General features: G+C 36.6%; 5 protein-coding genes and 1 pseudogene across 6 annotated transcripts in view; 2 read left to right on the forward strand and 4 right to left on the reverse strand.

The window, feature by feature from the left end:
* LOC113121095 (proteasome subunit alpha type-6-like) overlaps nucleotides 1-2033 on the forward strand; it is a 7766-nt gene extending 5733 nt beyond the window's left edge. The window contains exons 5-7 of the mRNA XM_026291335.1: nucleotides 1-29; nucleotides 1538-1632; nucleotides 1875-2033. The exon at nucleotides 1-29 is cut by the window's left edge and continues 150 nt beyond it. Of these exons, the coding sequence (XP_026147120.1) occupies nucleotides 1-29; nucleotides 1538-1632; nucleotides 1875-1932 (182 nt within the window). The 3' untranslated portion in view covers nucleotides 1933-2033. The remainder of the gene's footprint in view (nucleotides 30-1537; nucleotides 1633-1874) is intronic.
* A 3635-nt stretch (nucleotides 2034-5668) lies between these two features.
* Nucleotides 5669-8168, reverse strand: LOC113121096 (NF-kappa-B inhibitor alpha-like). The gene is made up of 6 exons (XM_026291337.1): nucleotides 7776-8168; nucleotides 7053-7158; nucleotides 6756-6963; nucleotides 6549-6637; nucleotides 6200-6457; nucleotides 5669-6085 (listed from the first exon to the last, which is right to left on the reverse strand). The coding sequence occupies exons 1-6, from the start codon at nucleotides 8015-8017 to the stop codon at nucleotides 6053-6055; spliced, it is 936 nt and encodes a 311-aa protein (XP_026147122.1). The 5' UTR covers nucleotides 8018-8168; the 3' UTR covers nucleotides 5669-6052.
* Nucleotides 8169-17808: 9640 nt separating this feature from the next.
* Nucleotides 17809-23109, forward strand: LOC113121097 (breast cancer metastasis-suppressor 1-like protein-A; annotated as a pseudogene).
* Nucleotides 23110-43158: 20049 nt separating this feature from the next.
* On the reverse strand, nucleotides 43159-53316 carry LOC113121099 (calmodulin). Its single transcript, XM_026291340.1, has 6 exons — nucleotides 53182-53316; nucleotides 49397-49427; nucleotides 49164-49307; nucleotides 44768-44874; nucleotides 44516-44651; nucleotides 43159-44081 (listed from the first exon to the last, which is right to left on the reverse strand). Exons 1-6 carry the CDS (start codon nucleotides 53182-53184, stop codon nucleotides 44053-44055), a joined length of 450 nt encoding a protein of 149 aa, XP_026147125.1. The 5' UTR covers nucleotides 53185-53316; the 3' UTR covers nucleotides 43159-44052.
* Nucleotides 53317-56402: 3086 nt separating this feature from the next.
* LOC113121098 (26S proteasome regulatory subunit 4-like) lies at nucleotides 56403-60421 on the reverse strand. Of its 2 annotated transcripts, none has more exons than XM_026291339.1 (11): nucleotides 60321-60369; nucleotides 59861-59914; nucleotides 59681-59777; nucleotides 59479-59603; nucleotides 59210-59395; nucleotides 58459-58587; nucleotides 58253-58349; nucleotides 57977-58166; nucleotides 57196-57347; nucleotides 56956-57110; nucleotides 56403-56799 (listed from the first exon to the last, which is right to left on the reverse strand). In XM_026291339.1, exons 1-11 carry the CDS (start codon nucleotides 60321-60323, stop codon nucleotides 56665-56667), a joined length of 1323 nt encoding a protein of 440 aa, XP_026147124.1. In that variant the 5' UTR covers nucleotides 60324-60369; the 3' UTR covers nucleotides 56403-56664. The 2 variants fall into 2 exon arrangements, with proteins under 2 accessions (XP_026147124.1, XP_026147123.1); XM_026291338.1 differs by lacking the exon at nucleotides 60321-60369 and adding an exon at nucleotides 60404-60421 and having other exon boundaries at nucleotides 56665-56799.
* A 3111-nt stretch (nucleotides 60422-63532) lies between these two features.
* The window catches only part of LOC113037847 (potassium channel subfamily K member 13-like), a 4936-nt gene continuing 1446 nt past the window's right edge, over nucleotides 63533-67022 (reverse strand). The window contains exon 2 of the mRNA XM_026195192.1: nucleotides 63533-64621. Coding sequence (XP_026050977.1) covers nucleotides 63726-64621 — 896 coding nt within the window. The 3' untranslated portion in view covers nucleotides 63533-63725. The remainder of the gene's footprint in view (nucleotides 64622-67022) is intronic.

A 67022-nucleotide genomic window follows, 5' to 3' on the forward strand; every position in this document is an offset into this window, starting at 1 on the left:
TAGACTGGACCTTTGAGCAGACAGTTGAGGTACAGTTCACAAAAACATCTGATATAGCTTCTGCAAAATGAAGTCCAGCTGCTAACATCTACATCGCCCACATCAGCACCCCAGGGTGTTTAGTAGATCTTTATCTAGTCAGCATAGCACCGCTTCTTTGGAATGGAAACAGCAACTTCCTCTAAACTTGCTTTGCTCAAGAATGCAGTTAAAGATATTACAGAAAGGATTGGTTATATATGCTTGCTTCCTCATTTATTACCCAATTTCTTTGTAAACAGTATTGCTAATATATGTTTTTTGAAGCTTATGAAACAGGGGAAGGTTATATCAATAAACCGCTTGCTACTTAAAGGGATAGTTCACCCAAAAATGAATGTTCTGTTATTAATAACTCGCCCTCATGTCGTTCCAAACCTGTAAGACCTTCTTTCATCTTGGAAACAAAAACCAAAATAACTTTATTCAACAATTTGTCTCCTCCGTGTCACACTATAGTGCCATTTTTGGAGAGTATCACATAAGTAACAAAGTTTTTTTGTTTACGTGTGATACTCTCTAAAGGCGGTCGCACACCGGACGAGAAGCGCCTCGTCGCGTCGCGCCACATGTAGGACAACTCAAGGTATCGCACACCGGACGCACACATTCTATATGCGTGAGCTCAATTTCGCAGCAGGATGGGAGAGTTTTAACTTCATCTATTATTATTATTTTAAATATATGATTTTAATTGATAAAAGCTGAGTTTTGAACGTTAATTAATGAAAAGAATCTGTGTTGTTATAATAAGTCTGTTATTGTTTTGTTGTATCTGTTGTCTAGGCAACTGTGCAGCTGATAACGTAACCAAACACTTTTTAATGTTTTATTTGAATGAAACAAGTGTACTGTATTTTAATTTCAGTTTCAGTTTATAACATCTGGGTTTTTTAATATAAAACTATGCAGATGGCGCTCTGTGGCGCGGCAGAAATTTGAACAGCGTTCTGAGTCGTAGCTGGGCGCCGCCGGTGTGTGTACACCCATAGAGAATAATGTGTTCGAATTTTAAAGACGCTTCTCGTCCGGTGTGCGACCCCCTTAAAATGGCGCTATAGGGTGAGGAGACATTGTTGAATTAAGTTGTTATTCTTGTTTTCTTTGCAACAAATTATTGTTGAACCACTGATGTTACATGGACATTTTTTAACGGTTCTGAGCCTTGATCATGTTAGGATCCTTGCTGTCTATGAAAGGTCAGAGAGCAAAAGTATTTCAATTTGTGTTTCGAAGATGAACGATGGTCTTCTGGGATTGGAGCGACACGAGGTTGAGTAACTTAATGACAGAACTTAAAAAAAAATTTGGTGCACTTTCCCTTTAAAAATCAAATAATTTAGACTAAAAATAGATATTTGATTTTAGGATGTATGCTACTTTTAACTATTTTATATACATCCTAAAGCTAAAAATCTATTTTTACTAGATTATCTGTGTTTCATAGACTGTTAATTGAATAAGTAGATTTGCACTAATAAACCATTTCCATCCACAGACGGCGATCACTTGCTTGTCAACTGTTCTGGCGATCGATTTTAAGCCATCTGAGTTGGAAGTAGGCGTCATCACAGCAGAGGATCCGAAATTCAGGTGGGTGGAAGAACCGTGTTCACCATCTGCACGGAGAGACCTGCACTCTGTTCTAAAGAAAATCACTTCTAGAAAGACAGTCGATGGCTTCAGTATTGATATTTGTCAAATGATGCAACATGGCTCATTTCTGTCACATTTGACGTGTCCGAATGCCAGATGCGTGTTATAATTAGAGCGCACGGATTATATTTTGCACTGTTGTGGCACATTCACTGACTTTCTGGTTTGCTCTGTTCCAGGATTCTGTCAGAGTCAGAGGTGGACACTCATTTGGTGTCTCTGGTTGAGAGGGACTGAGATCTCCAAGGTGCTGCTCACAGTATTCAAATAGGATCCCGTTCTGAGCTTTTGTTCTTATGTAAATTCCCCGTTCCATTAAATACATTTTGAGAAAAATATGGTTACGCTTCCTGTTCTCTTCCTTTCTCTTTTTCTTCACGTGTAGCAGAATGCCTCCAGAATGAATGTTTTACTGGGGAAGCCCCCATTATACACATCTTTTGTTTTCACTGCATTCCGTGTTTTCCCTTGCTGATTTGACAACAGGGAAATCATTTACAAACCTGTTTTTTCATTTCGTGGAATTCTTTTTGGACTTTGAGCATCTGAAGTGTAACAAGAGTCAATTAGGGCAGACTAGAGATCATGCAAGGAACGTCAAACGCAAGCTTTTGAGTTTAATCACACTGATGATCTGACTCATCCTCATTCTGTAGTTCAAGGTGTTTTTCCAAAGACTATTAATTTATGTGTCCAAAATGTGACCCTGGTCTTAAGTCGCAATAGCCAAAATATTAAGTAAAGATTGTGTTCAATGAAGATATTTAGTAAATTTCCTACCATAAATATCAAAACATAATTTTTGATTAGTATTATGTATTGCTAAGAATTTGTTTAGACAACTTCAGACGTGATTTTCTCAGAATTGGGTATTCAAATAGTTGTGTCTCGGCCAAATATTGTCCGATCCTAATAAACTATACAACAATGGAAAGTTTATTTATTCAGCTTTCCGATGATGTATAAATCTCAGTTTTGAAAAATGTACCCTTAGAAGAATGGTTTTGTGGTCCGGGGTCACAAATATGAATTTAAAATGTTAATTTCTGGGAAATTATCATAGTAAAAGATATGCAAATACAGGTTTCATTTAAAATATATATATATATACACACACAAACACACACACAGCATTCCAAATGATATTTTTCTCTGATTTTCATAATTAGCCAATGCAAATGACATTCAGTATAATTTAAGTCATCAACCATTCGATTTTTAATCGAACAAACCTCCTAATGATAACTGTATTTCAAAAAAAAAAAAACTGAAAAGCACCGTTCCAAATTATTATGCACGCAGTTAAATCATTTTATAGGTTATAAAAGAAATGAAAACAGGCATTTGTAGCATTAGTTGGTCATGATTACTGAAATCAAATGCCATTTCAATCAAAAACATCCTAACAGGGCAAGTAACATCTTAACATAGGAACCCTTCTTTGACATCACCTTCACAATTCTTGCATCCATTGAACTTGTGAGTTTTTGGAGAGTTTCTGCTTGAATTTGTTTGCAGGATGTCAAAATAGCCTCCCAGAGCTGCCGTTTTGATGCGAACTGCCTCCTACCCTCATAGATCTTTTGCTTGAGGATACTACAAAAGGGTCTAAATATAGTTGAGGTCAGGGGAGGATAGTTGCCATAGCGTGGGTTTCTCATCTTCTATGCACATAGCAGCCAATGACACAGAGGTATTCTTTGCAGCATGAGACTGTGCATTGTCATGCATGAAGATGACTTTGTTACGGAAAGCACAATTCTTTTTCGTACCATGGAAGAAAGTAGGGGTGCTCCGTTCACGATCGGCCGATCGTTAAGCGCATCTCGTCAGTAAAGCCGGTTATCTAATCAGCAGTTAATTCCATGAGGTGCGTGATTTCACATAGAGCAGCTGTTACTACAGAGAGCCGTTGTTAATAGAGAAGATGCGCAAATCCACTTCATTTTCAGCGTTTTTTGGCGCATCTTCTCTATTAACAATGGCTCTGAGTAGTAACAGCTGCTCTATGTGAAATCAGGCACCTGATGGAATTAACCGCTGATTAGAGAACCGGCTTTACTGACGAGATGCGCATAACGATCGGCCGATCGTGATCGGAGCACCCCTAGAAGAAAGTGGTCAGGCAGAAACTCTACATACTTTTCCGAGCTCATTTTTACACCTTCAGGGACCCTAAAGGGGCCTACCAGCTCTCCCCATGTTTCCGGCACAAAACATGACTCCGGCACCCCTTTGTTGACGTCGCAGCCTTGTTGGGACATGGTGGCCATCCACCACTCAATCCATCTGGACCATCCAAAGTAGCACGATGCTCATCAGTAAACAAGACTATTTGAACATTAGTCTTCATGCATGTCTGGGCCCTCTGCAACCATTTCTGCTTGTGAGCATTGGTTAGGGGTGGCTGAATAGTAGGTTTATGCACAACTGCAAGCCTCTGGAGGATCCTACACCTTGAGGTTTACAGGACTCCAGAGGCACCAGCAGCTTCATATACCGGTTTGCTGCTTTGTAATGGCATTTTAGCAGCTGCTCTCTTAATCTGATGAATTTGTCTTGCAGAAACTGTCCTCATTCTGCCTTTATCTACACCAGGTGTGTTTGATTCGGGTTGGAGTTCAACTTTGCAGGACAGTCGATCGCCAGAAGCAGGGTTGGTTATCCCTGATCTACACAAACCCTTCTGTACTGAACTTCTGTACTACTGTTCTTCACAGTACGATGACCACGTTTAAGTTTTCATGAAATATCTAATGTTTTCCATACCTTGTCCAAGGCATTGCACTATTTGATGCTTTTCAACAGTAGAGGGATCCTTTTTCTTTCCCATATTGCTTGAAACCTGTGGCCTGCTTAATAATGTGGAACCTCCTTCTTAAATACTTTCCCTTTAATTGGACTCATCTGGCAAACTAATTATCACAGGTGTCTGAGATTCATTTTCAGAGCCCTGAGACACAATACCATCCATGAGTGGGCATGTTTTTGTGACATATCAGGACACAACTCTGTATAATGACATGGGTATGACACAGGTATTACAAGGAGAGGGTGACTTATGAGGACATAACCCATGTCCCCATTTTTCAAAACGCTTATAAATCATACAGAATGAGTTTTTTTGAGAAAGTAAAAATGCACAAAGTTTCCTGTTAGGGTTAGGGGTAGGGTTGGTGAAGGGCCATAGAATATACAGTTTCTACATTATAAAAACCATTACGCCTATGGGATGTCCCCACTTTTCACAAAACAAACGTGTGTATATATATATATATATATATATATATATATATATATATATATATATATATATATATATAATGGAATTAGAATTCTCACCATGTGACAGTGATGAAGATGATTATGATGTATGTCACATTGAGATCTTTCCAATGGTTTTAAAAGTATGATACTTATTGTCAGGAGAACAACGCTATGGAATTTCCCTAAAATTCATGAACTCTGGCTCATCCACATGATTAATGCCTTTTTTTGTATAAGCGCTATGACTTCAAATTAGGTGGCGAGCTGAATAATTCATAAATTGCACTGATCTATCATGTGTTTATGTCTGATCTGTTCATACAGACACACACGTAATGTAATTCTAGCAATGAATAATGGATATGATCCTCACTCCTCTAGTGGTCGGCTCTTTATTTCTCTTTCTTGTGGGGAACTTCTTACAGAGCGTGAGTCAGATATTCATGACTCCACTTTAGCAGACCCAAGGAATTTTATTCAAACTATAGTGACGCATCTACGTGACTCATGCGTTCCAGAAAGGAAATGATACAGTAACTGTACACACTGAGGGCTTTTTTTTTCTAAACCGAAGTCATGGGCTGGTATTCCCACCACAACAGGGGTTTACATGTTCTTTCACAAGTTTCACAACTCAGAAAATTTCCCGGCCTTCTGGAAATCACTCCAGCAGATTCAATACAAGAAACACCCCAACTCCGAATTCATGTCATTTGTTTTGTTTTTAATGTAAAAAATACTTTCACAGTGTCATATATAGACTATAAACATTATCGACAAGTGTTTCAGTTCACATATTTACAAATATAAAAATATATCTCTCTATATATTCACAAAATATACATATTTTCCCAACTCTTTGGCTTCAAAAATATTATTAACGGTTTTGGTCCAGCTATCTTTGGGGTTCTTTCCATGTTGAACAGCACCACCGCTATCATGCCCTCAGGAGGGGCTCAGCTCTTCTTTTCCACTTTAGCCGAGTCCCATCGAGGGATTGGCGTCCTAGGATATGGGGTCCCAGACCTTGAGACAGCACCTACAGCCTTTGCTGCTTTGCATTATGGGTAATGTTGTACTGAGGGCCAGACTATCTCCCACAGAACTGGATGTCATCATACATCTGTTAAAAAAAAACGAGAAAGACATAAATATAAACGATCTGGATCTATAAAATGATTTTCACTGGCTCACTATGGAATGTCAGATTCAGGAGCGGTTTCTCAAAGAAACTTACACAGTCTTCATCAGACACACACTCCTCATCGCTCTCCTCTGATTCGCTCTCTGGCATGGCTCTGAGCTCCTGGGCCGTCCGGGTGTACAGCTGCCTCTGGATCTCGCCGTTCTGTCGGCCGAAGGTCAGGTGGTATGGTGTGTATCCACCATAGGTAAGACTGTTAACATTAGCTCCCAGAGCAATGAGTGTGCGCACCAGATCCAGGTTCTGCAGGTCCACGGCCAAATGGAGTGACGTGCGGCCGCTACACTGCTCCTAAACGCAATAAATCAGACATTAGCTCTCTTTTCAAACACATATGAGAGTAATTTGTGAAGCTGGAGAGTGTTTTAAACTTATACCGTACCTTTGCGTTTACATCCGCCCCGAGCTGGACCAGACTCTCCACCATTGAGAGGTAGTTATTAACAGCTGCTATATGGAGACACGTGTGTCCTGTAATTAAAAACGAAGCATTGTATATAAAAAAATGTTCTTTTATTAACTCAAAAACTTGTTTTTGTGATAAAAAAAGAATGACAGTGCTGCAATTGTACTCAAGACTGTGACTTACCGCTGTAGTTTGGGGAGCTGAAAATGGAGTGCAGATGCTGGGTCTGAATCTGAGTCAGTACTGAGAAGCAAGCTAGTGACCCTCTTTTGCAGGCGATGTGGAGGGCCGTGTTTCCACTCTGATCGACCAGCCGTGGATCACAGCCGGCCTTTAGCAGTCTGTCCACCATGTGTGGCTGTTCTGTGATGACGGCGAGATGCAGTGCAGTCTGCAGATGGAGGGTGGAGTTTAGTCGGGCTCTTATTTTGAGGTCAATGGTGTGTAGTAGTGAGTAGTTGTGTGTGAGAGCTCAATTACCTGTCTTTGGTTGTTCTGCCTGTTCAGGAACGGGTCGTGATGACACTGTTTGATCATCTGGATGGCATAATCTTCCGCCTCGTGAATGATGGCAAGGTGAAGATACCTGGAAAATAATGTGGGAGGGTGTTTTTTTTAGAAAATATTTTAAGAACATTCTCAGAGGATGTGGTTTAGCAAAGGCACACACAGCACGAGCAGGCGGCGTTTCGCAAGAATGGAGTTTTTTAAGGTTATTTCCACCCAGTGTGGCTCCACACATCTGATACTTTATCTGCGCTTGGCCGCGCGCCAGGGACTTTCCTGCATGCGCACTCGGCTTCTCAAGCGCCGCCCACTTTGGGCGCTGCTCCAAGATTTGTTTACTTCCGCAGTTTAGCGATATTTCGCAAGTTTAACTTTCTGCATCACTTCTCTAAAACCTTATTGAACGCATGTTTTTTTCTGTTCACAATTACAAGCTGTAGACTCAAAATTGCTCAGTTCGTCCCAGTAGAAATTGTAAAAAAATGCGAAGGGAATTTAACAATAAATGCATTGTTTCATTTAATGTAATCAACAACAATTTTAGAAACTCTAAACTAGGTTTTGGTCATAATTGTTGCAAGTTGCATTCAATTTGTTACTTTGTGCACTTTTTATATGTATATGTATATAAAAAAAACTTGCATTGCATTATTTCTGTCTTTAAAATATATATATTATTATAATAATTACACTTACGTGTCTCCATCCTCAGTGACTTCTTGTGTCCAAGATTCACATGTCCCCTTTGGATTCGCAACCGGGTCTTCAAAACGCAAAATCTCCATCTCCTCCACAATTTTCCTATACTCGTCCTCCTTTAGCGAATCCACGCCGCTGTCGACGCGCTCCTCCAGGTGTTGAATTTTCCCGTTTTTCATATCCATTTCATCCATATCACAATCCTGATTGTTGGTCGTGCGTGCTCTGTGTACATCCATCGCGATGCTCACTGTATCGCAGTCTTCAGTGAAGTGCGTGGAGGGCGGCGCGACGCGCTTTTATAGCTGCGCCTCCGGTTCCATGCGGCTCATCGGGGGATTTCCATTCGCAGCTATCTTAACTCTGCTCTGAAAAGGGGAACTCGTAGCGGGCTTTTATTTAGAGAATTTCCCTCAAGATGACTCCGCGAAGTAAGAATGAAAACCAGTATTTTCCTATTACACATTCAAATGTAACCTACCTGGTACAGGGCTACACAGTAAACCAAGCTCGCGGGAAAATGAATGACAAGAGAGATCATGAATGAAAACCGTGAGGAAGGGGACTATTAATAATGCAGGAAATATATATGCAGCTAGAAATAGCACTTGAAATCAACTTTATTTTTGTTTGTTCGTTTTCATTATGAGGTACAGTGACCCTAAAAGTGATTGTTTTTGCATTATGTAACAGAGTAGGTACTAATTGTCATTTATTTTAAATAAATAGAATATGTTTAAGCTGAGCATTATATATATATATATATATATGGATATGTGTTTAGCTTGAAATGTGTTATATTTCTTTAAAATAAATGAAAAAATAATAATTTCAGATTTGCACATGTTTGTGGATGCGGTTAATGCGGTTATAATGCTATAGGACGCATGTGGGAACTTACAGGGGAATTGCATTCAGACATTCACCAAAAATCACCTTGACACAAATTCTGTATCTGGGAAACACTTCCTTTTAAAAAAAGAAAAGCGTCTAGAATTCAGAATTCAGATCAATGGTTGCATGGTTGCATGTAATAACAAAAACTTATGAAAAAGGAAAAACCCCAAAAGTAAATAAATAAATGAAACCCTAATGTGTTTGTTTGCTTTCAGATGCCACTTGCTTAGATTCAGAAATTGTTAGTGTGAATGTCCAAATAGTCTTGGAGCCAGTCTTGAATTCCTTATGATGCAAAGGTTTTTTATATACAGTGCATAAAATGTTCTACATTTAAAAAAAAAAAAAAAGTTTTTCAGAATTAATCTAATATGAGTGTGAACATGGCTGAGTCAGTTTTAAGTAACTGAAGTGAAACATCCCACATGGAAGGCCCCTCGATGTTCCTCATGATGCAGGTTTGGGGGGTCCTCCATATTCCCCTGCACTTTATTCTGGGGATCCCCCTTCAAACTTTCTAGAGGCACTCATCACATTTCACCATCTTTTTAGTATTTTCCATTACAAACAAATGAAAGCATTCAAACGCTGAATAAAAAGCAATGGAATTTTAACAATTTAACCTCAGAAATTGCTAGTAAATTTTACAGATAATTTCACAATGAGTTAAACGTGACATTTTGAAGTAGAAAGCAGTTTCCTGTAAAACATGCTTTTCTATTGTTACAGTGGAACTAATTTACACTTATTTGCATGACAGAAAATATGCATTTGCCTTCTTTTCAGTAGAGAACAAAGGCATGAACTGCAGTCTGGTTTCATATCAACCTCTTCAAACAGAGCTAGACAAACGGATAGGCCAATAAAAAAAACTGCTACAGAAACTCCAAGTAAATGAAGCTTGAATTTATACGATACTGTCTGCTTTACCTTTCTTCACCTGGGACATTTGCACTGGAAACCACTGTAGCTCTGTTTGCATAAAGGAGGAGCCATAACATAGCAACTGTTTCTAGCAACAGCGCTTATGTCACTGTGGCGATACCGTGACATGCATCAAGATAGTCACACCTTGCAGTGTTCTGCTTGGTTTGTTATGAAGCAATTGAAATGCATAATTGAAATGACGCTTATGAATTCCAAACATTGTTTCATAAGTAGAAGTTCAGCAAAAGGAGAGTCACACACGAACATTCCCTGAATTGTTACAGGTTTGAACTTGAATGCACATACTGTTCCAATTGGAAAATTTGGATGCAGTCCATGTTGGTGTTGCTGTACTGAATGTACGGTATGCGTGAAATGTTTCTAAAGCCTCGGTCTGTTTTTCATGCATATGCAGAGGATTTAGTTGTGTTCTGAATGGAGGGAGTTTTGGGAGGTCCAGGTGTGGGACGACAGTTTGGCCCACTATTCTTAGTCTGACAACGCTTTAAAGATCAGTGCGTGGGCTGCTTTACTCTGGGGTAGACCTCTTCTTAGCCTGAACACTGAGTCACAGTCCAGCTTCTGTCTCTGAGACTCTCTGCACAAGTCCACGAATAAACATTGAGCGAGAATCCTGAGAAGGTTTGAGTGTGTACACATTCCAGGAAAACCCTTAAAACCCCACTCGTTTCAGAACCTGCTGTGTGAGATCCACCTACGCGTCTCCTCCTAACGACCAACCAGTTTCAATAGCCATGTGTTTGAATGTTTTGTTACTAAAGGTAATTAATTGTCACTTTTTTTTAAATTCGTATGGAATGTAGAATGACAAGTTACTTTTGTGTCGCTTTTTCACGCTGTCAGCTGACACAGTGCAGAAGGGCTTGCACGGGTTTAACAAATGTAATTCTTATTTTTTATTTCTACATGAGGAACAAAGGGGTTTTGTTGGACTGAATGAATGAATTAATGCATATTAATTATTATCAGTAGTAGGGTTAGCCGTAGTCGTCTTCATCAGTATTAGTACCTAGTATTATTATTCAAATATTATGCACATAATGAAAAGCTGAACTGAAAACTTAAAAATGAAATTTAGCCTTTGAAATTGAATTTTACAACAAAGGTTTTGATTGTTTGTAAAATAAATAAATGACACAACATCTTTTTATTCATATTGCATAAAAAGTTGAATTGGAAAATATACATCTATTTTATTATTTTTGTTCATTTTATGCAGGAAGGGTATACTGTAAAAAATGGTGAATTGAATGGTAAAAGACTGTAAAAATGCTGAAGTAAAAACCTTTAAATGGTTAACGGTTAAATTCCCCTACTATAGATAGTAAATTACCGTTAATTGACATTCCCAGAATTCCCTGCATTTCATTTCAAATGTGATGTTTTTTATTATTATTTTATATATATATATATATATATATATATATATATATGTGTGTGTTGTTTTGCTTTGGTTCATCATGTGACTTTCTCATCAAAACCTGCATTTGGTAGAAAAAGATTTCAGTAGGTTGGTATATTAACATAAGGGGCCCTATTTTAACGATCTGAAACGCAAGCGTCAAAGCGCGAAGCGCAAGTAACTTTGTGGGCGGGTCTCGGCGCTGTTGCTATTTTCCCGGCGGGATAAATGGCTCTTGCGCCCGGCGCAAATCTAAAGTGGGTTGGTCTGAAGTAGCTTCATTATTCATAGGTGTGGTTTGGGCGTAACGTGAAATAAACCAATCAGAGCGTCATCCAACATTCCCTTTAAAAACAGGTGCGCAAGTTCCATTATGGATTGCTATTATTATGGCGTATTTACCAGGCGCACCCAAAATACACCACAATGATTTCCGTCGTCTCGTGTGTTAATATTTTTTTTAGTGTAACAATTTATGATTTGCAAAAATAACTGTTGCATCTGTGTAGATTACATGAGCAAAGTGTATGCGCGTTGTGCACGCTATACATTATGGTCAAGCATGCGCCCTTAAAATAGCATAATGAACAACGCGCAACGCGCCACTGACTTTAGACTAGGGGCCCTATCTTGCACCCAGCGCAATTGACTTTGTACACCGACGCATGTGTCATTGCTATTTTGCACCCGCGCAAAGCGCGCTTTTTCCTCCGCAGAAGCACGTCGCTAAACTAGTGAATGAACTTGCGCTCCCTGGGCGGTTCAGCGCAAAAAAGGAGGCGTGTTCCGGCGCAAACAATCCCTGGTGCTATTTTGCTGTTCCATTAAACAATTGCGCCACTGACCAGAAAAAACCTAGTCTAAAGTCAGTGGCGCGTTGCGCGTTGTTCATTATGCTATTTTAGGGGCGCATGCTTGACCATAATGTGTAGCGTGCACAACGTGCATTTTTGCAAATCATAAATTGTTACACTAAAAAAATATTAACACATGAGATGACGGAAATCATGACGCTATTTTGGGTGGGTTTCTCCCATCCCCATACAACACGCCTCCTTTTTTGCGCTGAACCGCCCAGGGAACGCAAGTTCATTCACTAGTTTAGCGACGTGCTTCTGCGGAGGAAAAAGCGCGCTTTGCGCGGGTGCAAAATAGCAATGACACATGCGTCGGTGTACAAAGTCAATTGCGCTGGGTGCAAGATAGGGCCCTATATCAGTTAATTAAATTACGGTACTTAACTGTAAATTTAAGTTAAAACTGTGAAACCTATAATGTTGCTATTTATTTTATTTTTACAGTAAATTTTACTGAATGTTTTTACAGTGTAGGTTTTGTTTGTTTGTAAATAATAATAATAATAAATTATTATTATTATTATAAATATTATAAACAATGACAAAAAAGCTGTATTGGCAAATGAACATACTTTTTTTGTTCATTTTGTTCGTCAACTGTGGGGAAGGGGAAGTTTTGTTTTTTTGTAAATAATAACAATAATATAACAACCATTATTATTATTATTATTATTATTATTAGTAGTATTATTATTATTATACACGAGTAAAAAATTTGATTTGAAAATTTTAATTAGTTTTATTCTTTTTTGTTCATTTTGTACATCAAATGCATGAGGAAAGGGGAGGTTTTGTTTATTTGTAAATAATAATAAATTATTATTATTATTATCATGAACAATTAATAAAAAGTTGAATTGGAAAATGCACATAAATGTTGATCTTTTTTGTTCATTGTGTATGTCAACTGTTGGGAAGGGTAGGTTTTGTTTGTTTGTAAAAAAATAATATATAACAAAAAATATTCTTCTTCTTCTTCTTCTTCTTCTTCTTCTTCTTCTTCTTCTTCTTCTTATTATTATTATTATTATTATTATTATTATTATTATTATTATTATTATTATGCGCATTAAGTGAAAAGTATAGCATCAGTTTCTTTGGGGGGGTTTTTGCATTTGATTTTTACTTGTACTTTTCTTTGTCAAAATATTTTCCAATCCTAAAATGTCCCGTTTAATTTCAGGTTTTGTTTGCTTTACACATATTTTATCACATCATGCACAACACATCAGTGTGAACGCACCACACTTGCACATTAAGCACATAGATGTTCAAGACAGTTTGTCATATTTTCTAAACGTACAGCAGTTTCCTGTAAATATGGTGTGATGATGCAAAATGGACTAAATGAGCATCGGTGACGCAAATCTGATCTGCACACTGTTTTTTGAGTATTCTCTGTACGTGACACAACAAAACCCAGCGGCCTTTTCCACACTTTTATGCCTACCATTCATCTTCATATGAGTCAGCAAGAGCAGATCTTATGTTTCGTGTAAGATACAATATAAAGGTCTTCGTATTTGTCAATTGTTGTTATGAAGGAAAACATTATACAGTAAGTGCTGTAAGTGATGCAGTGTGGAGCAAAGGTCACAGAGACTTTCCATTCACAGGGTCTCTACAAACATATCTGCAGATTTTGTAGATGCTGTAGTTGTAGCCTACAACTCAAAAATCAACATAAAATCAAATATTGTACAATGTGTGATACAATTTTCATATAATTGTATTGTGTGCGTGCATATAATGTTTAAGCTATACCTGTTTGGATTTGAAATGGTTTTAGTGTGTAAGAAAAAAAGTAGGCTAAAATTGTATATGAATTACAGTATATTAAAAAAAAGTTGTTTTTGCAGGATAATAATGTCATAATATAAGTTTAATTTCAGTCTTTACATTCACACTAGACATACAGCAGCATCAAAACAGTGAGACATTTTGACAGTTCAACCTAAAAATGAAGTAAAAATCATTATATATTACACCACAATCCATTAAGCATTTTTATATTAATAATCAATGTATTAAATTATTTTATGTATATTAAAAATGTATTAAATATCATATTGTATTACTATAGTACAATATATTAAATAATAAGGAACTCCCACTTTTCATGTATACTTAAAATATGTGAATTTATTTGTATATAGTATATTAATTTATGTCATTTTGTATTCAGTAATTCACAATATATAGATGTTCAGGTGAAAAGATATGGTACATGTGCATTATATGTACACAGTAATGAAGAAAATATATACATTGTGATATTTATCCATATCTCTGTAGGCTGTAGCTATATTTGATAACATTGTTTAACTACATTAGTTTACAAACTAACATTGAAAAATACAGTAAAAATGAAAAAAGAAACTATATTCACTCATTCATATTAAAGGGTTAGAAGCAAAGTTGACTTCATACGCAATTCAACCAGAACTGCCTCCGTGTAAAACAGTGATTCAAGTGGTTGTTAAATTTTAAATATGTGAACCTAGACCACAGAACCAGTCCTAATTTTTGAATAAATAAATAAGAATAAATAAGCTTTGCATTGATGTATGGTTTATTTTGGGCAATATTTGGCCGAGATACAACTAATTGAGGGTGCAAATAAAATCAAAATGTTGAACAAATCGCCTTTAAAGCTGTTCAAATGAATTCTTATAAATGCATATTACTAAACAAAAAATTTGGATATATTTACAGTTGGAAATTTACAAAATAACTTCATGCGACTTAAGACTGGTTTTGTGCTCCAGGGTCACATATGTTTATTTTTCTTACAAAAATGCATCGATTCGCTACAGGAAGCCTTTGTTCATCCCCCAGAGCCGTTTGAGACACTTTTATTATAGATGGGCACTTTTTATTTCACTTCTTTTGGACTGATGCATGCAATTCCCGCTGAGTGCCATTAAAAAACTTGAAATATAAAATATAATTATTTATAAAATGTATATAAAATAAAAAAAAATGTTTTTATATAACTCCAACTGGATTCGTCTGAAAGAAGAAAGTCATATACACCTAGGATGACTTCAGGGTGAGTCATTTATTTTAATTTTTGGGTGAACTAACCCTTTAATTGCAACATACATTATTAAAATCCAAAGTTTCATCTGTTAATATTAATTAATGGACCTAGGCTAACACAGACTAACAATGAGCAGTTGAATTTGTATTAATTAACATTAGCAAAGATTATTAAACACTGTAACAAATGTATTGCTCATTGTTAGTTAATTTTAATTAATGCACTGATTGATTTTAATGTTAACTAATCAACCTCATTGTAAAGTGCTACATATTATACATTAAAAGCTCAGTATAGCCATAAATGGTCCATGCACATTGCAGTATATAGAAAAATATAAGCACATGCTTTACATGTATGGAAATTTATTATTTAATATATTATATTTTATTTGCCAGTTTATTTCAATATTTTTTGTTTTGTAAGGGATGGTAAAGGCCATGTCTTTTTGAGAGTGTCTCATTCACAGCGTTCTGGGTCATATTCACTGTTTTCTCTGTTGGGTTTGCAGCAGCCGCAGCATAAAGAAAGCATACTGATGCTGGAAACAGTCCTCTCTGGGCTACAGAAGATGCAGTGTATCAAAATCAAATCACCAGCCAAGTTCAACACACAAAGGTAACCTATATCACTGATGTCTAACATCTGTGCTCACTTCCACTCGCTCTCACACTTGACAGATGAGGAAACCTGTTCGGTCACAGGTTGAGCCGTGGGCTGAAGAGAGCAGCAGCCGCCTGAAGAAAACAATCAGGCAGTGTGATATTGAAGAACAGTAAGTTTAAATCATGTATACTGTACAGTGCTTAGGTTTTACCTGAGATGACGTAAACATAAGCTCTAGTGTTGGTCATCATGAACACGACAGGTGAGCATGAAGACCTCCATTCAGGCTGATGACTGGACAGGAGATACTGACTGGAGTTTGCTGGACAACACAAAACATGTAGAAGTCACTAGAAATCCATAGCCGCCCATTAGATTTTATTAAAAAAAAAACGTCAATAACTATTGTTTTGTTAACTGAAGGGTGTATCTTTTACTACCTGGAAGCAAAAAAACAATTATTGATTAATTAACGTTAAATTAACTGTATTAACACTTCTAGTTACTGTTAATAATCATTTTTACAAAAAAAGTTTTAAAACAAGCACTGTTTTCAGTTACAGCAGAAAAGCCAGAGGAAATGTCTTACAGATAGGAATAATTGTTATGGACAATATTGGGCCTTGGAGTAAAAAAAAAAAAAAAGTCAGAGAACCACTGCTTTAGATCATGATTAAATTAGTTATAAATTAATTGACCTGTAGATGAAGAACTTTGTGAAGCCATTGTGGTATGTCGATGTCAGTCTTTCGAGATATGAGTGAATCTTTTTCAAATGTTGCACAAATGCATCTATTCCTTAACATTTAAAAGATGCACTTTTGAGATTTGTTTCAACAGTAGTGAAATATACTAATTTGACTAATACAACTGTTTTCAGCTGACTTCTGGTCAGTATGATTCTGTCAGTATCATTCTGTCAGTATGATTAAGCACATGCAGGTGGAATTTTAGCAGAGGAAAAATAGCCTCATTACAAGTCATGCTGACGCCTCTTTATCATTTTCATCATTCATTCTTTATCATCAATCATCTTCTTGAACTTTCAGAATATATATTTAAGGCCAATGTGGGCTTCTCGGGACAAAGGCCATATCAAATTTGAGCTGCATGATGAAAATAAGTAACAGAAAGGAATGAGTGAGTGATTTTGATTTGATTGAAACTTTTAAATGCCGGTGTATATTGTGAGGACTTTGCAGTGCACTATTGGTTTTATTTGTTTTTGTTTTTTTTTTAAAGGGACAGTACACATTAAACAACATGAGCAAACAAGTCCACCATGTAAATGTGCCAGATTTAGTCATTCAGGCAAATTTTAATCTGCAGTCCCTTGCAGGTTGATGGTAAGAAACATAATCCACAAACACACAAAGCAGAAACAAACATATTACAAAAACCAAAATACAATTTAAAAAATTAAGAAAATAAAAAAAACACTAGCCTACTTCAAATTTTGAGGTCATATTTGATTATCCAATAACCACCCTTTTACAGATTCAGAAAAAAGAGCAAGAGATGTAATATTTCCTAATTCTATGTGTATAGTATTCCAAGTATGTACTACTCTATATGGTATTATACAGTCCCCTCTAGTGGCTCTAGTAAAATAATTCACATTTTTCCTAATAAATGTATTAAGTGTAAGCGGACCTAAACCATGCAGAATTTTGAACACAAGTAAAATATCTGCAAATGTAATCATATTACGTAAAACCCCATATTTAGTTAGAATTTCACAATGATGATATGAATTAGATATTTTATCAAATATGTTCAAAGCCTGCTCATAGAGTCTTACGATTGATTGCAAAATAGAAAGGTTTTGCCTGATAAACCACATTAGTCTCAATGTAAGGAATTTGAATGAATGAATTGTGAATGCTATATGTTTGCAGACAGCGCTCTCTGTTGGTTGACACTCAAGTTTATATACACTCAAGGCATTAACTTAAATTCCATTTAAGCGCATTCACATCTCATGACGCTGAACTAAAAGCCTTATTTTTCTAGAAATGTCCTGGCCGGGATTTCTCCATTACCTAAACTGTACGAGTTTTGGTTTTGTTTTCCAATTGATTTGCATTCTACAGTCCTTATACAGTGTATGTAGCAGTCCTACGCATATTTGCAAGTAGGTGCGTTACTCCGTTGATGTGACCGTTCTACATAGATCCCACCCTCTCGCGGGCCACGATTGGTCGATTAAATACGATGCCTGCACGCTATTGGTCAAACCGCTTTTCAGTCATTACTTTCAGCAAGTATTAAAACAATACGAAAACAAATCCAAAGCCGGACATTTTACGCAATTTAGAAATCCTGGCCAGGACATTTTCAAAGAGAGGACGTATGATCAACTTGAATTACATTTGTTTTAAGTATGTTTTCTTTATTTGACCCTTTAACTCTAGAACAATCTATTCTAATTCTATTTTAACGATTTGTTTTCTTTTTTATATATATAAAAACATGACTTTTACTTTATCTATTTGTTTTTATAACTGCTTGTTTTCTATAAAAAAAGACTGCTCACACTATTCTTTTCTGTTTGAATCTTGTGTTGATTGTGATTGCTTCCATTGTCCTTATTTATAAATCGCTTTGTAAGCGTCTGCTAAATGATTAAATATAATGTTAATGTGTTTAAATCTACTAATGCATTGTTGCCTGACAGAAAATAACACAAATATCTATAAAAGCGTGTGTGTGCGTATAGTGAGTGATGCTTTTGCAATTTTAGTACGCCATTCAAATTAAAATACTACATATCCCATCATGCACCGGATTATGCGTAAACAGAATCTGACCAATGAGTTTACAGGATTAATGAAGTCACATGTCTAGCAGCCTGATGATTGGTCATCCAGGACTCCATGTTTGAAACGTGATTTTCTTCTCCGAGCGGTGCTGTCGTCTACATCTCAGTGGGTTGTTTACTGTATCAAATATTTCATATAGGATGCCAGTTCACCCGCGAGATAGAAAAGAGAATAGCCACGAAGAAATGGACGTGGACTATCCCGAGCAAGAGGCCAGCAGCTCCGACGAAGAGGACTCGGTGAGCTCGAGCGCGTCTGAAGATGGAGACACTTCAGGTAACGTCACAGAAGGACACTGCACGAGCCTTATGTTGTGTCTGTGTGTGAGAGTAACATCAGGGTGATGTTCTTGCAGACATGGATGATGAAGACTGTGAAAGAAGGCGCATGGAGTGTTTGGATGAGATGACTAATCTTGAGAAGCAGTTCACAGACCTGAAGGATCAGTAAGTGATGTCATGAAAACCTGCCTTATGTGGCCCTGGAGCACAAAAACCAGTCTTAAGTAGCACGTGTTTATTTGTAGTTATAGCCAACAAATCATTGCATTTTTCTTTGATGCAAAAAAATCGTAAGGATATTAGGTAAAGATCATGTTCCATAAAGATATTTAGTTAATTTTTTAGCGTAAATATATCAAAACTAATTTTTTGATTAGTAATATGCCTTGCTAAGAACTTCATTTGGACAACTTTAAAAGCGATTTTCTTAGTATTTAGATTTTTTGTTCCCTCAGATTCCAGATTTTCAAATATTGTCTGATCCTAACGAACCACACACCAATGGAAAGCTTTTTTTATTCAGCTTTCAGAAGATGTATAAATGGTTTTGTGGTCCATGGTCACAGATTTCATGTAAAGACTCCCGCCAGTATGTTATGTCCCTCTTTAGTTTGTATAAGGAGAGACTGAGTCAGGTGGATCTTAAACTGCAAGAAGTGATTGCTGGCAGTGCTCTGGAGTACCTCGAACCCCTGGCCACCCTGCAGGAGAACATGCAGATCCGAACCAAAGTTGCAGGTCAGCTCCAGACAAACATTAGGCATTACTGAAGTATTTAAACTCTGTAGTTTACAGGATGTGTCATCGCGTTTGTTTGTTATATTACACTGTAAAGCAGTGGCCTTCAACCTGTTTCAGTTCAGGAGTGTTGCATTTAAAGCTTGGCTAATAATGTACTGTAGTATCATATCACTGTAATATATTTACATACAATTATAATGCTTACATTAAACAGTAGCCTATATTTTGCATCTACGTCTAACAGATGACCTTGGTTAACTGGTTGTAGATGTTGGTCAAATGCTTGGTTTTGTAAGATGTTTCTGAAAGTCTGTTAAGCTCATCACAGCCGTATTAATTTGATCAAAAATAGAGTTATAACAGTTGTAACATTATTACATTTTCAAATGTTTTTTTAAATGTAAAAATGTAACGTCTCCTACTATTAGCAGAGCTTTGTTTTAGGTGCAGCACACAGTGATGCATTTTAGCTTTCTCCAATCTTCAGTTTGATTTTCTGATGGTATTGTGATGGCTTCAGTCACTGTTTGCTCATGTTTATTATTTCAGGGATCTACCGTGAGCTCTGCCTTGAATCTGTTAGAAACAAATACGACTGTGAGATGCAAGCAGCCAGCCAGCATTGGGAGGTAAAATTCACAGAGCCCAGGACAACATCTGTGGTGGTCTTCTCTTGCTTAAAGACTGCCCTCCTTCTTTAATCTGTTCGATTTCTCACCGAGGTTTAATGTTCAATATCCATGACGTGTTTCCACAGAGTGAGAAGCTCCTGCTTTTCGACACGGTTCAGGGTGAACTAGAGGAGAAGATCAGACGACTGGAGGAGGACAGACACAGTATTGATATAACTTCAGGTAAATACAGATGGCAAACTGTAAATGTAAACATCTGATTCACTTATAATTCGTTGATGTGCTTCTGCACCAGAACTGTGGAATGATGGTCTGCAGTCTAAGAAGAATAAAAAGAAGGATCCCCTCAGTCCTGGAAAGAAGAAGAAACCTGTGGTTGTGTCCGATATCCTTTATGTAGTAACTAGTGCTGTACATCTGAAGGCATTTGCTTTATTGCTATAACATTGGTTTCCTGAGCCGTCCCACGACCATACATTGTTTACATGCTGCAAGACCTGGATATACTTGAAGACTGGACTGCCATAAGAAAGGTTATTTCACATCAACTCTTTATTTATTTGGATTTCTCATATCATTCGGATCTCAGTTTTTACATGTTAAACATCTTAATAATAATCTGCAAATTAGTCATTATTGTTATAAGCATTAAATTGGCTGACATCATGTTGAAGATCATTGCTTTAAAGACAAATCCTGGTGCATTCCTGCAATATTAATAATTAATTAATATTAATTATTTCCATTAATAAACTACTTGGTTTTCCATAGGCAATGGCTTCAGTGGGTCCTCATAGAGTAAAAGTTGATGGTAAGTAGGCCTGTCGCAATAATCAATCTTTTTGCTTATTGCACAATATATGTACATAACCTCAGTCATTTTCAGTGATGCAATATATTGCCTGTTATATAATGCCACCATGTTTTTTGCATTCCACTTGCACCTGTGTCCTTTGCAGCTTCTTGTACATAACGTGGTGCAGTCATCATGAGGGGCTAGTTCAAATTAAAAAGTGCTTCTACTAAAGTAGTAATTTTTTTTTTTTTTTTTTTTTTTTAAGCAATAGTGTGCACCCTTCATTTAACACATAGTGTTCCTGTAGCTCAATTGGTAGAGCATTGCACCATCGATTCCCCGGGAACACATGATGGGTAAAAATGTATAGCCTGAATGCACTGTACGTCGCTTTGGATAAAAGTGTCTGCTAAATGCATAAATTTAATTTACAGAGAAAGAAGGCCATGTTCTAAATATTCGTAGGAATTGAATGTTCGTTGTCATTTGAAAGTGTGTAACAAAGAAGGATTTTGAGCATTGTTTTGTTTTATATTTTTGTGTGTAAAATCTCTGTATCAGCCTGTAAAGACTGAAAAGCACTTCAGGTCTCTGAACTTTGTGTGTATCAGCTCCTTTGAAAGCAGAAAGACAGCATCATGTTGCCCGATCAGAGGATGGACGCCTGTTCTATGACAACAAATGGTACAGCCGAGGTCAGGCCATATGTATCAACAGGAAGGACGAGTACCCCACCAGGTGTGTGTGTGTGTGTGTGTGTGTGTTTACACATGGGTGATTAAGCAACTTTTCTGTCCCCAAGAGTGATTTATCTTCTAAATTGCTTTATAAAAAAGAAAAGAAATCTAGATTATTTTTAAATGACCACTTTTATTCATCAAGGACACATTATTTTTTACTTTCTCTAAAAAAAAAAAAAAAAAAGAACAAATTATATATATATATATATATATAAAGCTGGCCAACTGTTCCCAACATTGATAATAACAATAAGAAATTTTTCTTGAGCAGCAAATTATCATATTATGATTTCTAAAGGATGCTGAAAATTCATCTTTACTATAACAGTAATAAATTGCATTCTAAAAAAACAAAAACCATTTTAAAATGTATATTTCACAATATTGCGGTTTAATGTATTTTTGAACAAATTAATAAAGCCTTGGTGAGTATATGAGGCTTCTTTCAAAAACACAACAACATTTTTGTACTATAATTACATTGTTGATACAATTTAAAAAAAAAATTCATTTCACTTATTTGGACATTTTTTGTGTTAAATTGTTAAATTTGGCAGAATGTGTCTATTTTTGGGCTTGTCCCCCATGCAATTGTAAAAAATAAAGTATTCTTTTTACTTTACATAAGAACTTTTAAAAACATTTTCATTTATTTCTTTTTTTTTTAGCTCTTTTGTCTCATTTTATAGAGTTCAAGTTTATAGAGTTTCATAGGGTTGCCATATATTTATACAAATAATTACAAAGTAAATCTCTACATGGTATTACTTTTTTTTCTGAGGTGCTTATTGACATTACGTGGAAAGCATTTTTTTAAATAACAAAGAATCACGTTATAGTCTAGTTACCATGATATGAAATGTTTTAAAAGCACAATCCCGTTCATCTAAAGAAGGTTATGATGGAAATGAGAAGTGATGGCAGTTTACAGATCAAAAAGTTCAATCATTTTAGGATCTACACCATCAAAACGTTACTCTTTTTCGTTAAATTTTTTGCTTTTTTATTTCCTCCAGTGCCACGATAACCACGATTAACCACGATGAGGTTTGGTACAAACGTCTGGATGGCAGCAAATCAAAGCTTTACATCTCTCAGCTCCAGAAAGGCAAATACACTATAAAACACTCCTAAAGATCCTCCTCCGTTCCACGCCGCTCTCCGTTTGTCACCATATCGACTCGTTCATGCTGGATGCTCTTACATGCATGCATCACATGTTTGCACTTCCTAAGCTCGAGCTGCTAAACAAACACCTGTTCGCCAAGGAAAAGTGAAAGTGTGTGCCTTGATGACAAGGACGAGCCAGTAAAGCCTTGTTCAAAGCAGAAGCCCAGCTCATTGGTATTGCTGATACTTGGACACATGACGATTTCCATGCTTTTATGAAATACAGAGTTTGATTTATGGAGCATATCTCAGTGTTCTGCAGTGAGTTCGTGCCATGTGTCCTGTTCTGTGTCTGTGAGATGCATAATGTTTTAAAACAACAGAACGGTCCACGAAGTGTTATTTTTTTACTTGTTCTAAAAAAAAAAAAAAAAATAGACAACTTGTGAATTCACTCTAATAGTCTATAAAAATGTATATAGCAGTATTTAGGAGATTGTCTTCGTTTAGTATTAACGTAACGGCTTGTGCAAGTCATGTATTCGTTTTGTAACGATTATTATTTTCTGTTAAACTAATCAAATGTAGCATATTCTGAGCCTTTGATCAAATATATGATTCATGTCAGGCTATATTTCTGGTAAATATTGTATTTTTGGATTGCCCAGAAAGAGATTCGCGAAAGCCTCCAACAGTTGTGCTGAATGATGTTGTATCAAATAGTCACATTCATTTTACGGTGTCTTAGCACTTGAGTGGTTTCTAAATGTTTAGTGAGTTGCATGATTTGACTTAGTTCATCATTTAATTTTTTTCTTTATTACTGATTTAAAAATGCTTTAATTGATGCAATACCAAACACTACACCATTCCTGACAAAAGAGCCATGTTTTCTGGACATCACAGAGCCACAAAAGTCCAACACATCCATTTAATAAAATCTCTTCAAATCAGTACGGAGTAAATCATATCTGAGTATTATGTGACTGATGCAACCATTTTTGAAGCAAATAAAGAGTTCTGACTGGACTGTGGATTCACAGACTGTAATTATATTGCTTTATTTGACACTGGAGTTTCTGTTCGGTTCTCAGTGGAAATATCATATTCTGTTATAAAGGTGATTTTGCTTGGTATTTTGTTGTTTTTGTATTTGTCCTGTCAGCCTGCTCGATTTGGGTATTAGGAAGCAAAGTCACAATGTTTCCCAACCTTCTTTTACCAACACCAAATCAGAAATATGTCCCTTTTTATTTGTACGTGATATTATTCAACATTAAAATCAGGTTCATTGTAGTTAAACCATAACTAAATATTCACTTAAATAACATAAAATATACAAAAACATAAAAATTTTATTTCATACAGTTGTCAAGGTCAATATTTATTCATGTTTATTCGGTTTAAGAATGTACAAAAAACATTTAACTATATTGCCATATTTTATTTATTTATTTATCTGAATTAACATTTTACAGTATATTATTTAAAACATTACTTAAAAGATACTATAAGTTAAACAGACTAGCAAATACAGCTTTCCTAAAAATATATTTGTCTGAGGAACACTGGGAATGAAACAACATTGGCCCACTGAAACACACACACACACAATCACTGAGAAATTAATCAGAATAACTAATTATTTCATGTTTAAGTCAAAAAGGACGAGTAAATGACAGAATTGTCCTTTTCAGGTGTATATGGGCATCCTGACCTGCAGAATTCATTTCTGCAATCTGAACTCTCACCTAAATTATATACTTCGTTGGGACATTTATAGATTTATTAATTGAATGTCCAATTCCTTCTGCTCAAGGTTTATGAATATTCAAGAGGCGGCGAGGCCTATAGCTTATATTTTCCTTAAGGGAAGTCGTGGCCTAGTGGTTAGAGAGTTTGACTCCTAAAGGGTTGTGGGTTTGAGTCTCGGGCCGGCAATACCATAACTGAGGTGCCCTTGAGCAAGGCACCGAACCCCCAACTGCTCCCCGGGCGCCCCAGTATGAATGGCTGCCCACTGCTCTGGGTGTGTGTTCACAGTGTGAGAGTGTGTGTGTGTGTGTGTGTGTGTGTGTGTGTGTGTGTGTGTGTGTGTGTGTGTGTGTGTGTGTGTGAACTTTGGATGGGTTAAATGCAGAGCACGAATTATGAATATGGGTCACCATACTTGGCTGAATGTCACATTACTTTCACTTTAAAAACGTAAAATGATGATATAAGCCACGTTTAGTCATTTTAAACAGTCCTATATTTAGTAAAATACAAATATTTTAGAATTGTATACTAATAATTATTGGAACATTTTAAAATGTTTATTAACTGCAGTGTCTTTGTATGGCCATGTAGAGGCAGTAAAAACTCACTGTTGTTTGTTTTCTGGGTCACTGGATGTCCAGGATCTTTCATCACTTCAGCTCCTCATCGAGCCCTGCTTTCTCTGGACAGTGGAGACTTTAGTCTTTCTAATATTTCTAAAGAGTTTTTACAGCCAGCACGTTTCCTTCAGTCAGCAGGTGACTAATGGTGAGACGCATAATGAATTGTTGAACCTGACACTGCTTAACAAGGGCCTCGAGCAAAAGACAAAGAACACACCTTTATCAGACTCGTGCTGAAACCTGTCTTTGATTTTAGAACCAAGCGTTTGTACCCGTCGACTACCTAAAAAACACACACACTACAGCATCAGCAAGTGTCCACAGCCAAGAGCAGAACCGACTTCCTGCAAACGCCACAAAAAACCATTAAAGCTGAAGTGTGCGTTTTCTGTTCCACTAGCAGAACGAAATAAACTGCAAAAATAACGATTGTTGCACGCTGGTTTCCCGAACACTCCCCCGTCTTTCATTGGTCGAGAGACCGGTAGCCACGCCCCCAAATAAATGCCATTGTTTAGATAGCGACATAAAGCCAAAGTGTTCTACTGTGAAAAAAGAAAGAAAAGAAAACAACTACAAATGGTTCTGTATCTGCACACTGAGTTGGAAGCAAGTAATTAAGCAAGTTAACGTTGAGAAAACTACACACATTTAAACAAACTAAAAAAACTTAAAACTTAAAAAAATCAACAAATGCCTAAATTAGCTGTATTTGAAATGTGTAACCTTTCCTAATATGGGCTATTTTCTATCCATTAAAATCCTATTAAGTAATTTCAAACCAATACTGCTAAAATTTTGGCTCAAATCTAAGGTTTGTGTCCTGAGGTGAGCTTCCTACACAAATGAGGCAGGTGTTTTCTCAGCGAGTTGACCGAGGTATGTAAAGCAACACCTGTCCTCGTACCTGATATCCACCAGATTCAAAGCAGAGCAGGCATGTGTCGCCCTCACGCCATACACTGATATGGAAATCATATTGAAACCATCAACGGACACAGCCAACCGTTTGTGGAGCTCCTCAAAAGCCATAGATTAGCACTAATGGACATCTTTCTTTGGTGTTATCAGGAAAGTGTCTTCAAGAGAACATTTATATTCCTTCCATTCCTATCTGTTTAAATGCTCCAGGAAAAGTTTTCTTTCTCAGACTTCTGTCTTGTGGACTCTTCTTGACCCAGACTGATGTTTAATTTGTGTTGCAGGAGAGAAAAGAGATGCCTGAGGGCACTTCTGTGGCCTCGTGTTGTTCCACTTTTAGCAAATGTGACTGAGATCAAGCATTACTTATTACTGAGCATGTTCAGTTTCATTTTTGGCAGGATTCGGGATGTTTTGCTGATTTTTGTTTGCTGTGTTTTGCTGTCTTATAACATCAATGTAAAGTGGATGGACAGGGTATTCTTAAAGGGATAGTTCACCCAAAAATGTTTATTTGCTGTAAATTTTCTCACCCCTCAGGCCATCAAAAAAATCACATACAGGCAACACAAAATTAATTCCCATGGCTCCTGACAGAAAATCTAAGTGTCAAAAATGATAATTAATATTCATTAAATAACTTATTATTTCTAAACAGTAAAACGTTAGGCACGTGTATATTTATTAAAGTATGGTCATTTATATTTACTTACAGAAGTCAATTATTATAAAACCTCAAATTCCTGTATGTGACCCTGAACCACAAAACCAGTCTTAAGTGTTTTAAGTTATTTATACATCGTCTGAAAGCTGAATAAATAAACTTTCCATTGGTATATGGTTTGTTAGGATAGGACAATATTTGAGATACAACTATTTGAAAATCTGAGCATGCAAAAAAAAAAAAAAAATCTAAATCTAAATACTGAAAAAAATGCCTTTAAAGTTGTCCAAAATGAAGTTCTTAGCAAAGCATATTACTAATCAAAGATTAAGTTTTTATATATTTACGGTAGGAAACTTACAAAAAATGTTCATTGAGCATAGTCTTCACTCAATACCATAATGATTTTTGGCATAAAAGAAAAATCGATAATTTTGACCCATACATGTTTTTTTTTTTGCTTTTTTTGGCTATTGCTAAAAATATATCCCAACAACTTAAGATTGGTTTTGTGGTCCAGGGTCGCATGTGTGTCTCAAGTTTCCTCTGTGTTTGATGACTTTGCAGGGTGTTCCAAATGAACGCATTTCGTCGAGTGAAGGGAACTTTAGCTGATCTGCGGCGCTCGGAGAGTAGGGGGCAGTGAACACTAAGGACCCTGTCAATCAGAATGCAGCTCAAGAATGAACACCCAAGGTTGGGAAATGGCAATAATAATTATTAAGAACAGTGCATGTGGAGAGTTGCCACAAGGCTATGCATGAATCAAACTGTGTGTCTGAAAGAACTAGTCAGTCAAAGTTTACATGGTTTAAAAAGGTGGTTTAAAAAAGTTCAAGCTTATTTTAGACAACCCTGCTTTGCCCCTTACTAGCACACCACATTGCATATTCATAAACTGCCTTGTCTGTTCAAAAAAGGCTTTAATTGTTCAGCAGGGCTACATGGGATACCAAAATAGAGAGTTAATTAACATTTAATCTCTAGTTCAACTGTGGGTCAAACACACAGGCCGGATGAGCCGAGTCATGGCCCGTGAACAACACAAAGCATGATGAAAATTGATGAAACTATATCCTGGCACTGTACAGGCCATGACGCTTCGATGGGCCCCCAGTCTGCTGATTAAGATACTGCTGACAAACCTTTGACGTGTATAACGAACCAACGAGGTAAATACCAAAGAAGAATTACAGAGTGTACGTTAGTTTTGATGCAACACTTATTATATGCGTACAGCCAAACCACGACTGTAAAAAAAAAAAGATTGAAGACATTTCCTTCCACTAGGAAAAATAACCCAAAGTGTCCAAAAGCCACTTGAGCCAAAAGTGCAGCCTTGTACTCCATTTGCATGTGTCACACATCCTTGTTCAGTGTCTGGGATATTTCTCTCCAGAAGTTATGAGCAATAAAAAAAGTCTCTGTACTCATTCATACTACAGTATCTTTTAATCTCACCATTTGCAGTAGTTTGTTCCATCTTAACAGTTTTCGCCTGTGAACCAATTGTTTTTTAAATGTGTGGACAAACTAATTAGTATAAATAAAGACATGCAAACTGAGCATACAATTTAAAGAAAAATCTGACTGTGGTTGTACAGTTGTTTTTTTCTGCAATGGAATAATAGTAAAAATAATAATAATTGCAGCTTTTCATCACATAACTGATTAAAGAATTATAATTTTTTAACAAAAATTGAAACATGTGAACAATTCTGAGAGATAGAAGAAAAAGTAAGAATTGCAAAATGTTAACCTGCATTGCAATAAAAAAAGTCAGAATTGTGTGATAAAATAGCTGTCATGAAACCTCTCTGATAGGTCATTCAAGGTATCTTGGAGAGGTGAGGTGTCGCAACATCTCACTACTGGGGTGCCTCAGGGCTCTGTTCTTGGACCACTTCTACACGTCTACATGGCATCACTAGGTTCTGTCATTTATTTGTGATTAGTTTGTTAGCACACGCCCCTATACCATACAGCCAACTTTAGCCTCCGGTGGCATCTGCACATTCCTTCATATGCCTCGGACTCTTACATAACCCTGACAGAAAAGAAGCGAGAAATAAAGAAACGGCATCCCTCGTGCTCTCCTTCTTCACCTGGTTGTTTGAGTGTTGGCTGGCCTGCAGGGCAGGAGGAAGCCTGTAGTCTGCTGTTGAGAAGCACACGCTCAAAGACAGGCTAGATCAGAGCTTTGTGTTTACTCAAACCTGCAGCTGAATAGAGGAACATCCCCATGTCCCTTTTTTAATGGGAAATGCTTAGAGAGAGTGAAACTGGTGTGAATGTAGCGATGCTTATGGATTCTATTTTTAGGATATGTTAGGCTTTCAGAAAGATGCATATTTGTTGTGAAAAAGCACAATGCTGAATTGAATAGGGAAAGATGTCTGTGTTCCAGGAACTTAAAGCATGCATTATAGTTGTGAAAGGCTGCTGCTCGATCAGTCTATGGTTTTTCTTTAGCTTTAGACTATTTGTCAAATTATATGTGTTCAGCTTCAGAAATGCAGTCTCAAAGAGACTTCATAGCTGAAACAAAATAATAAAAACTGTCAAATGAAAAATGTTGAGGCAAATATTGGGCAAATATAAGTGCAGCACAATGTCATACACACAAATATAAAAACACCATCATAACACACAATACTAAAATAACATAAATCATAATCTAGCTATGTTTGATAGGACAAAATTAAGAACAAGCTTAATTCAATGAAAAACTTTAAATTATAATAAGAATATTATTTCTTTTTCACTTCTAAAAACTGTATTTTTCTGTTAGATTTGAGTTAGGTTATTTGTAATCTTGTTTTGTAGGGGAATTTATAATTAAACAATTAATAGGTTTTCACTTTACTATTTTCACAGTATTTTTTATTTTTTTTTACCATTAAAACCACAATTATCCTTCAATGATGAGCATATTTTGAATATTACCCTGTAATTTCAGGGTGTTACTACATCTGTCCTGATAATATTAAGTGATTGTAAAAAAAAAAAAAAAAATAAAAAAAAAACTTTCACTAAACAAAAAGTGGTGCAACCAAGATGCAGAAACATATTTGTATATTTTTAATGTATTTTTAAAAACCTTTTTGAAAACAATGATTAGGTCAGCCCGATCTCCAGACAATTCGTGCATACTTTATCATGAAGTGGCTAATTCATACAAATTTGTACGTTTTGTTCTAATTCATAGATATTTTACATTTGAACGAAAGACCTATATATAACCCCCACCCCAGTCACGGAGGTGTAGATAAATCATACAAAATCTGAGAAAGGAGGTCATACAAATTCGTACAAATTAGCCACCTCGTAAATGATGTACGAATTGGTAGTGAGATAGCGTTGGATTAGGTTGTGTAAGCTCACATGTATTTCACTTTTATGCAAAACTTTTATAACGTTTTCCATCAACCATCAAGACGAAAGGTATAATATATGTTATGCTATTCATTTTTACTTGATGGTTGATGGAAAATGATAGAAAAGTTTTGCATAAAAGTGGAAATGCATGAAAGTTTACCATCAAGTAAACATCATGAAATCATAATGACTTGCACATAGAACAAACACTTTTTTTTTTTTCGTTTTCTGTAACACAGAGACTTTCTCACTTGCACCCACAAACCCCACCACTGGTCAGAAATGACACATAGCCAGACACAGTTGAACATAATAATTTAAGCCTCTCCATTTTCATACTAAGCGTACAGCCTCCAGAACAAGTGGAGAGTGAGTCAAAGAGCAGCAGATGAGTCACTCATTTCCATCTCAGTCGTCTCAGGTGAGATAAAGCGTACACTTACTCTAAATATAACTTTTTAAATGTACACATCTTTAGCTTAAAGCTCCGAATCCTGCATTATTGAGCAGATAGCATCAACTGGCTACCAATAAACTCTTATCTTTTGGGATCTGGTGACTCATTAGTTGATTAGGCCATTCAGTTTTTAGCCTTAATAGCAGGCTAGCATGCAACAGTGTCACTTATCTATTTATAGCTTGTAACAAATAGATAAGGAAGACGAATGGCTGAAGGAATCTGACTAGCGCACTATAGCAGAAACTTTAGACTGTGGTGTATGTTACAGTCTGCTAGCTTGGGTTTTCTCTCGGTCCCTCTGAGTTACGTTGAGTTCCCGCTACAGCGGCTTCTTTTATTTATAAGCCGGAGAGTGTGTTCAGGTGCTTTCAAAGCTGCAGAAATGAGAGGCTGAGAGCAAAACAAAGGTCTGGTACAGAAAGGGATGCTTTACATTTCCATGCCACTTTGCCTGAAAGTCAAATAGTACAAGTTTGTTTCTACTTTGCAAGTTTTCAGGATGCAGAAGAGATTTAGCGGCAACACTTTGGCTCTAAATCACATTGTATCAGAGAATATAAATTAACTTTGTTATTGTCTTTGCAGGAGGATTGGAAAGGAAAATTCTCAGAATGAGAAACTATAGGATTTGTTTATGGCAATGGAGGTTTTTGTTCAACTAAGGCTGGTTAAAACTGCAGTCAAATGAAAATAAAATGAGATTCTGCTGGAGTTTATTTAGATTAATCAAACAAAGCTGATTCTTTATGCAGAAATATTGTGACAAAAATTTGGATTTATTAATATAAATAAGCAATATTGATGCATCTGCTGGTTTTTATGTGGAAATTAAGTCATTAAGTCATTGCATTTGCCTCAGCCATGCAGAAGAATTTGCCTTTCAAAGCTTGTGTGTCCTCAATGTTTCCACAGTGGAATAACGTAAAAGGCACTTTCCATGAATAGGGTACAAAATTGGGCCTGAATGTTTTTTTGTTTTGTTTTGCTTGTCAAATTGTCAGGAGGTCAAATGAATAATGCATGAGCTGGTTGTGCCATTTCTGCAACCAACAAGGATAAAGGATAAATAGACTAAAAATCAGAACTATGATTGTGTGATTTTCTATCAATATACATTAAATAAACATCACATTAAATAGAGACTGACTGACTGAAAAATAGAATTAATGAATGAATGAATTAGGATACACATAGCATCTTTAAAAAAAAGAGTACTTACAGAAAAAATATACTTTTAGTGAAAACTAAATGTAAAGTTTTCAGACAATTGCATATTATTATAATCATTTTAAATTATATTAAAGGGGAACTTAAGAGTACTTTTTTACCCAATTATGTATGTAAGTTATAATGTGTGATTTAGCCAACGATTAAGTACAGGGAACAAATCTCACTATTAACTAGTTGCTTATTAGCATGCATATTATCAACATATTGGTTGTTTAATAGTACTTATAATTCACATATTCTACTTCACTAAGCCTACCCAATGCGTAAACTTTGCAAATACCTTACAAATTATTAATAAGCAGTTAATTAGGAGTTTACTGAGGCAAAAGTCATAGTTAATGGTTTGTTTATAGCGAGAATTGGACCTTAAAGGGTTAATGACATAATTTTCATTTTTGGGTGAACTAACCCTTTAAAATAAAGTGTGACCATAATTTTATCATTACTTCCATTGTCTTTGAAATATGGTTCAGGTGTACTGATGAATATATTTACTAGAATTTGTGGTGAACTAAATATACTTTGATATATAACTTATGTAGTATATAACTTATGTAGTACTGACCAGAATTCGTTCATTCTGGTCAGTGTTTACATCCATCCGCAAGCGCATGTGGGCTCAGCTTTACAGAAACTCGCTGATCAGATCACAGACACAGAACAACAACACCCAGACTCTGTTTTAATCATTCTTGGGGACTTTAACAAAGCCAATCTCTCCCGTGAACTGCCAAAATACAGACAGCATGTTACATGTCCCACCAGAGACAGTAATATATTGGATCACTGCTACACCACAATAAAGGATGCATATCACTCTGTTCCACGAGCAGCTTTGGGACGTTCTGATCACTGTCTGGTTCATCTTATACCATCCTACAAGCAAAAACTTAAATCTGCTAAACCTGCAGTAAGGACAGTGAAGAGATGGACCAGCGAAACAGAGCAGGATTTACAATCTTGTTTTGACCTCACTGATTGGAGTGTTTTTGAAGCTGCTACCACCGATCTGGACGAACTCACAGAGACTGTAACATCATATATCAGTTTCTGTGAGGATGTATGCATTCCTACCAGGACTTATTTAACATTCAACAATGATAAGCCATGGTTTACAGTAAAACTCAGACATCTTCGTCAGGCCAAAGAGGATGCCTACAGAAATGGGGACAGGGTCTTGTACAATCAGGCCAGGAACACACTGAACAAAGAGATCAAAGCAGCTAAAAAGACCTACGCTAAAAAGTTGGAAGACCAGTTTTCTTCCAACGACTCAACTTCAGTGTGGAGAGGTCTAAGAGCCATCACGAACTACAAGACACCATCCCCTATCACTGAGGCTAATCAACGACTTGCTAACGACCTGAATGAGTTTTATTGCAGATTTGAAACCCCCAACACCCATTCTGACTATCTCCCTAGACAACCATTAACACATCCTGCAATCCCACCCTCCACACCTCCTGTTCTTCAAATCTGTGAAGATGATGTGCGACAGGTCTTCAAAAGGAACAAAAGAAGAAAAGCACCAGGCCCAGATGGCGTTACACCAGCCTGTCTGAAAATCTGTGCTGACCAGCTGGCCCCCATCTTTTCACAGATCTTCAACAGATCCCTGGAGTTGTGTGAAGTGCCGTCCTGCTTTAAACGCTCCACCATAATCCCCATTCCAAAGAAACCCAAGATAACAGGACTTAACGACTACAGACCTGTGGCTCTAACGTCTGTCGTCATGAAGTCCTTTGAAAAACTGGTTCTGGCTTATCTGAAGGACATCACTGGACCCTTATTGGACCCCCTGCAGTTTGCTTACCGAGCAAACAGGTCCGTGGATGATGCAATCAACATGGGATTGCACTTCATCCTGCAACATCTGGACAAAACAGGGACTTATGTGAGGATCCTGTTTGTGGACTTTAGTTCAGCATTCAACACCATCATCCCAACAGCCCTTCAGACCAAACTGACCCAGCTCTCTGTTCCTAGCTCTATCTGTCAATGGATCACCAGCTTTCTGACAGATAGGCAACAGTTAGTGAGACTGGGGAAATTCACATCAAACAGCTGCTCCACCAACACTGGTGCCCCTCAGGGATGTGTTCTCTCCCCTCTGCTTTTCTCCCTGTACACCAACGACTGCACCTCTAAAGACCCCTCTGTCAAGCTCCTAAAGTTTGCAGACGACACTACAGTCATCGGCCTCATCCAGGACGGTGATGAGTCTGCTTACAGACAAGAGGTTGAGCAGCTGGCTGTCTGGTGCAGTCTTAACAACCTGGAGCTGAACACGCTCAAAACAGTGGAGATGATCGTGGACTTTAGGAGAAACCCACCTGCACTTTCCCCACTCACCATCATGAACAGCACTGTGACTGCAGTGGAGTCATTCAGATTCCTGGGAACCACCATCTCTCAGGACCTGAAGTGGGACAATCACATTGACTCCATTGTTAAAAAGGCCCAGCAAAGGTTGTATTTCCTTCGCCAGCTGAGGAAGTTTAACTTGCCACAGGAGCTGCTGAAACAGTTCTACTCAGCCGTCATTGAGTCTGTCCTCTGTTCTTCAATAACTGTCTGGTTTGGTTCAGCAACAAAATCAGACATCAGAAGACTACAGAGAACTGTTCGGACTGCTGAAAGGATTATTGGTGCTCCCCTGCCCACCCTTCAAGAACTGTATACATCCAGAGTGAGGAAAAGGGCTCAGAAAATCACTCTGGATCCCTCACATCCAAGTCACCCCATCTTTGAACTTTTACCATCTGGCCGGCGCCTCAGAGCTGCAAACACCAGAACAGCAAGGCACAAGAACAGTTTCTTCCCCCAGGCTATCTACCTCATGAACAGTTAAATGTTCTCTACTTATGCTTATAAATGTGCAATATCCTTATATTTATTTGTTAACCCTCCATACTAGAACATTCCTGCATCTCACTCAATCCTATTCCATTATCATTTATAGCACAATTGTTTATACACTTATTTATTTGCTAATGTGTAAATCTTCCCTTTTTTTTTTTTTTTTTTTTTGTCTCTGTGTTGTTGTCTCTGTGTACTGGAAGCTTATGTCACTAAAACAAATTCCTTGTATGCGTAAGCATACTTGGCAATAAAGCTCTTTCTGATTCTGATTCTGATATTAACTGAATACAATATCAAATGAACATGATCTTTAGCATGCCAGCACATCAACGTAAGTCTGCTCATGAGATAGCATGAGAAAATATTATTAAAACAATGATTTAAATGTACTTTAAACTGAACAAAACTAGCAACTTTTCCTGCTAGATTCATTCTATAAATTGCCAGATTCAAAATTTGGGTATCAGGGTTAGATGGAGAATAATTTACTTCATGTCAGAAAGGGTAAAAGTCTTGGCACGTGTTGTGTGTTATAATTTTAAGGTAAATTGTGGTCAAAATGTGGGTAACTGTGCATTACACTTTTGTAGGTTAATAGTTTGTCTAGTTCCTACAACACAAACTCTTGGCAATTGTATATTATAATTATTTTATGTATTGGTGAACTGGTTTCTTACTGATGTCTTCATATGAATTTGTAATAAAATGTGCGATTTGTAGAACAGTACAACTCTAATCCTAAAAGTACTAACATTAAGGACCTTAATTCTTAGTTTTTTTTTTCTAAATATTATGTTTTAAAATGATTTCACATGATACGAATTCATGAAATCTCCACCCTGCAACAGACACATTTCCTCTAAGATCTCATTGAATTTATGCCTAATGCTTCTTAGGGTCATCGCTGAGCTTACACTAGTAACTTTCTTTCACTCTGGTGAACATCAGCATTTACTTATTGTCTTAATACACTGGGGGAAAAAAATGACGTAGGATTTAACTTACTTAAAAACAATCTTCATAACAATTTGCACACATTTTAAGTATATTTTAATGCTACTGCTCTGTAAAATCTACTCACTATTGAACTCAACATTCATAGAGCAATTAAGTATATATTACATAAGTATATTTAATTTCACATATAGAATAAAAGGGATAGTTCACCCAAAAATGAAAATCATGTCATTAATTACTCACCCTCATGTCGCTCCAAACCTGTAAGACCTTCGCTTATCTTCAGAACACAAATTAAGATATTTTTGATGAAATCCGAGAGCTCTCTGACCCTGCATAGACAGCAAGGATATTACCACGATCAATGCACAGAAACCTAGCAAGGACATCGGTAAAATAAACCATGATTACATCTTTTTTCTGGCCCAACGGAGGTATCCAATGAAGGTTTCCTGCGTATTCCGTCATTTCATTGCACAAATGTAAAATTAAAGTAAAAATTAAATTTTTATTAAAATTAAATTTAGGTTAAATTTAAATCTGACTCCGTTTTATTATGACCTCGCATTTGAGTTAGAATGTCAATTATTATTGAACATTTTTAGGATAACTTATCTAGACATCGAATTATTCTATTTATTCTTTAATATTATTATACTCGTTCATTCGGGTGCTCATGTCGCTCAAAGATATCGCTTCGGCCATAGCTCTGTACTTGAATAAAGCAACATTATTTCTAGTCACAGGTAACAACAACAACTATAGTCTATAGATATAAGCCAACCAACATTACTTTCCCTGATAGTAGCTTTGGTATGGTCATGCCATGGTTTCCCCGTGTACTCTTAGAGTAATATTACAATAAACAGAGCTTAGGCTCATCCTAGTTATGTTGGTTGAACAACATCCAGTTGACCTAAACAGAAATTCCCCATAAGCCCTTTCCATCTAAGTACACTTGAACTAATAACAGGTGTTAGCCGGATCTCTAAAGATACAGTTGCCCTATGCTCCACCTCAACTGAATTTTAGCCCATTACTAACCTGATGCAGGAAATGAATATATATGTTAATGCACTGTGTGTGTATTGTCCGTCTCAGAAAATTAAAGTGTCAGAGGTTCTGTAAATCTCTCAGTAGTATTTACTAAACCACAGAATTAATGTTTATCAGTGTAGCATCTTTAGTCATTAAGACACAAGAGCAACTTCTCCACCCTTTCGCACTGCAGAGAAAGCACCATGCCATCGCTCCGTCAAAAGGCAACGTCAGCTCCGTACGCCTCGGCGCTCCACGGATCTGCAGACGCCATCAATACAAGCAAAACTGGCAGGAAAATGGGCCGAGCACTTGTGAAGACTATAAACCAGCGCTTGGAAAGACTCGCACAGTTTGATTAGACTGCAGGTCGCGAACATAAATTGACATACTTCATTGGCCTCGAGTTGGATTCCGTGCACTCTGGTTTATAACCCTACAGAGGAAATTGCATCTGGCCGTCATAAGCAGCAATTTCTTGTTGCTCCATCTCACTCATGTGTCACGTGAGCGCTGCTCTGTTTACCATTAGCATTTTATTGCCACTGCAAAGCATTGCCGGTCTGACTGCTCCAAGGGCTCTGCAGTGGCTTCTGCAGGCCGCAGCATCGAGTCCCAGCATTGCCCGCTGAGGAGGCATAAATCCAGATTAGGGTGTGGGATGGGGGGAGGACTTCAGAGCGAGGAAATCCCTGGCAGGAGGATCCCAGCTCAGCACTTTCTCTCTTCATGAGCTCTCACCTCCACAGCGGTCACTGCAGCAGGAGAGTCACTCGAAGTGTCAGCAGTGTCTCTGGCTGTCTGCTTGACTCTTCTTGTCCTCTATCAGCAGCAGTCGTAACTGTCATCTCACTCAGACTTCCTCTTTGAGCAGCGACAGCCATCTCACATTTACAACCTCACATTGGGTCACACAGAACTGAGAAGTTCACTGAAAAGAAGATCTGTGAAGGACGTTACAAGTAAATACTAGTCAAGTCTTTCTACTTCAGAATTTCTGTGTTAGCTGCCATTTCTTTGTAATTATTTGTGAGATTTACTAGCAATTTCTGATTGAAAAGTGCATTTTTTGTAAGCACATTTTATAATGTGTCAACTTAATTTAATTTCATTTAAATTAATCAAATTTTCGGACATTCTTGAAATCTATAAAATTCAAAATTTACTCACCCTCGTTCCAAACCATGAGATTCAATTTTGGCCATGCATGCAAAATATTTATTGTATTGTTCTTTTCTTTTACTAAATTATTGTATGCACACGGGATGGATTGAAATGATCTAAACTGACTGTAAAAACATTAATAATACTACAAACAATTTATTTTTAAAATTAATGCTGCTCATATGAACTTTCTATATAACAAAGATAATTGAAAAATATCACCAATTGTTTTAAACACTTTAATAATAATAATTAAAAAAATGTTTCTAGAGAACCAAATGATTTCTGAAGGATCGTGTGACACTGAAGACTGGAGTAATGATCCTGAAAATTAGGCTGTGCATCACAGGAATAAATTACATTTTAAAATATATTAAAATAGAAAACAGTTAATTTAAATTGTAATACACAAACACAAACACACACATATATGTATATATATATATATACATATATTAGTTCTGTATAATCACAATTGTATCCAAAATATATGTTTTTGTTTACTCAATATATCTGTGTGTACTGTATATATGTATGTATTATGTATATAAAAAGACATATATATTTATATATATTTTGAAAATATTTTCATGTATAGATATAATATATAAATAAATATATTATAATTTTTATATATATTTGCATATGTTTGTATTTATATATGCATAATAAATATGCGCAGTACACATGTGAACATAAACTTTTATTTTGTTTGTAATTAACCATGATAAATAATTTGACAGCACATATATATATATATATATATATATATATATATATATATATATATATATATATATATATATATATATATATATAAACAAACTAAACTTAAATATGCAATATAATAATTTATGAAAATATATTTACTAATGATGTTAAATTTTGTTTAAAAATATAATAGACTTATTTTAATAAATATGTTTACACATTCAGCATGTCAACTATTATTTACCTACAATAATCATGTTATTTATATATATTTCAATTATGCCTTGTGTGTTTTGCATGTGTTTTAGTGTGAAGATGTCTGCAGCAGCTCTCTGAGCTTCACTCCTCAAACAGCACTGGAGCAACAAACAGACCTTTAAATTACAGAAGCGCTATAGATCCGATATTCTCTTAATAATTAATTTCATTTTTCACAATGTTAAAAGCAAAAAAGAAGCTGGAGACAGCAGAACAAAAAATGAACTGGGGTGTTAATTCTGTGCTGCATGCATCTGCAGCGTTTCTGTGTGTGTCTTTGTTCAGCAGAGGAGAACATCCTTTACCATCCTTTATGACACAGAGCCAAAGTTCAGGAACGCTTCCCCAGGAAAACTGCAGATGTGGGAGGGGACTGTCAGCTTCACAAAGACAGGAGAAAATCAAAGCGGAGAGCACTGCAGGCAGAAGGAGGAGCAGTGGCGGTTTGCAGACGGATCCCAGGCTTTTCCACATCAGGAGGAAGCCCTCAGGGCTGTTTCTTGCTTTCATTCCTTCTTCCTTTCACTGTATCCCTGTCGCTCTGCCTTTTCCTCAAACAGAAATGCACACTGCTGAGCAAGCTAATCAAATATTCTCAAAATCTACTTTGAAGGCATCATTTTGACAGCCTTGTGACATATTAAAGAGATGTCAAATAGTAAAAACGTATAAGAACACCATTCAAAAGTATGAGGTTAATTGAGAATTTATTTGATCAAAAATACAGTAATTATCATCTGTATCACATACTTTTTGTTATATATTTAATGCAAATGTATTATTTGGAATATAATATAATATAAATGAATTTGTCAAACATATATCCTCATCCTGTGGTTGTGCTGGGGAAACCCCTCCTCTTTGTCTTGCAGGGCTGATGCATGAAGAAACGCTTTATGAAGCAATCTATTACAAAATCTGTCTGAAAGGTTTTATGCATGATGTGTTTTAGGGCTTTTGTGTACAACTTTTCATGGTGGGTTTACTGTGTTGCACTCTGCTATACTGTATGCAAACACACACACACACACACACACACACACAGTACCAGTTAGTTGTGTTATGTAAGAAACTGTCTTCAGGCTTCTTAAACCTTGTGCTGATGTTTGTGTCTCAGTGTGTCTGTGGGTTTCTCTCTGACGGTTTCTACAGCTTCCTCTCTACTCACAACCAACATAAAGATTCAATGATGCATAAGAAAAATGAAGATAGTTTGTTCAAAGACATCTCTTATCACCCGTTCACACCAAGAAACTATAACTATAATGAGAACAGTTTGCTAAATTATTCTAATTTTAAAAGGATAACAGAGTCCAAACCAAAACTATGAAAACAGCACAAAGAAATTATATCATTGGAATCACTTTCAGAATCATATTTTTAAACTGAAAATACAATAGAAACATTGACAGCCAATCAGAATCCATCTTTCTTTAAAGAGCTTGAGCATTTAAAGAGACAGATGACAAAACTGCAGCGCAAGCTTATAATTATAAACAGATCGTTTGCTTGTGTCGGTGTTGATATTGTTCTGGTTATCTTTATAGTTATGATTCTTTGTGTGAATGGGCCTTTAGTTTGATGTATTGACATACTGGAATTAAGGGCACCAATTATGCAAAATCCACTTTTGCATGATGTTTGAACATAAATGTGTTGGCAGTGTGTGAACACAACCATACTAATGATAAAAATCCACCCACTTAATATTTTGTAATCGCCATTAAAACAAAACAATCTGCCGCTTCAACTCTCTGAGCAATATGATGTCACGTTGCTTTGGCCCCGCCCACGGTTGTTGACTGACAGTCCTGAATTACTGTAGTTTCCGCCCTCAGTGAGTTGACTTTGGTTGTACACGGTCGTCCATTTTCTCCACACTCGAGCAGCTGTAACATCAACAATGTCGTGTAAGCAATCGCGGCGCTCCGTTTGGATGTAAGACTGAACATAAGAGTCGCTATTTTCTCCCAACATCTGAGCCGCTTTACTCCAGACCGCTTTGTGAATGTCTTGTCCTTATGGTGCTTAGCTAACAAAGCAGAGACATATAAGGTACGCCTTCTTCTGGAGACAGGGTGGGAATATGCAGCTGATTTGCATTTAAAGTGATACACAACAAAACAGCTTTTTTTAGACACGCACCAAAAATGACATTAATATTTATACATTAATATTATTACTTTTATAGACAATAACAAGTCCCATTGACTTCAATAGTAATTTTTGTCAATAGGGAAGTCAATGGTGCCCAAAACTATTTATGCTACCAATATTCTTTGGGTAAATTTGAGCATTACTGTCTCTTTAAGTGTGTATTCAAGGACAGCAGCTGAGTGTCATACAGGTGCAGATATAGGAATTTGATGTCAGATTCAGAGGAATGTATCTGTATATCGTCTTTATAAATGTTCTCATGTAGCTGGATGTCGTCATGATACAAAAGCAGGCAGTTTTGCAATAGAAAGCTTCAGAAACACTGATCTGATACTAGGCAGGAGGAGGAAGTCATTACCACAGGAACATCTGTTAAAGGTTACAGTCATCTTTCATCAAGGGATGTTGCACATAAACTGCAACAATAAATGTTGCCGACTCAGTCTAGATGAGATGTTGAGATCACATGACTAGGCAAATGCTACTGATTTTCACTGAGGTGACCTCCATGTGTTAGTTACCGTAATTATGAGTGACAGAACTGCCCTCAGTAACCAAAAACAGGATGCCGCACCTGTAATAATTGATTCAAACTATAGAACGCTCCATTGAAAGGCCTTTCAGCCAATGGATAAAGCTCTGCAAGAAACACTGATCTGCAACATAATTGTGGTGCATTGTGTGACAAAAATGTAGTTATGCCCACAATAAACTAGTTTTTTTTTTTTTTTTTCACAGTTCTTACACGACATCCTCATTCTTTCCAGTGAACAACTTTTTTCCTCTTTGTGACCAACAATTTTAAAACCACTGATATGGATGACCTCAAAGACTAAAAGAAGACGTTCATTTAAAATGTGTTACAGCTTTTCTATACAGTAAATTACCGGTAATGTGCTCTGCATGAACGCAGAACGAGATTATAAAAGCACGTATAAGAGTTAAGAACCACCTGATGTAAGACTCCACTCTGGGCCAATCAGAACATCCCGAGGCATATGACACATTTACTCATTTACATTTACTAAAGTCATCCAACACCATTTCTCTGGGCCAAAAGAAAGCTGTGTAAATGTGAACATTTAACACAAGAATGAAAACATCAACAAAAATGGCGGTCGTTTAGAGGTCATTTCTGGTTAATGATGTCACCAAATTTGCAGATACAACGTCGTAGGCTGTGAGGAAGGTGGTTTTTTGTTTAACAGTAAAGTCCCTCCAATAATTGAATTACTAACAGAAATTGGCTTTAGTGTGATAATCAAATTTAATAAGACACTGAAACACTTTATCATGAGCTTCACTTCAAATAAACAGTGCCAAGCTTCACTCAAATCCACATTGCATTGGCTATTATTACCCATATTATTATTTTAGATTGGAGTTATTAATATGTTAATATAAATCATTATATTTTAAAATAAAATAAACATTAACAATAAAAATAATTACATTAATAATTACTTTTATAGTCATGTATGAAGAGTCAAAAATTCTATTTTTTTTATTAAATTTTTTTATCTGGCTACTGAAAAAAACATTTTAGTGATTAAATGCAATTTTTCAATTGTTGTTGTTATTATTAATATTGTTTTCCATGGAGATTCGAACTCCCTATATAATTATATTTTACAGTTATTATTATTTTCTTTAATGGATATCCACACCTTTAATAAAAAATAAATAAATAAATAACACCTTTGAAATGATTGTTACCAGATTGAGTTTTTTTTCGTAACAAAATATATCAAAGGAAAACTATTTAGAGACATTTTTAGGGTTTTAGATTTTGAGATAAAAAGTTACACAAAGCTACTTCAGTAAAAAAAAAAAAAAAAAAGCCATGGTCTGACCATGCAGGAGGCAGTTTCTGCATTGGTTTGTTTAATCTGACAGTATTTTGGGTTCAGTGTTGTTGGGCGAGGCCTGTAAATCCTGCTCTCCTCTTACTGCTGCGGCACCAGTGCTGCCTCATTTTCACCTGAAATATTGATACACCTAATTTAACTCTCAGATGTCAAAATGTGCAGGTCTGGCGAGTGAGAATCTCTCCTGTGTCTTGGGTGGGAGGCAGTTAAGAATAGGAGCTTTGCATTATGCAGGTCAATTCTGAAGAAAATCACAGATATCTGCATAAATATCTGAAGCTAAGAGAAACGAGGTGTAAAACGACACTCGAGAAAACTTCTAGAGGAGCCGGTTGATTGGGTTATTAAATGTTTGATGACCTCGTCCCAACAGGAAGCTGTAATTTAGCTGGAACACGCACAGGTGGTCTAGTGCGTCTAGCTCCATCGGGATGGATGAGACGATGAATTCATGCGTAAAGTACATGGTCACTTTATTTGAAGAAAATATTAAAACAGTAGCATGTACAATTTGGAATGAATGCAAACTGAAGAGTGGAGTGCAAGCTCCCGCAGCAGAAGTGGTACAGGGGAGAATCGACTGAAACAGAGGACAGAAAAGTGAAGGCTCAGCCACACTCCTCCAAACACCCACAGCATCCCTCCATCATCTCCATCCCGGTGCGAGACGGCCGTCCAGGAAAAGAAAGTCATTAAAACAAAACTAAACAATAGACAAAAAAAAAAAAAAAAAAAAAAAAACTCAAACAAAACCAAAATCATGCCAAACATTTTCTACTTTTTGTTGTTTTTGAATTTTTTTCTTATTTTTGATTTTTACGTTTTATCCCCCACAATACATGAAAGCCCCATTCCACCGGAAACTTGATTTTACAAGCATTCTTTCTACGTGTGGTTCCCTTTTAAATCACGAAACCCCGCAAATACATCACTTCAGTGGACTCGGCACACTCTGATTGGCTGGAGAATGAGCTCCGGGCTCAAGCTGCATGCATGAAGAACAGAAAAAACGAGAGAACAAAAGGAGGATGGCCAGCCCAAACATTATCAAGAGCAGATGGAACTTAAGGAGTTCACCAAATGCTGTTTTTCTTCAGTTTGAAGGTAGTTACAGGTTATTTTTCCTCAAAATAACTGATGCTTTGGGGACAGGATCACTAACCATTTCATGCAGATATTTGACTTTTTCCATTATCTTCTGTGTGGACAGAAGGATACTTTATTTTAACATTCAATTATTTTTAAACAGAAACATTATGAATAAATAAACTTTTTTTTTTTCAAGAATAAGTAAAACATTTGACTGATTTTTTCTTCTCTTCTAAGAGGGCACGGCAGGAGGAGGAGGTTTCACTTTGCGGTCATCATCTGTACAAATTCTGAGAGGAGAGATGGAGAGAAAATGAGATTAGGCAGTTGCTTTTGGCCGAATGCCGTGCTGTGCAGCCAGCTGCTAAATTGTTTGATGGTTAATTAATTTTTTTATCAAGAAGTGAAGGCAGAATTCGCACAGTAATTAGCGTCCCATTTCCAAACGGCTTTCATATGAGTCTAATCAAGTAGCTCAATTTACAGCAAAACAAAAAGGGGCCCTTTACATGTGCTCTGTACAAATATGGTGCATTCTGGGAAATGTTGGCCATTTTTGATGCACATAACTTGTTGTTTTTGTTTTTTCAATAATAATACTTACTACATCATCTTTATGTGATATTTTTGTAGAAGTAATATAGTTGAGTTACCAGATGGTACCTTTGAGATAAAAAGACAACTAAATGGAAAAAAAGTGGGCACTGAAAAGTAAGCGGCTTACCTTCATAGTTGACCTGACCATCACCATCTATGTCAGCTTCTCTGATCATCTCATCAACCTCTTCATCTGTCAGCTTCTCGCCGAGGTTTGTCATGACGTGACGCAACTCTGCAGCACTGATGTAGCCATTACCATCCTGAAGAGAAAAACTGAATGTCAGCCACTAAAAGGGCGGGAAAATCTCGGCATCACTGCTGTGACTCAATTTCGTCTGTATTAAACAGCCAGGTGACAGTTACAGCTCAAACACACCTTGTCAAATACCCGAAAAGCCTCGCGGATTTCTTCCTCGCTGTCTGTGTCCTTCATTTTCCTGGCCATCATCGTCAAGAACTCTGGGAAATCTATGGTTCCATTTCCTAAGAAAATGGGAAGTGAGATTTTCTTGAAAACAAAAGTATGGACAGAAACATTCACATCAGATACTCTCAAATAAAGCAATTCCACCTTAGATCGACAAAAGAAAAAAAAAATGACTTTACATCTTACAGTTGCGACATAACATCTTAAAATTGCTAAATAAACTACGTTAAATGAACGTTTCTCATAAACGTGACAATTTTTGACAATGTGGGTTTTTTCCTAATAATTACAACTTTAATTTAAACTTTATATCAAACTTGAAACTATACCTCACCTTTTTATTTTCAACTCTAAAGCAGAAAAGTTATTCATATTTAAGCTAAAGGGCACGTTTTACAAAATAGTGCAACTGGCGTGAGACCCCAAATCACATAAAAGCGCCAGTGGATATGTGAATAAACACAAAGGAAGTTGATCCGCTGAAATGCCACTAAGCGGAAACTAAAGATTACGGTTTATAAAAATTTTTATACAGATATTTTTCTTACACAAATGCATCACCTTTTGTAGTTTGCGTCATTAAATGCATTGAACTAATTCAACCAAAAATGAAAAATTATATCATTAATAACTCATGTCGTTCCAATAACGTACGACATTCGTTCATCTTCGGAACACAAATTAAGATATTTTTGATGCTTTCTGTGATCTTTCTGACCCTCCATAGACATGGGCTCAGAAACCTAGCAAGGACATCATTCAAATAATCCATGTGACATCAGTGGTTCAACTGTAATTTTACAAAGCTACGAAATTTTTGTGCGTGCAAAGAAAACAAAAAGAATGACTTTATTCAATAATTTGTCTCCTCCCCGTCATCCTGTAACACCATTTTGAAGAGTATCCACTGAGCTTGTTAATGTTTTGATCTGAACGTAAAAACATATCTGCGTACCTACATTGCAACCGTTGTTTATGTATGACACTCTCCATAATGGCGATATAGGGTGACGTGGAACTGTTGAATAAGGTTTTTAATAAAGCTTTCTGAATTCATCAAAAATACCTTAAAATAATATCTTACAGGTTTGGAATGACATTAAGGCGAGTAATTCAAGTCTACTAAAATTGTAGCTAAAGATCTTAATGTAAAGATCTTCATGTTTTTGGCGATGACACGTCCACCTAGTCTCAGGGTCATTCGCCAGGGAAGCTCTCCTAACGTAAACAGCAATCGTCCCCAGGACCCTCAGTTTACCAATGAGCCATCAAAGGGAAGAGGTGGGGATTCATTAAGAGATCATGTGACTCACTCTGCACTAGCAGGGGATGACAGTCCTCGAGGGACAGCGATGAGCCGAGTGGGTGACTGTGATATAAGATACACGGCTAGAACCCTACAGCCGAGATAAACTAACCACAGCTGACCATAAAAGAGCTAAACCATGTATAATGTTCGCCGAGGTCAGAAAAAGGTCAAGCGTGCGGTAATAAAGACCAGGCTGGATTACCAACTGGATGTGTGGAGCCACTGGTCTAGGATTATCCAGCATAAAAGGGACACTGAGCTTTGACTCTGGGTTGAAAGCTACAGTCCTATAGGTTGGAGCAGATGGTGATTTAATGGTGTGTGGTGTAATATAGTAAGATAACCTGAGAGTAAAACTCCTATTCAATGAACAACGAGCCACATTCCTTGCATTGCAGATAAAAATGCAAGACCTTTGACCTCTACAGGATGTTGAGTCATATTAGCCCAGCCTTTCACAAGTACCTAAGGGAAACACAATTCATTACTTGAAAGGACCACTAAGCAACACACAATTGCGCTGAAATCAGCCATTTCCAGGTCACTTCCAGTGTCAATTCTCAAAATAAGTTTTTCCCCGGTGTCCCGGCAACGGAGTTCGATAAGTGTGTGGGAATGAGATGACGAATGCAAAGAGTGGGTTATGCAATTACTTTTATTTTCCACTACTCGCATTATTGCCGTCTGACCTAGATCACGTCACGGTAGGCTGCATCCCATAGGCTTATCGATTCGCTGATCGAAGAAATCGAAGAAATCGACAGAACGGCTCGCAACCTGACAGGTTTCAGGAGTCTAACGGCCTCCCGATCCTCCCACACCATCTCGGCTTGTGGCACGGCTGTCTTGTCTGTCTGAGGCGTCTGTGAAAGGAGACTGATTGGAGAGTTTTCTGGTGTCACTCTTTGCTGAGAGAGTGCTGAGCAAGTGGATCGTCCCACCATTGGATGCTGTTTTATCACAGCAGCGAGTAGATGAGATTAAATGGTCTCACAGACAGGCTGTACTTACTCCAATGACAGGCGTGTGAAAAAAAAAAAAAAAACTGAAAGCTCATCTTTTCAACACCTAAATTAAAGGTGAAGCCAAGGGTGTAATTTTTCACAAAACTTGCTTTGCCAGTTGAATATGCTGAGACAAGTGGTTAAATAACAAAGAAACATTGTGGATAAGGAAAATTTTAATAGTTTTACAAACAGAGTTTAAAACATATCATGACTTTGAAAAACATTTTCAAGAAAACTGCAGATGTCTTCTCTATATGTCATCTCCTCTTTATGTTTTTATATAGTGAAAGAGTGAGAGAGAGAGAGAGAGAGAGAGAGAGAGAGAGAGAGAGAGAGAGAGAGAGAGAGAGAGACTGGGCAATTTGACCTAAAATCAAAACCTAGATTACGATTATTTAACTTTTTTTTTTTTTGGCAGTTCTTTAAAGGACTGTAGTTTAAATATACTCCACTATTAAAGTGCCCCTATTATGCTATTTTTAAGGTTGCTAATATTGTTTTATGAGTCTCCTAAACAAGTTTACAAGTATGCAAGGTCAAAAAAACATTAGTTTTCTCAGAAAACAGATTTAATTTTACCCCCATTTCTGAATGATTCATAAATGACTCGTGCAAAGCAGGTCAAAGAATCAGTCTCTCTAAACCCCTACATTCCGTGAGCCCCTCACTGCTGTGATTGGTCAGATGGCGCACTCCTTTGTGATTGGTCCAGAGCCATAGAGAGATCTCGCAACAGCTCAGGACTGGTCTGCCGCATACAGTGCGTCTCGGAAATGAAACACCAATTGGCATGAAAGAATGACAGCCCTGGAGACTTGTCAATACACAGAAATGATGGTATAGATTGTAGCTTACCAACTCGAGCAGAAGACTGATGATGAATCAGTTGAAGTGGTTGATTGACAAGAGACTGATTCACAAGCATGACTGGAGCAGGACATTTCTCAGTGGTAAGTGTCAAGTGTTGACAAGTTCATGGTAATTATGAGAAACAACTCTCACAGATTAGGATACATCGTCTTCTCGACATGATGTTAAGCACACAGAAATTTGGGCAGGCAAGTTGGCGACATAAAACGTGGACAGACAATTATGCAAATGTGTTACTTCGTGACGTAGAGCCGTAACAGAATAAGAATTTAATGACTGGCTGTTCACACAGCACATGTCTTTGTGCGTAAAACCGTATGATGCAACACTCAGGAAATTATTTAATTTTTTTTAAAGTACAGCACAGAATGCCTACTCAGTAGTGTTACGTCAACCTGCTATTGTAAACAAACGCTAATAACGCTTGCCCCGCCTCCAGGTCTTCTGATTGGTCCACTGTTTTTAAACTGACATTGATGAGCGGTGCTGCATGTCAAAGTTCAGATTCTTTTAACGCGCCACATAGTGTAAAGTAAGGGTAAAGGGTAAGGGTAAAGTATTAATTATGGTGAGCATTCGCCCTCTTTTCCCTGGACATCCAGTTGGCATTTCTAAATCGGTCGTTGTGCTTACTTTGGGGTCTTCTTTAAAGCACCTTCTGATTTGTACCCAAAATAGGATGGATTGGCAATTATTGAACGCTATAAACTTGTGCAGAAAATCCACATATGCATTTCAGAAGTACCGCTGATGACGTTCCAGGAAATCCCTAATATGAATAAAGACATCACTATCACTGTAACTCAATAAACAAGATATAATGAGATGAAATGTAAGGACATTTCGCCTGTGACATTTTATGGTTTATCTGTTTTCTTCATAATGATATGATAGTTGCATCATCCTGAGATTTTTTTAATAAATCAAGAGTTCACTCAGTCACTTGACCCAATTATAAATAATCCATTCGTAGACTGATTTCCTGAACAAACATTCTCTGTTTGTCTGAGCAATCTGACACAACAAACACCAACACTGGTTCAACCCACAGTATGAGTTTGTGAAGAGTATCCTTTACGAAATTGTGTTCAAACTTCGAAAGAGACCAGTGATCAATTTCATTCAGCTGTGATTTATTGTTACTTTCAAAGGCACTCACCATCAGCGTCCACCTCATTGATCATGTCCTGCAGCTCTGCCTCCGTGGGGTTCTGCCCCAGCGACCGCATCACTGTGCCCAGCTCTTTGGTCGTGATGGTGCCGTCTCCATCCTTGTCAAATAAGGAGAATGCCTCCTTGAATTCTGAAATAAGAAAAGGGCGGTAGCTGTATTGAGTGTCTGCTTCAAAACACACAAATCAAAGTGATCTGATTACATGCGTGCACGCTCACCTGCAATCTGCTCCTCTGTTAACTGGTCGGCCTAGAAATCAAAAAGACAAGAAATGCTGGTTACTAATTAGAGACATGTCTGTTTTAGTATTTAAAAAGAAGAGTCAGATCATTTGGATCAAATGAATAACACACTGATAATGTGACACTTGTAGCATGAAGTATACTCTTTAAAAGGTTGTTTATTGGCATCATTGGTTCCATTGAGAACTTTTAAGAACTATGGAACCTTTCCATTAAGATTCTTTAAAGTGGAAAAGGCAAAAAGGCTTCAAACTAAGAAAAAACGGTTCTTTTTAGGAACCGGTCACTGGAAGGTTCTATGGCATCACAGCCATTGAAGGTTTTCTAAACCACCTTTGGTTCCCCAAAGAACATTTCAGTGAGCAGTTCTTAAAAGAACCATTTTTTCTTATTGTGAAAAGCATTTTAAGAACTTTTTCCACTATAAAGAAAACGTCTGTGCATCTGAAAGGTTCTACACTCCTACAAATAAAGGTTCCAACAGGGTTTTTTGCAGCGATGACATATAATAAAACATTTTTGGTTCCTCAAAAAACCTTTCAGTGAACGGTTATTAAAAGAACCTTTTTTCCTTTTTCAGAATATAAAGAACCATTTATGCATCGGTACCATCAATGCCAATAAAAAAAAAACTTTGTTTTTAAGAGTAAACATTTTGGGTTTAAACTTCATGTGACATCCAAACAAAAATGCTTTAGTCCACACAGTGGCATCAGGTTACAGGACACTGACCGACAACCCAGGCCTTTGGTTAACAGCGAGGAGAGAAAAGCTTATTGTATGGGTCTCAAGAGCTTGCTAAAGTGGATGAGAGGAAAACAAATAACCCACATAATGAAGGGAGGAGTGGGGCTAATGGGCCAAAGACAGAGGAACACGCCACCATCACTTCAATCACACGAATTAATCATTCTGCTTCCTTTCTGCATTAAGCAGCCATATTCACATGAGATGACATATAACATGCAGCTTAAGAGCCTTTCTGATGCACTGGTTTGTTGGACAAGAGGGTCTTCCTGCTGCCAGCTGTACGGCTCATTTCATTCCTCATTCATGCCCATGTGCCCAGAGCCCACATGAAAAAAGCTGATCCGGGGGGATGGGGCGCTGCAGAGGAACAGACGCAGCTGCTCTGGGACTCCCTGACATCCAGCGGAAGACCGTCTGAATCTTGTAAAATGGCCAATGAATGGAAACTAGCGGTTGTAGGTCGATAAAAATATCACAAACACACACAAGGTGCTCTGAGACCCGACGATTCCCGAAACGTTCAACGACATGCTGCTTTTCTTAAACCTGTTCATCGTAAAGCAGACCTACAGTTAATTGGCCATTAGGAGTGGAACTGACAGAATTTTCTAGCAGTTTCCAATGAGGTTGTCTTGAAGATCTTTGACAACTGAACTGTTTGTCATATACTGATATATCGACCAGGCCAATATTCTGCAGATATCAGTTGTGCCATAGCTATGTGCTAATTTCCCTTTCAAACCACAATTCACACTTCATCTTCAAACATTTCTCAGTTTGTCAAAATTGTGTACCTATACATGGATAACTGTACACAGTATATATACAATTTTAATTTCGATATTAAATTTAAATATTACATACCCACACAATATAGTGACTACTACATATTTTTCATAATGGTTATTTTTCTTTATTTTCATACCTATACATACCAAATTAGACACACATTTTTTTTATTTACTATTTACATTTACATTTTCATACACTTTTGTCAGTTTGTGTCAAACATTGTTGTCTGTGAATTTCGCAGACTTACAATTGTATTAAATATCATACACACACCATTCAGTGTCAATTAAACTGCATTTTTCATAATGTTCAGTTTGTCAAAGTTGTTCTGTAATTTTTACACATATACATATATTTATAACTTCATAAACTGTTCTCATAGTTGTAAAACTAATAATTAAACAATTTCAGCATCAAACTAATGATTACTGCACCTCTAATGGCAACATATTGAGCATTTACAGACAATCTGACCACAAAATCAAGAAGTACACCAATCTGAGTTGAACAAACTGTTCCTCCTCTATTTTCCATCACACATCTGTCTACTAAAGGATCCCTACAACTCCACAGGCTACAGAAACCACAGGACCGAATCACTCCAGCTGAACTGACTGTGTAGAGACACTACTGTCACCCATCTGTGCTGAGAAGCGCCGTTCTACCGCTTATTAAAATGTTCAGGCAAATGAATGTAGGTCAGTATACACACTACAGCATAATCCTCCAGAGTCCCAACACAGGGGAACATTACACCAAAACTTCACCCAGGACAGCTGGCTCCTACCAGATGCTGTTCCTCACTATTAAAATACACACAAACCACCGCCAGTGAACCAAACTCATATCTACTGCCAGTCCAGAAACATTCAACCATTGCACAGAGTTCAATTTTTCACAGTTTAGAAGACTCACTTTGATTTTCCTTGGAGAAGAAATGAAAAATGGACACAGTTGACACAATTGTTGACATACGGTGCTAGTATAAGGCTATCAAATAGACCCCAATAGCACAGCTCAGATCATGGAAGAAGTTAATGAGAAACTTTAGGATTTTGGCATGTAAAAAAAGAAAGACTTCATGTTCAATTCAATGACTTTTGCCATGTCTGTGTAATTCATTGTGAAATTTACCAGCAATTTCAAAAGAGTGAAAATTGTTTCAACTACATTTTTTGTGTCTAGACAAGACACGCGAGTAAATAAAGCTTAAGAGAAACAACTGAGATATTGATACATAAATAGTGATTTCTGGTTCCTGCAGGGAAGTTAAAAGAAACCCTCCTCGGTTTACTTGGATGAATCACACACACGAAATGGCGAACAAAACCTCTCAGATTCAACAACAAAAAAAAAACAGACGAGTCGACAGACGTTTCACAAAGACACACCTTTTATTTGCATAAGTAACTACAGACAAAATACAGGAAACTGGGCGCCCATTACCATAAGCCTACACCCTTTCAGTCCACGCAACATTGTGGTTTGGTTAAAATACAACTGCCTGTCATTAGTGAGGCCTTTAAATGTGTGTGAAGTGGTTTTAGATGGGAAACACTGGCCCTGCTGGTGTGATATTCAGTCTTTGGAGGGGGTTTAAAGGGAGGTAGATGATGCAACAGACGCTGGCGGAGCCACATCCTCTACATCCTCATCTCAGACACATCTACAATCATCTCCTTCATGTCCCATCCATCATATTTGACGGATATTAGCATAAACATCCTTATCTTTCCAGCCTACTGACCCTCTGCACCCCAGATATTGGCATGAGCCGTCTGTCTAATTACAATATCACAAGTACAGGTTTCAGTGTGATGTCATGTTGATCTAAATTATTATTTTTTTAATCATACAGTAAGACATAAAGAGAAAACAACAACATATGGGATGTATTCCACATCATTTGATGTGTGTAACCCGTATGTAAAATAAAGGATGTTAGTATTGCGCAGTTGTAGATTCAGGGTTCACTCTGACTGTTGCATCACTGAACTAAAGCAGGTAACAAAATAAATAAAGCGGATTTTTTTTTAAATATGTGTATCGTTGAATATATTATCTCGATAAGTTAACGTAACTTTACATCTCCAAACTGTAACGCTTATACCAAAAGCATATTTCTAAGTAAACTAGGCTAATTTGATGCGAACGGACTTGTTGAGATTCCGTCTGGCAGATTAATGCGTTAATAGTATATGAAATAAATGATTACGTACCATGTTTGTAGGGAATTAAGCGTGATAATCTCCAGACTCGACTGAACGCAGGTCTCTCCGGGGTGAGCGTGCACTGGAGCGGCTCTCTCTGGCTGTGCACTCGGCGAGGAGCGCACGTGTATTCATCCGCCGCTCACTTCCTGACTCAGCGCGTGCGGAGCGTCCCTCGGCCAATCAGACGCGCCGTTAGAGCGCAGGCAGACCGAAGCACAACGATGCAGTAAACAGTGGGTATGTCTTCCTGAAATATGTCAGCATTAAGGTGATGGATTAATACAAGTCTGGGCCAAATAATACATCTTTGCATAATATTAGCATGTCCCGGGCCCTGGTTTAGAGAATGTGAATAACTGTTGATGAATTGCCAGTCAATCAAACGGATCGACTTATTGTTCATTTAGTGATTTTTGTGTTATAGATGAATTAATTATGCATTGTCCAGTCTGAGACACCTAATAATTAATGCAGTCTATTTATATACATCATCTTATAACCCAGAAGAGGAACAGTCATTTCCCCACTGAAGAAAATAATAATAATAATAATATATTTAATGCTGCTCCATGTTTAAGGAAATGAATAACTAATGCTGATTTTATTTTACTCACTTAATCGCTCATTTTGTTCAGTTAATTGCCAGACATTCAGTAATTATCCAGGAGAGGTCTGTGGCACCTCATGAATGACACACAAAAAAGCCAGAGCTAATTTAGGGCCTAGGTTTATGTTTGTGTGAATTAGAATAAGATTCTGTGGTTTGGAGCCTCTTTTGTAAAATCCAGAACAAGTTAGTCAGTGGCATTGTTAGATAATTATTACATTAACACTACTTCTGCTTTTATGTAGAACAGGCTCTTCATGAACTGTGTGTGGCACTAGTTTCTCCGGCGGAAGGATACGCGTGGATTTCCCTCCGCTTGAGATTTCACGGCGTCGGTTTGTCACGGAGCAGCTGATTGGATAACGCGGACCTGCAATATTATACACAATGTTAAGGGGGGCATTATTGGCCGCCCTGGACCTGCAATGCACCAGGCAATGGTATATAATAGAAATCCCATCAAGGTGCTCACGGTAAAACGTAAAGTCGTTGAATTATACTATGTTAGTATTGGGCTACATTTACTTGTATTGTACCACACTGCAGTACATTTTCTATAAAGAAAAGAGGAAGTGCATCAGGTTTTACACACAGAGAATGTTCAGCACTTTCTATTGGCTAATATATAAAACATGAACAAATCACCTGCAGGCTAACCCTCAACATTTTTGTTGTTAATATTATATACTTTCTATAATATGATTGCACACACACATAGTTTAATAATGACATTTAATATTTAATTTATATATGATGTCTTATATAGTATGAAATAATTCTTGATATAAAATAATTCAATTATTTAAATATTTGAATCCTACTTTCTGTCTCTATATGTATTGTTTTTATTTATATTTTATCTCTAATACAAGTAACTATGTGCTACACAGTAACTTCACTACAACCCACCCCTCGTTATTTAATTAAGCAAGTGTTTGTTTACAGTAATGAAACATATTAGTTAAGACCTTATTTGATCAAAATTGTCCATGGTCTAACATGACACTTTGTGTCCTTAAGTGTGGAAGATCACAGATGGATCAGCTTCTTGAATTATACACAGAGTTATTTTACTAACCTGTATAATGTGTCTTATATGAGGCCTGTCATGAAGAAGCTTTGCCTCAGTGACACTGTCAAGTGGTCTGCATGCAGCTTTCGTTCTACGTGAGCTAGTCTGTGATTGCTGAATGTGCATTGATGTGCATGCACTGCCTGATTTAAGGAGAGTGCAGCACGGATCCTCTGAAGGGCCGCAGACTGACAGCTTTCTGCTGACTGCAGACTTTCATTAGTTGCTCTTTTACATCAAGAAATGCCCCCTCTTCATGCTGCTCTGCAGAGGTCAATGAAGAACTCTTACTTCAGAATAGGACTTAAAGGAAGAAAACATTCTTCTTGGTGGATTTTAAACATTTTATGATCAATAGCACTTTTAATAATGTAATAATCTATAATAATATCTCACAATAATGCATTCAAACTAAGGTAAACAAGCTTTATGGATACAGCATATTATGTGATGAGGTTGTTTTAAATAATTAAGGGAAACGGAGCAGAGTTTGAGATGAGGACAATCTAAAACCGCTGCATTAATTATGCCAATCTCTGCAGAGTCAAGCAGGAGCGAGAAGACTGGCCGCACACCGCTGCTCCTCTAGTTTAGTAATTAGCAGGGAAATTAATCATTGCTCTCTCTGAGGACACACTTTCTCTCCAGGCGCTGTGACTTTTTGATTAAAATAATTCAATTCAGTAAAACTGGTTTTTAGTACAATTCCTTGAAATGGAAATCTAAGAACATAAAAATTCATAAAAAAAAAAGAAAAGAAATTATATATATATATATATATATATATATATATATATATATATATATATATATATATATATATAAACACAAAAAACTGATAATTTTTACAGATTATATATATATATATATATATATATATATATATATATATATATATATATATATATATATATATATATATATATATATATATATATATAAACATATCTACATTAGTCTCAAAAGTTTAAATGTTTTTGAAAAGTTTCTTCTCACCAAAGCTGCAAAAAAACTCAAACACACACAAAAAAAAATTAATATTGTAAAATAGTATTACAATAACTTCAGTCTTTGGTGATTCTAATAATCTAATATGCTGATTTGGTGCTCAAGAAACATTTATCATCATCAATATTGAAAACATTGTGGTAATTGTGAATATATGCTACAATTTAAAAGTTCGGATTAAGTAAGATTAATACTTTATAAAAAAATTATTGAACAAGGACAAGTTCAATTGATCAAAAGTAACTACAACAGATTTCTAGTTCAAATCAATTCTGCTCTTTCGAATCTCTTTTAAACTTTTTATTCATCAAAAAAATCATGTAAAAAAATTCCACAAAAATATTAAGCAGCAGAAACTGTTTTCAACACTGATAATAAGAACCATTATTAACAACCGAGCACCAATGATAACTGCTATTAATTAAGCAGCAAATCAGCATATAAGAATGATTTCTGAAGGATCATGTGACACTGAAGACTGGAGTTATGATGCTGAAAATACAGAAGTGCATCTCAGCAATAATGACATTTTAAAACATATTAAGATACAAAAACATTTATTTTAACATTCCATTAATATTTCACAATATTACCGTTTCACCGTATTTTGGATTTTATTTGATTTTTTAAATATATCACTTTCTGAGTGCTGTAAAAAAAAGAAACAAACCAATTAAATACCTCTGATCCAGCCGTAGTATTTGATCACAACAACAACAAACTAATCGTCAGACAAAAACATGCGTACATTTAAGCCAAATGCTCTGCGCTCACATATAAACACAGAAATGAAAAGTGGAGATTAGAGATAGAGGCCTTCAGGGGAGCCCTCCTGCTTCTTATACAAAACATTTTCTTTAGACTTCTTGAAGTCCTCGTTGGTGACCTTCATCCTGCGTTCTCTGAGAGCCATGAGGCCTGCTTCTGTACAGATGGCCTGAAGAGACAGGAAGTCAAGAGTTAAGATATACAGATATACATGAACGGTTCTCCTGCATTCTGAAAATTATAGAAAAAAAATAACAAAATTAACACAAGAGGGCAGCAGAGATTTTCTGCAACACTTTCAATTGAACCGAATCTGTTAGCATACCTTAATATCAGCTCCTGAAAGGTCATCTTTAGCCAGGATGAGCTCATCCAAGACCACGTCCTCAGCCACAGTCATTCTGCTGGTGTGGATCTGGAAGATCCTTCTCTTGGTTTTCTCATCTGGTAATGGGAACTCAATCTTACGGTCGATGCGACCTGCCGAGAGAAAATGCCTTGAGGGTTCATCTAAAATTCAGGTAACCTCTGAACTTCATAACACGAGTCTGCAGTAGTATCTTACCCGGTCTAATAAGAGCAGGGTCAAGGGTCTCTATTCTGTTGGTAGCCATCACAACCTTCACATCTCCACGCGAATCAAAGCCATCCAGCTGGTTAAGGAGCTCCAACATGGTTCTCTGGATTTCCCGTTCACCTCCTGAGTTTGAGTCATATCTGCAAAGAGGTAATCAGGGTAGATGACTAAAGAAATAGTTCACCCAAAATTGAAAACCTGCTCAAAGTTTACTCAGGCCATCAAAGAGTTTTCTTCTTCATCGGAACCGATTTTGGAGAAATTTAACATCCCGTCTCTTGATCACCAATGTGAATGGGTGCCGTGAGAATAAGAGTCCAAACAGCTGATAAAAACATCACAATAATCCAAACCACGACTAAACTTTCGCTTCTGGCCAAAATATAAATCGAGAATCTGGAAAAATGCTTCCTCTAGTGAAACGGTTTTCATTTGTAAATGGTGCTTTCTCTGTGCATATTGCTCTCCTGATTCAGACAGCCCTTGTATTTCAACCAGAAGCAATGGTTTGAAGTCTTAATGATGGATTGATTTCTTTCAAACAGGCATCTTTTGGCCACACAAGATGTTTCCTCCTGGACTGGACTGCGTGGATTACTCGTGGATTATTTTGTGATGTTTTTATCAACTCATTCTGATGGCACCCATTCACATTAGTGACTGATTTCTGTTTTGATAAAGAAAAACTCATCTAGATCTTGGATGGCCTAAGGATGTATAAATGTTTTGGTGAAATATCCCTTTAAAAACCAAAAACGCTTTGCTCTACCTCTTAGTTCCAATGGCGTCAATCTCGTCGATGAAGACGATAGAAGGAGCATGTTCCTCTGCCACCCTGAAGAGCTCACGTACTAGTTTAGGGCCGTCGCCCAGATACTTCTGAATCAGCTCTGACCCAACGACCCGCAAAAATGTTGCAGATGTCTGATTGGCCACTGCCTTGGCAAGGAGGGTTTTACCTAACATCCAGAGAAATTATATGATAGATCAGGGTTTGTGATTTCACCCTTGTGAATTGTTTGGTAATGAAATGATCTTTGCTCACCTGTTCCAGGGGGGCCGTAGAGAATGACCCCTTTGGGGGGCTTGATCCCCATTTCCTCATAATACTCTGGATGGGTCAGAGGTAGCTCCACGGACTCCTAGAAGTTAAAACAGATTCATTTTTCCCTGATTGTTTTCAAAATTACAAAATTAAAAACTCAGCTCAGATAATTTTTGACAGACAAAACTGTTAAGATTTTATCTTGCCTTAATTTCTTGTATCTGACCATCCAGTCCACCGATATCAGCGTATGTCTCTTGTGGAGCCTTTTCTACCTTCATGACGGTAACAAGAGGGTCTGTGTCGTCCATCAAAACTCCTATGACTGCATGGACCTATAAACAACAAGTTATTTGATCACTTAATAGTCAAATCTACAACTGTTCAGGATCCAGATGTAGCCTTCATTAGAGCAGCATTCAAATACAAAAGGTTGAAGATAGAATATATATTTAAAGGCATAGGCCACCCAAAAAAGACACTTAATGGTATGCTTTTTGTTTGTTGTTGTCTCATACTTTTAGATACGCTGTTGTTTGTAAATGCTACTGCTAATGTTAGCTTTTAATATACAGTTTTATCCTTTTTAAAGCTTTAATACAGCATGGCAGCCACATGTTTAACACTTTTTCCGTTTATGAGGGTTTGTGATGTCACAAACCCGGGAAGTAGCTCGTTGTAGTCCCTATGAGCCATTAATGTAGGCATTAAATTGCTTTAATTTTAAAAGACGAGATCTCCATTTGCATTGAACTTTCAGCGTCATAACTTATGTTATTTACAGATATTATTTATGCTCACACAGCATTATTACACACTAACGTTAAAAAAGGGAAATCGCAAACAACAACCCCTTTAAAAAAATCTTAATTTTCATTTTTGAGTGAGCTATACCTTTACGTTAGACAAATTCATCCCATTTCCTTTCAATCCTGACTGGTTTGCGGGATTTTGTACCTTGTGGTTGAGTAAAACAGAGCAGCCGGGCTCCAGCAGATCTTTGTCGACAAATGACAGGATGCTGACATAGTGCTCCGAGCCCACAGACGTGGAGACGATGGCATGATTGTCATCAATGATCTCTTCCAGGCTCCCCACAGACATAGGAGTTCCCCTCAGGTCATCGACTTTTGACCTCTCCTCCTAATAAAAGCAAAAAACATAACCATCAGCACAGACAAACAAACAAAAAGGATGGCGAGAGAGAAGATGGATGGATGGTGCACCTCCTGTTTCTCCTCCAGAGGTTTCATCTGCTCCTGGTTCCTGATGAACTCCTCTTCCATCAGCAGGTAATCTTTAATTCTCTCCTGCTTCAGGAGCTTCAGCCTACACTGCGTGTAAGGGGTGACTATATGAACAGAGAATCTAACATTAACTCAAAATCTGATGTAAAACACAGTGGAGTTCAAACGTCTCTTCTTGTACCTGAAGGCAGTTTGCTAGCAGCATCGGGGCCCTTGGACTTCCTCTTCCTCTTGCCCACTCTGGTTGGAATGGGTGGCTCATATTTCTTTTTCTTGTCCTGTTATGAAGACAGACTGAATCAATAAATAAGGACGAACCTCTGGCTGATGCCATTTTAAAATACCAGGTATTTTTGGTCACCTTGTCATCTTTCTTTCCACCTCCTGGTCCGTGTCCTCCGCTTTGACTCTGGCCCTGTGTTGAGAAAGAGCCATGTCTAATGTTCATATACAGTGATATATATATATAGTCTAGTATTTTAATTATAGCCTTAAATAAATAAATAGTACATTAGAATTTGTACTGTGTAATAGTTTTTTTTTAGAGGACAAAAAAGAATATGACATTTTCACCATGATTTTGAGAAAAAAAAATTTAAAGGCAGATTTATAACAAGAATCTTAAGATGACTTTAAAAGAATAAGATCATTATATATATATTCACGATTTGGCTCGTTTTTCGTTGTATGCGGGTTAGAAAAGCGATTTAACGCTCTTAAGACCAGCGAATCCTTCAAATGAAATTACTTGTGTTGTTAATCCTACATCGATGTATTAAAAACGGGTATTAAGAGACACCATTCACACGGCATTCACATATCATATTTGAAATAGCAGAATAAACGTAGAGCAATGGAAACAAATTAAACGCCGAGTCTGTGAATAAACTGCTGGCTCACTCACCATTTCCACCGCCGCTGGTCGCTGACAATAAACGTCACTACGGATAGACTAACGGGACAAAGGACGGGAAATACAGAAACGCGTTTGTTTATTGTAAGATTTGTGATTCTGGCCAAAAATAAATAAGTAAATAAAAATTGTGATTCTGGTCCAACTCTGTAATTTCTCTTTAGCTAAACGTTTAATTAAAACTAATTAATTCCGTCAGCTTCTGGACACCTATGAGCTGCAGTGGACCTTGGTGTCCGCTTCAATTTGTCGATGTAACGTTAAGTGTGTTTGTCATAATCTTGTGAAGGTAGGACTGAATAAGAGTGTATTTACTGCTATTTCCAGTTTATTCACTTTTATTATGTTCTTACATATAATCTAACATATTATATTACTTAGTTATATATCATTATAAGTGATATTTTTCACTATAAATATAACAATAACGTATTCAGTGTTGTTTTAGTATGACTGATATACTATTGTAGTACTTTGTATTACTTTATAGTAATAGTATTCGTATATGAGTTATTTTATATATTATTTTGTAGTATTTTATAATACTATTACATTTTTTGTTTATATTTTTAATTAGATTATGTTCAGTTATTTATATTGTAACTTGAATTTACATAGTTGTATAAATTCACACACACACACACACACACACACATATATATATATATATATATATACGCTGCCTTTCAAAAGTTTGCTATCATTGATGTTTTTTAAATAATTTTCTTATCGCATTAAGGATGTATCTATTTTAACAAAAATACAGATTTTTTTTTTAATTTTGAAACATTATTACGATTTAAAATACGTTTTCTATTTGAATATACTTTAAAATATATTTTATTCCTGTGAATAAATGCTTTACTTTTTAACTTTTTATTCATCAAAGTATCACAGGTTGCAAATATATATATATATATATATATATATATATATATATATATATATATATATATAAACATGATTTGGCTGATAGGAACTGTGTGTTTTTGGTTCATAGATATGTGAACTTCGACAGTTTCTTTGTCATGTATGATTGCAGGTTTTGTTATTTACTGAATGTAGGCCATGGGCTATTTCTATCACCCTCTTTTTCATTTCACACTGTTTTGTCTGATTGCCTCCGTGCTGTTATGGCAGGTTCTCAGGGGGTTGTCACACAACCAGCCCTGGAGAACCAGAAACAAAGACTCTTCACAGCACCAGCCAAATCATCTCACCCATGGAGCTCGTATTGACTGCTATCAGCCTTTTACCATCGGAGGGATCCTCCTCACACAGAGACAGAGTTTCCATAGCAACCTCCTAACATCATGACAGAGTGGAGCTCTGGTAATTTGATCTGAAGACGCTCTTTTCCATCTTTACGTCTGAGTGCTGGCTAAGTGGAAAAAACCATTCGCTTTATAAGTGTTTCATGTTGGACCAGCCGCATACACACTCACAAACAATAAAAAACACCTTAATTGAGGTTTATTTATTTATTTTGTCACAAACTGTTCTTTAATGGTGTTATTTGATATGTCCTTTCGCAGTACATGTATCTGCGAATCAAGTACAGCATTATACGACTTTAGCAGTGCAATGAGGAAGACACAAAGTTCAAGATATCATTGCCTTAATGAATTAAGACATTATTCATGCAGATGAAGTTGCGTAGAAAAGTTCCCATGCAGGATATCAGTATAACTGATGCAATCCAAGCAAATGATTCATTTCCCAATCTACCAGTGCGTTAATGTTACACTTCCCCGTAAGATAGGAATATATTACCATCCTGTGACAGTGCTGAAATATGCAAGAAAACTAGTAATAAATTACATCGTTTTGTTTGCAAATGAATGCACTATAAGTTTACAAAGTCTCAATTAGAGAGATTAGTGTGAAATATGATAAACACCGCACAGCAGCTCAAATGTGCAAGATCCAAATCGGCAGCAATACATTATTATTATTATAATTTTTATTATTAATAGAGTCTCATTCACTAACCATGCAAACATTCTCACTCAAAAATCATGATTAATAGATTTATAGTGGCCTCAAAAACAATCTGGACTGTATCAAAAATACAGTCATACTGTATTTATACAATAATTCATATCATATTTTACAATTTAAAATAATGCTGTTCTTTTTCACTTTTTATTCAGCAAGGAATCAAAGAATGGTCCAAAATATATGGAGCAGCACAACAGTTTCAAAACTAGTGATAATTCAGCATATTATAATGATTTTTGAAAGATCATGTGACACTCAAGACTGGAGTGATGGCTGATGAGAATTCAGCACTGCATCACAAAAATAAATTGTATTTTATAGTATATTAAAATAGGAAACAAATGTAAGGAATTGCAATAATTTGTTTTCACAATATTACTGCTTTCTCTGTATTTTTGATCAAATAAATACAGCATTGATGAGCAAATGAATCTCCCTTAAAAAAAAAAACTCTTACTGATCCCAAATTTTTGAATGGCAGCGTATATTAAATATTTTAATATCTTTATAGATAAATGTCTTAGATATTTAATAGCACAAGCATATAAGTCATCAAGATACTTTTTTGTTTTCTATTTTCATGTAAATTTTAGTAACTGTGTTGTGTACTTTTGTCATTTTTAATAGTTATTGATTTGTTATGTCTGTATTAGTGCTGTCAAACAATTAATCACATCCAAAATAAAAGTCTTTGTTTACATAATATATGTATGTATACTGTGTATATTTATTAAATATATATATAAACACACATACATACAGTATATATTTAGGAAATATTTACGTTTATACATTTATATTCTTGCATAATAATATAAATATAATTAATATATAAACATAACATATTTTCTTAAATATACATGCATGTGTTAGTATTTATATATATACATAATAAATATTGTACACAGTACACAGACATGTAAACAAAGACTTTTATTTTGGATGTGATTAATTTTTTGACAGCGCTAGTCTGTATAGATTTAATTAATTATATTACACTTTTCAAATTTTATACATTTTAATTTTATTTCAGTTAATTCATCCAATACAACTACATGAAAATGAAAAATGAAAAGTACATTTTTAAGATTTTATTTTATTTTCCATGAACCTGGTAGACACTTGTTATGAATCCACCATACATTTTCCAAGCTATCCTTGTCTGTGCACGTCCAGAGGAACATCTGTACACACAACTATTAGTGAATGAGACCCAAAGGATGAGAGTTATGGTATTTGCTTGTCTTTGTTGTGATAACACTTTGCTGTGGAGGACGTCTGGTTATTTCACATTTTCTAAACGCTGGATTCATCAGTCTACACTTGTCTCTGCCAGTCGGTTGTTCATGATTCCCAGCGCTCCGACCCCTCCGGAGAACTCATTGTGACGTGAGCTGCTCCCTAACGGGCGAGGATAACCGTTGGCCATCTCTGACAGCTGCTTCTGCATGATGGCCAGATTAACTTTATTAGCGGCCAGAAAGTCCTTCATGGAGATCATCTCTCCAGACATCCGCCGTCCATCCGCCTCGCTGTCATTGACTCCGTCAGTCTCGATGGAGTTGTCCCGTCTGGTTCTCATGTGGCCGGGGACGACCACGTTCCTCCGCGGATGGCGGTTCCCTCGACCCGGGCAGCGACAGGGTGTCTCCAGCCTCCGCAAGAGCCAGTTGAGAACTTGCTTGATCACGATGGAGATGACGTTGAACAGCGAGTAGATGCAGCACACCCCTGTGAGGATGAAAAGGAAGTTGCCCACCCTGTAGGCCGCTTGAGCTTTGTACATCTCCCGCTGGTTGCTCACCATATCCCCAAAACCAATGGTGCTGAAAGCCACGAAACAGAAATAGAGGGCGTCCAGGTAGTCCCAACCCTCGGCTGCCGAGTACATAGCGGAGGCGCAGCAGGAGACCACGATGGCGGCGACTCCTAAGATGAGCATGACGCAGTACACGGAGGGTTTCCATCCGGCCAAGCTGTCGGTGCGCCGCTCTCTGCTGACGGTGGAGGGACGCTGGCAGTTCTGAGGCGGGCCGGCTTTGCGGCGTTCTCTGCACTCGTGGCAGGACTTCAACACGAATGCGATCACTGTTATGACTCGTTCCAGGAAGAGGTTAAAGAACAAAATTGTGGCAGCACAGCCAATGAGCCCGTAAAAGATCAAGAATATCTTCCCAGCAATAGTGACGGGTGTCGTCATCCCAAAACCTGTGGCACACAGAGAAAACACAATCAGGGTGTGCTTTATAATGGGACGATGTTTTACACATTCTACAGCACAAATATACAATACAGGCTGCAAGAACACATTCTTTACTGTCATAATATCATAATATATTTAAGTGTCATTATATATATATAGTGCTGTCAAACGATTAATCGCGATTAATCCCATACAAAATAAAGGTTTGTTAACATAATATATGTGTGTGTTCTGTGTATATTTATTATGTATATAGAAATTCACAAATGTAGTATATATTAAAAAAATATTTAAATGTTTATAGATTTCTATAATTATATTCACATAATTTATATTATAAATAAATTATTTTATATATAAACATAACATTTTCTGAAATATATACGTGCATGTTTGTGTATTTATATATACATAACAAATATACACAGTACACATACATATGTAATGTGAACAAAAACTTTAGTTTGTGTGCATATAATCATGACTAATTGTTTGACAGCATATGTGTGTGTCTGTAGTTTTTCAAATAATATATTTTTTTTATGTATAATATATTTTTTATAATTTATGACTTTTAAATGTTAAAGTATTTATTTAAATAACTTTGCTTTTGTTATTATATTAGTGCTTGTTACTTGCAGTCTTCAATCTTTCTCCAGCCTGCCTACCTTGTTCAGACAAAATCAGATTTTCTTTATAGTTATTCAAAATATTAGATATAATTGTTATATTTAATATTACTCCATTATATAGATTTGATATTTTTGATAATTGTACACTTTCACTTTTTTTGGTACTTTATATATATATATATTTAATTATATATTTTAGAATCTACTATTTTTAGTGTTTTTCACTTCAGTCCTTGTTGGAGCTAAATTTTATCAATCTACCTTCCATATTCTGTCAAAATCTGTTTGTTTTTTTTGCTTATATTTGACTCAAATCTGTTTTATCTTTTTTTCTTTTTTTGTAAAAAAGAACAAAACAACAACAACAAAAAAAACTGAAATCCACGAGCTTGATCGAAACCAATCATGACAGATTTTTTTAACTGATTTCTGTTAATGCTTCTCAGTCTGAACGCTTAGATCTGATTTAATGTTTGTTTTTTTAGTGTTATTACATCAGGATGACATTAAGACATTTCATATTCCACCCTTTCTTTTTAATGCTTTTATCTCAGGCAAATGTGTTCAGATTTGGAAAATGCTCTCAATAAAACATAATTAATGCAAAACATCATTGCTAAAATCTCACATGTTGAACCTAAAAAAAAAATGTGTTTAGAAATAATCAGATCTGGCACCCCACTAACTTCCAATCAGTCTCAAAAATCTGATTTGAGGTAAAATAATAATAATAATTAACTACAGTGTGTTTTGCCAAAGTAATTCCATATAAGTTGATTGTCTGATATAAGCTACAGATGTCAGAAGGTCATGTTTGATGTAGATCAAGCACTGCAGACCTTTAGGATCAGCACATGCAGCTGTCGTGGTATGTCGTACTGCTGCAGCAAGCTGGGTTAGGACTGATTAGAAACTGAGCTGTAATTGTCCTTTAATGAGCAGCATGTGCTCCAAATCCCACGTGAACCCTGGGCTCCAATCACCTCCTCGATTCAGACAACCCCTCTTTCCCTTCTTCACAAACCACTAGAAACAGGTTGTCAATGGTGACGGCAGCCCTACCATGGCTTTTTCTGGTATTATCAATTTTACCAATTTCACCAATTTCACATGCTCAGTTTATTTTGGTTAAGATTTCACTGAAATTAAATTCTGAAAGCATGTATACCATTCACTGTCACATTTCTGAAGATCTTTTGCCTCTAAAATTAGGTGCATGAGATAAACTGAACCATTTAAGACAAAATACTAAGAGAAATCCCGTCACTGATAACTGTATGTTCATATTGATTGCATGAACTGTCTGTCTTCTTGAATCTATAAGTATAGCAGGAGAGGGTAACAGAGTAAATATTAATAAGGCTAAATAAGCTCCCCCAGCACTGCATGTTTCCGTGAAAGCATCTAATTTTCACGCACGAACTGCCAGATGACAGACTGCATGGAAATAAGATCTAATGCATTCAGTATTCTCATTAGCTCTTTTGCAAACACAAATCTGACACATGCTGAGAATGAATAAAACTTGGTTTATGGAGATACTAATTATCATGGGTTAATATTAAAAGGGTTTCACTTCACAAAAGAGCAAGCAGAAAATGTCATCTGGGAGTTTGCATTGGTGCTGAATGAATGAATACATGAATAAATAGTTGATGTGGTTTAATTGATGGAAATGGAATTATTTTAGATTTACCTCTTTAATATTTTAAAAGGTTTTCACTAATGTTTAGGTTTAATCTCCTGCATTCTCACAAACGTGTTCTCTCTCTCT

The sequence above is a fragment of the Carassius auratus genome, chromosome 20 (genome assembly GCF_003368295.1).
Source record: "Carassius auratus strain Wakin chromosome 20, ASM336829v1, whole genome shotgun sequence".
Lineage (NCBI taxonomy): Eukaryota > Metazoa > Chordata > Actinopteri > Cypriniformes > Cyprinidae > Carassius > Carassius auratus.

Coding starts and splice junctions, on each gene's coding strand:
- LOC113121096 (XM_026291337.1), bottom strand. CDS start 8,017: ATGGATGTACACAGAGCACGCACGACCAACAATCAGGATTGTGATATG. Junction 6,638..6,755: donor CAGCTCCCCAAACTACAGCG/GTAAGTCACAGT, acceptor TTTTAATTACAG/GACACACGTGTCTCCATATA. Junction 6,086..6,199: donor GTGTGTCTGATGAAGACTGT/GTAAGTTTCTTT, acceptor TTTTTTTAACAG/ATGTATGATGACATCCAGTT.
- LOC113121099 (XM_026291340.1), bottom strand. Junction 49,308..49,396: donor AACAGAGGAGCAGATTGCAG/GTGAGCGTGCAC, acceptor TTCTTATTTCAG/AATTCAAGGAGGCATTCTCC. Junction 44,082..44,515: donor TGGTCAGGTCAACTATGAAG/GTAAGCCGCTTA, acceptor CTCTCCTCTCAG/AATTTGTACAGATGATGACC.
- LOC113121098 (XM_026291339.1), bottom strand. Junction 58,350..58,458: donor GTCAGATACAAGAAATTAAG/GCAAGATAAAAT, acceptor TTTAACTTCTAG/GAGTCCGTGGAGCTACCTCT. Junction 57,348..57,976: donor GACGCCATTGGAACTAAGAG/GTAGAGCAAAGC, acceptor ACCTCTTTGCAG/ATATGACTCAAACTCAGGAG.